This window comes from Helianthus annuus, chromosome 6 (assembly GCF_002127325.2).
Source record: "Helianthus annuus cultivar XRQ/B chromosome 6, HanXRQr2.0-SUNRISE, whole genome shotgun sequence".
Taxonomy (NCBI): Eukaryota; Viridiplantae; Streptophyta; class Magnoliopsida; order Asterales; family Asteraceae; genus Helianthus; species Helianthus annuus.
Window position 1 is genome coordinate 50,315,827 of NC_035438.2, and position 65,883 is coordinate 50,381,709.

Sequence of the window (65,883 nt, forward strand, 5' to 3'; positions counted from 1 at the left end):
CAACCTAACAAACTCTATCTACTGTTCTATAACAACTGATCATACAGACACTGATTACATTCTAAACACCGATGTATAAATACTGATTCTTCATTCCACTATTATAGTCAACCACTGATGTTGAGCATCAGTGCTTTCTTCAAAGGGTGATCAGACCTTGAATGAGCAGTACTTCAGTTCTTCAACAGTGCTTGGATTCCATCAGTAGATTGAGCTTCAGTCTTTAATCTTCATCAGTACTTTAGTAACAGTTGTCTTATTGAGTAGTGTTTTGAAGTCTGTCAGTTGCCAGATAACCACTGTCAAGGGGAGAGTCTAATGCGAACAACTGATTATGAAGAATCCACTGTTGTGAACCAGTTTTGGCTTTCATTATATGTTCCTCTGGTAGGGTTCAATCCCAACAATCTCCCCCTGGAACAGATAATGCCAAAACCCTTCATTATTCTAGATTTTTATAGCTCATCAGAAGTTCCCAACTTGTTCTTTAAATTGAAGCTCAAAATCTTGAGAACTTGTATCACCCTCATCCCTACACAGTGTAAGCTCAAGGAGATCTTGTAGATCTTCAACACCCAGGCCTAGTGTTTGATCCCTTGATATGTGCTTCACTTATCCATTGGATCTGATCAGGGTCAATACATGGGTTTTTTGATCAGACATCCATTTTATTACTTTTGAACCTAATGGGTTTCTTGGGAGAGGTTTATTCACAGATGAGTTAGGAGATTTTGGCCTTGTGAGAATTTGTTGATTAATACTCTAAGCTTTTTCTGGTTCAGAGTTTTCAGTCTGATCAGTACCCTGTGCTTTTGATAGTTCAGAGCTTTCAGCATGATCAGTACTCTGACCTTTTTCTTCTACAGATTTTTCAGCTAACATATGTTTGAAGGCCCTTTTTATGATTTCATTTGCTGCAGCTATGTCTTCTGCAGCTTCTTGTTCAATCAGCTCTTGCCTTTTTCTTTGTTCAAGCTCAATGGCTGTCACATCTGTTGAAGTGTTTGGTGATGCAAGTTCGGTTAATACCTTTTTGACAAGGTTTTGAAGTTTCACTGAGCTATCTTCATTTAGATCCATTTTCTTGATGGCTTCTGTAAAGTACTCAGCTTCCTTTTCTTTTTCTTCTTCATTGGTCAACAGGTTCCCTTTTTCTTGGTTTATCATAATGATAGGGGTATCTGCTGATGTGAACAGTGGTTTAGGGTCAATGACCTGTTTCTTCTTTTCAGTCTTTCATAAGCTCATCTGTATACTGCTTAGTCCATTTTGCTATGGCTTCAGTAGTTCCCATATTTGCATCCACTAACTCCTGTTTCTTTCTCTTGTATTCTGAAGTGAGTTTATCAATGGCCTGTTTGTATTTACTCCAATTTGGAGTTGTCTTTATCTTACTTAGATCATTTTGAATTCTCTTGATTCTATTCACCTCACGCTTTAGTGCAATGAGTGGCCATTCACTGAATTGTTCTTTCTTTGGCTGGATAAAACTTTTCTTTCATGATGAATTCAAGAAAGTCCTTTCTCATTACCTTTTGTAGGGCAGCATCAGGTGGCATATTTGAGATGTCTTTGCTCAGGTCTTTTGCATAATCTTCCATTTGTTTGACATTTGTGAGTAAAAACTCCATTCTTTCAAAAATGGCTCTATCACCTTGATCTTTGCATTCAATTCTAGCTCTTATATCTGCTTGCCTGGCTTTGAGTTTTAGATACTCACTCATGTTTAATGGATTCCTGAAGCCAATAAGAGAAGGAAATAATCTTTCCCAAGGATCATTTATCGTATAGAATTGTTTAATTTCATCCTTTACAGCCTCCAATTCCAGTGGATATTTTTCTGCAACAGATTCAATTCTAGTGGATGATATTTGAGTGGGTGCTGGTATATCATCATTATTCTTTTGAAATTTCCTTTTTCTTGTATAAAGCTTTTTGGGTGAAGGGGGTTTTGTTTGTGATGTGAGAATGGGTTGTATGGAGAGAGCAGTGGTGGATGTTTGGCAAACAGTTATTGAAACAACTGGTGTTTCAACCACTGTTATCATTAAAACTACTGATGTGTCAGTAGATGTCATCTGCTTTTGAGCAGGTGGTGGTTTGATGGGTGGTGATGTAGTTGAGGTGATGGCTTTTGATGGAGAGGTGATTGTAGGTGGAGGTAAGGCAGTGGTTGTTATAACAGCTGCTGAAACTACTGTTGTACTAACAGTTGTTGAAACCACTGAAGTATCAGCAACTGTTGACACAGCAGGTGTTCCACCAGCTGTTTGGGTAGATGGTTTAGAAACTTGTTTTTCTTTTGCTGATTCAACGTAAAGGCCATCTTCTATACCCTTTTTCTTCAATTCCTTAATTTTCTCCCCCTTTTTGGCATTATCTGGGGGAAATTGATCAATGAAAAGAACATTTGAAGGAGCAGAGCCAGTGGTATTCATCATTTGGGCTTTTATAGCCTTGATGTCTGCTAGTGTGTTTCTGAACCTTGACTCAATCATATTTCTCATATCTTGAAAATATATTGCGTGTTGCTGATCTGCCATTTGTCTTTGTTTTTCAAGTAGGGGTTGAAACAGATTCCATAGCTCATTTGCAGCAGGTGCAGGTTATGTAGGTGCTTGAGTTTGGACAGCAGTGGATTGTGCATTTTGAGCTTTTAACAGCTGTTTCACCATATCCTTTATTTCAGCAACTGATGTTTCAAAGTTATCAATCCTCCCCGTCAATTCCTAATATTGTGAATCATCTCCCAAATTAATGGGATCATCTGATTCCCCACCAGCAGTGGTTGTATCAATGTGTCTTAGGAACTGAGTCCCAAAAATCATTCATTGATGCCCCTTGTTCTCGGTACTGGGGTCTTCTTCCTTCAACACTTGATAACCTTTTGAGGATACCAGAGGGTAATACATACTCACTGGTGGTTATTATAGGTGCTATTGTAGGAATTGCCTTCAAGGGAGTCTTATTGATCAAACAACTGGCCAAATGTAGATCTGTTGATCCAACATTTGTAGTTGCTGCTCCACTTGAATTACTGACAGGAGTTACTTGTAACTCCTGCAGTGTAACCTCCTCAGTTGTTGCTAGGATAGCAGAGGTATAAACATCAGACCCAGTCACTTGTGGGAGTATACTCTCAGTGATAGGTGATTGAGAGGAACCGGTTTGTGTCTGAGCTATATCAACTGCATGCAACAAAGGTATTATGGATTGTGGTAATGTGAGGGGTGAAGATAAGGGTGTTGAAAGGGACATGTCCTTGGGATTAGGACTGTGGAAGATGGATTCGAGTGGGTCCAGAGCTTCATATTGTGGGGTCCCTGTGTTAACAACCTGATCCTTTTGTGAGGATGCAGGAGGAGTTTGAGGCAATGGTGGAGATCTTTCTTCCATCTGCTGTGAGGAAGTAGCAGCAGTGGTTATTGGTGACATTTGTGTTGTCACTAGCAGTGGCTCTGGGATCTCATCTTCCAGAGTTGCCTTTGATTTGGGTTTGGAGGGCTTTTTGTAAGATTTCTTTTTGGTCTTTTTGGTAATGGCAGGTGTGGGTTTCAAAGCAGTGATTGTGCTGCTATGATCACCTGGAGCAGTGGGCTCAACAGCAGATGCCTGAGGAGCAGTGGTAGCTGCTAAATTCTGCTCAGGCACCTCTGCTTTTATTTTTGTAGGTGCTAACATTCTAGAGAATGTTTCTGGTGTTAAACCATTTATTTGAAAATAAACACCTTGTTTGAGCAAATTTTCATTTTCTTTTCCAAATTTTTGTTCAAAATAGTATCTTAGAAACCTTGGAAAAAGCAAAAATGCTTTGCTATCAACATTTTTTACCAAATCATCACAAATCTCCTGGGAATAGTTATAATTTTCATTATGTAAATGGCATAACCCAGACATTGGATTTTTAATGGTATTTCATTAAAAGCAATTGTTTTATTTGAAACACACATCAAAAAAGTGTGAAATAAAAACCTAGGTGCAGAAGGGAAGAAACCTTTTTGTAAAGTATCTCTTTTTGGGTGTTCTGCATACCCCTTCCCAGAAAATCATTTTTCAGCCCGCTTTTAGAAAAGGAAGTTTTACCTTGCTGATCTTCGAGTTTAAAGACTTCTGAGATGGATTGTGGAGTGATTTGAATCGTTTTGCCCTGTATGGAGGAGTTGATGGCTATGATTTTCTCGTCTTGTTTGACAAGGTTAGCATTTTTCCAGAACTCTCTCAGGGTTTGCTGATAAATTGGGGCCTCTGCTCTAAGCAAAGTTTTATACTTTGACGCAGACATAGTATCAATGATGGAGTCGAAGATGTTCGTGGTAGTGGGTTTTGTGAGAAGACCCAAGTAATTGTGAGGGGATTTATATGGGATTTCAATGGGTTCATCGGCCATTTGAGTGGCCATCCTAGAAGATGAGGATGATTTTGATTTTGATTTTGACTTTGATTTCGTCATTTTGATGAAGAAGAATCGAAGAGTGATTTGAGAAGAAAAGTTGAAAGCTGCTTTGAGAAGAGAATTTTGGAATTCAATTCGACAGTGTGTGACCCTGTTTGGGGTTTTGATCAGGGTTTTATTCAAAGGAAAAGTGAATGCTGATGTGGCAGCAGTTACAAAGATCTGATGGCTAAAAACTGACCACGTGCCAATCCCTGATAAAGGGATTAATAATGGAAAACAGTTGTTTTGAGAGCCACTGATGAAGCAAACATCAGTGGTTACAACGGTAACAAATGAAACAGTGGTTGATTTTTACTATCAGAAGATAGCACATCAGTGGATACAACACTGATTTTGAACAACAATGCTTATCAAGAGAATGAGAGAGCAGGGGTTGACTTTCAGCAGTGGACAGTATTTAGAAAACAGATGTTTGAGCACAACAGTGGTAGGGAAATGGTGAGGTTTTGAAAGACTATTACATCAGCAACTATTAGTGCAACATTGATTGAACTTTTGACAAAAGTTTTGAGCATCTGCTTGTTCAGATGAGGGGATTGATTTTGTCTTGTGTAAACACAATATCATGTCCAACATCTGTTGATGGTGATTTATGAAACATCTGCAGGAATGCTATACTTAACAAAATACATTTTAGATGCAAATTATCAAGTTTAATTTGTCAGCAGTTTTTCCAGGAATTTATGTTCGAGGTTTTGCCACATGTTTATCAAAAGTTTTGAAGCTTTTTTAAATTCCTGACAGTGGTTTAGTATCCTAGATGATGAAAACCTTTTTACTAAGGCTACACATTTTGTGTCTAATTATTTAAATTAGAACATGAGTATCTCAGTAGTTTAAAATCTGTTAGCAATCAATTTTTGATCTGTGATAAAACAAACTTGAGGTTGATATGACCTTGGCACTAGCACCTTTTCTTTTTTATCTGATTTTAAGGATAATATCACCAACAAAAATAGAGGTTCTGTATCCTGACAGGAGATTGAAACTTTTACTATCAAAAACAAGTAAAAGCACAAAATATATTATTCTAAAGAAAAAATAAAGAATAATATATCATGTTTTATTGAGAAAAACCTTTTCAAGAAAAATAATTAAAGGTTATTCTAAAAACAACATCAAAAAGGGTTCTGGTATATTTTCCAATTAAAACTCATAGTCACATCATTCTCAAGTTTTAGGAAAATGGTCAATGATTTGAAATGACTATTTTGTGTGACCATTTCCTTGTTAATTGATTGCCAAAAGAGGAAACATGTGAGGATTCTGAAATATTTGTCTCGTCCTCTTATTAGTTTCATCATTGGTGATACTATTGTTACCTGAACTTCCCTGAATCTATGAATGCACATAATTGCTTGATGACCATTGTTTACCCAACTTTGGACTCTTAAGTGTTTTATATTTATACTCCTTTCTTTTGACTTCAAAAGTTTTGAGATAAACACACTTTTGAGTTTTGTTATTTTTCTTCTTCCCTTTTTACCCTTCCCATTCATAAGTACTAAAATACTTACTGGGAGGTTTTAATTGAAGAGGTGCTCAGACCAGAATCATTTTACAGCAATGTTTGGAGAGACTTGGACATTTTTGCATATGCTTATGTCAAATCCCACATTACATATGATTTTGTCTGTTTTACATCTGATTTTCTCGATGTGTTCTTAACATAGTTGATTTGATCCCTTTTTAACAGGATTTTCAACCTGTTTTTCAACACATAAGATTTAATAACTAGAGTTTTACTTTCCCTCTTTTTATGTTTAACAAAAACACTAATGTTTTGTGAAACTTAGATTTTTGTTGACAAGAGGTTCCCACCTTGGTATCAAACATGATTGAAACAACACAAACTTCATATCAACACTTGAAATCAATTTTGTAAGTGATTATACCATAGTTATCAGTCATATTTTCAGATCTGAACACTATAGGTGTTTTTTGTATGATATCACTTGTTATGTGAAGTTTGTGTGTCTTATGACATCTTGGTTGTTTTACAGAGTTTTTGAATAATCACTTTGAGTATGATTTCTCGTTACTCTGTTTTTCAACAAAATACAATCAACCTTAGTATCAATGAATTTTGAGCTGAACTGTTATGTCAAATTGACTGTTAGATCGAATTTGACTGTCCAAGCTCTGATACCAATTGTTAGGATCTGAGGCTCTCGGAATTGTGTTTGTTTGCATAAATTGAACATTAAGTGCAACGGAAATGAACACAAACTTTGTAAACACAACTCAGGAAGAAAATAGTTTAGATAAACACATGCTTTTCATAGAATCGAATGATTATAATACAAACCAAAAGATTGTACAGCAAGCTTACAAACTAAACTCCCCCTCAGCTTGATGCTGCAAGGATGATTGAACAAGATTAAAGGATTTAATCAGAGGAGAAGGACTCACTCTGTCAATCAAATGTAACAGTACAGGGTACTGTTATATTTATAGGCAAACCAAACCACTGAAGCATCTCAACTGACGTCACCATGAAAGTAAGACATCTAACAACCTAACAAACTCTATCTACTGTTCTATAACAACTGATCATACAGACACTGATTACATTCTAAACACTGATGTATAAATACTGATTCTTCATTCCACTGTTGTAGTCAACCACTGATGTTGAGCATCAGTGCTTTCTTCAAAGGGTGATCAGACCTTGAATGAGCAGTACTTCAGTTCTTCAACAGTGCTTGGATTCCATCAGTAGATTGAGCTTCAGTCTTTAATCTTCATCAGTACTTTAGTAACAGTTGTCGTATTGAGCAGTGTTTTGAAGTCTGTCAGTTTCCAGATAACCACTGTCAAGGGGAGAGTCTAATGCGAACAGCTTAGAAAAAGATGAAGAAATCAGTCAAGGTCGAAGAAAAGCCCAAAGAACAGAAGGTAAAAGAACAGAAAGTGAAGCTTTCACAAGGGCAGAAAGACCGACTGAGAAAGAAAAGAAAGAAAGCTCGAGATTATCTTGAAAGGATTTTGTCTTCGGATACAACCGGAAAATCAGATAAAAGTTCTGGTGAATCGTCTTGCTCTCCAAAGAATGATAAGTCAAGCAACACGAATTCATCAGATACAAATATGAGGACAAAAGGGAGTGTAAAGAAATCAGATGTTAAGTATGGCGATGAATTTGTTTCTTCAGAAACAAAGGAGCCTCGTTCTGGCGATGATTCTGATTCGTCAAAATCAGAGGAGCCACAAGTTGAGCTCAAAAGTGAAAATTCAGTTCCGCCAATGGATGACATAAAATTTCCACCATTGCGAGCTGAAAATTATAAACAAAAAGTTGACGAAGTTGAAATTTCAAATCAGTCTTTTTCTGAAAAGAAAGATTTTGATGTTAAAAAAGCCTTTAACCCCAGTTCTAAACATTTTTAGAAAAATGGTTGACGGAACAGTCAAAGGGGTAAAGGAATTTTATGAATCAAAAAAAGAGAACTGACACACCGAGTGAAAGTAACCCGGATGCACCCAAGACTAGTCAGGCTTGGGTGTCACCTTTATTTACTTGAAAATCCTGACTTGCCGGAACTCCCAGGTTGGTAAGTGTGGAGTATGAATCGGCATCTTTTTTGAGAAATGTTTTATCAGGGACATTAAGTTGTACTTGATTTAACTTTCGAACGAAGTGATTGAGATAACAAAGTGATGAAGTAATCCCCTAAGAAAATCAACAAAACTAATTTTCCAGAAAAACCATTTTGATTAAAATAAACTTAAGTGTTTTGAAATCATAATGGGAAAATAGTTTGTTGTCAGGGGGAGTTCTGATTGTTTAAGCCAAGTGGATGGTGATTTGAGGCAATTTCTCATCAGTTTGTCACTTTGTTTGTGTAGTTTACTGCTTTATTTTTCAAATTTTCCCAGAAAATCAAAATTTGAAATATAATTTTGATTTTACGGGGAGAAAATTTTAAAAAAAAATAGAAAATTTGAAAAATTCATAAACATTGGAAAATTCAAAACGAGTTTTGTTGAGAAAAAGAAGAAATGATAGTACATCAGTGGACTATCACAACACGCTAAAGATTTGGAAAGTCAAAAAGTGATAAATGATTTCACTAAAGATATGTCAGTAGGTTTTTACTCATTTAGTAGATTGTTTTCGAGATATAAATATAAATTCAAATGCTTACTTATCTCGTGGGGAACATCTCTCGGATATATGGGTAACCCCCGAAATCTTGTTTGAAAGATTTTCTGTATCTGACATACTAGGTCTTTGTGCGTGGTGATATCTGGGGTATTATACCAGGACTTCTGATTTTGCGGGAGCAATAGCCTAGTCCTCGTATAATACTTTGCATAAGCTTTAATCATAAAGCCAGCCAACCCTCTGCTAAAAAATTGAGAAATATCGAAAGATATATATCAATGGCAGTTGAAGAAAAGATCCCCAAACTGGACACACCGAAAGTCGAACCGTCATCTCTTTGCTGAATGGAAGTTGTCACACCCCGATTTCCACGTGTCTCACCGGTGGGCCCGGTGGGGGATTACCGTGACGTAGTTGGCAACAATATAGTTAAACCACACAATTATATGAATGCACAGCGGAAGCATAAAGATAAATATAATTTCAACCTTTTGAATGTAATATCAAGTGTATTACAGAAGTCGAATTGTATCCACAGGGGATCATATATAAAATAAAGTATTGTTCAGTCAGATACAGCATCAAGTTTGCGAGACTATTCGTGATGCTAGGAAGCTATTCCCAGCCAATTTCGTGTAGTACCTGCACTTAATCTTTTGGGGAAAATACGTCAGTTTACACTGGTAAATACGTTCAACTGACACATTTAAAAATGTTTATTAAAATTGATTTGAATGCACGAGGCACAAACTCTTTTATAACTTGGGAAAATTATTTAAATCTTGTGAACGAATTACATGTCCTTTTATGCGTTCAGTAGCCCGGATCCTGTCCGGGTTAAAGATTAATAGACACACCACATTGCGTAAAACCGTAGTGTAAAAACCAACGGCTACGTCTTTTAATAATAATAATGTCGACATAATATACCAGGTGTACGCCTACACCGGGATGTCGAGGTCGTGGCCATTTCGTAAAATGATGCCAAGGATATCCGGGACAACGGTCATTAACCCCCCAAAGGCTTTTAAGTAACAAGACTGTTTAAATGAGCCGATCACATTATTCAATTAACCACCTAAGCGATGGAAGATGTGATGCTCAATCAAGCGGTATTAATATACCGTATCCCAAGCCTGTATAAGGGAAAATAAGTTAAAGTATTTACCTTTGCAAGTATATTCCTTAATGGATTACGTCACAGATAGCTTTTACTGGGGCTCCTATTCTGGAACGAAGGTTTTAATTAACCTATTAGAATCCTAACGGGTCTTTATATTGGCCGTAGCCTAGACCGGTTGGTTCCGAAATATAAATACGGTTTAATCGCGCGAAAAGGCAAAAACCGAGAATGGAGTGTGATTCTGACCCAACAAGTTCAGAGACTTGTTTTATATGGGTTTAAGGTTCACACTCTGGATTTCGGGGTCAAAATAATATGGTTTGACCCATATCGGCTAATTTATGAAAACTAGTCTCATAAGCCGAATCGTGCGCGCAATAGGCGCAACGGGTAACCGTAGGAGTCCTACGCTTGTTTCCTAAGTTAATATGCCTTAAAGAGGTTGTGGCATCAGTAGGATACCTTCCGTGATGCCCATAACGAGTTTTAGTTAATATATCGCCCCGTAGGGGTTTTTCGGTCACTTTAAAGACTTTTAAAGAGCTTTTCGAGTTCTACAGGAAATCTGAGTTTCCCGAACAGTTTATAAAGTCGAAAATACTTTATTTATTATTTAAAATCAGTATCAACTGGAATCGGGTCAAAAGACCTTGTAGAACTCAAGTTTTGGCCGAAAAGGGCATATTCGGTATTTACCGAACCGTAGCCATAACCGCAGGTTATGAGCAAGGTAAAAATTATTAAAAATCTTTAAAATTCCAAAAATATTATTTTACAACAGTGGGTAAAAGTTTTGGTGACGAAATCTTGGTTTAGATAGGCGTTATGCTAATTGCGCTGTTTATTACTAAAGTTTACTTTAATTGCGCTTTTTAGCATAACTCTCATTCTAAACCTCGGATTGACGTGAAACTTTAAGGACATGCTTATAATTTAGTAAGCAAGGTTATGGTCCGTTCACGCGTCCGAAATACTCGTTTTATTTTAAAAAGGCCGTTACGGTCAACTTTTAGGCGATTAACGGAAATGCGTAAAAGACTCGGACAAACAATGAACCGGTCACAGAGGGTTATACCATCATGTAACCTGGTCCTAAGAGAGTCCTAAGGCATATCTATACCTCACTAAAACGGGTCAGAACTGAAGTCAAAGCAAAGGTCAAACTTTTGCGACATTCGGCTCCGAACCGGGTCAATATAGCAAATGGCTGATTCAAACGAGCTTAGACAAGTTTAGATGCTTAATATCATGTTTTATAAGTGTCGAAACAGGTTTCATATCATCTGCATTACAATTTATACAAGAATCGTTAAAATAGCTTTCTGTTGACTTTTTAAGCATTCGTTTGACTCGACATTTGAGCTAGTAAGATTGGTGATCAGAGGGAACCCTTTTAGAGGTTTAATACCCACATGAATACCATCTCATAACTACCTTTGATCCGTCATAAGACTGAGCCATTACGGATTTATTTAGAAGTCAAACCGTAGTTACGACGGTTTGATTTTTAGCTATATTACTAAGTAAAATTGAACCACAAAGGATCTAAACGACTTACAGAAGCTTAGGCTTGCTTAGAGAACAAAGAAGAAGCTTGAGAGCTCATAGAATGATCAGTAGTTGAGTGTTTGAGGTGTGTGTTGGTTATGAACCAAACATGCCTATTTATAGTGTTCAAAATGCCTTAAGATCATTACACATTGGTCTACAGCTGGTCATGGATGATGGGCAGGTGGCCTAGAGTGTTATGGGTCGTGTAGGGGGCGCCCATGCCTCATTTATTGATGGTTTGATCGTTCACTAGCTCAAAAGGCATAAAAATCCAAGGTTTCTGCATCTGGGCGTCCCACGCGGCCCGCATGGAGGATCCATGCATTTTGTACGCGGGCCGCCTGATGTTTAAAAAATCAGGCGCGTATCTTAGGGGGCTCGCGGCCCGCCTTCACTTAACCCAGAACATAACGCGGGTCGCGAGAGGTTAGATTTTCAGGTTTTTTAAATCTTTTGTAATTATGACAAAATCCTGGTAATTAATAACGAAATCTTTTGTAATTATTAACCTGACTTTTTGGGTTTGAAGGGGTAACTTTGCGGTTTGGCCCTAGGTTAATTACAACTAGGGACCTCGTGTTATTTACCCGCATTGTTAAGTCCCCGGTTAGTTTATTAATTATTCTGAAAGCCTTAACTTTCATTGTTGACGCTTTTAACCCTTCTCATACGAATTCGATCATAACTTTCTCGTTTTAAAACGGAACTTCGCGGAATTTATACAGTATATTCTAGTGAGCGTATAATACTGTTACAAAGCCTCGGGAGCGTTAAAGGGTCACTCAGAGGTATAATTAAACATGTTGACACGGTTAACCCCTGTAGCTTGTAATCTCTCACTTTCTTCCGCGTTTCGCTTCCGTACGATCCATGATTTATTCGTTTGAAGGTACAAGCACCACTTAGGGTTACTATACAGTATATTTACCCTCGTTTGACATTTATAACCCTCGAATTTATATACTTTCAAGGTTTGTCAATATTAGTCCTTTATTTAATATCAGTGCCACGTGTAAACAAATGACACATGTTAACACATCATTGGACACAAAAATTCGAGGTGTTACATCCTCACCCCCTTAAAATAAATCTCGACCCGAGATTTACTCAAATAAATAAGGGTATTTTTCTTTCATTGTGGCTTCGACTTCCCACGTATATTCGGGACCTCTACGAGCATCCCATTTGACCTTTACAATCGGTACGTGCTTTCGTCGAAGCTTTTTCACCTGTCGATCTTCAATCGACAATGGCTTCTCTACGAATTTCAAGCTCTCATCTATATGCACATCTGTGTGTGGGATCACCAATGATTCATCGGCGAAGCACTTCTTGAGATTGCAGATGTGGAACACGTTGTGAATTCCATTGAGCTCTTCAGGCAAGTTCAATTTATAGGAGACTGATCCGACACGTTCAATGACCTCAAAAGGTCCTATGTACCTCGGACTCAGCTTACCCTTCTTGCCGAAACGCATCACCCCCTTCCAGGGTGACACTTTAAGCAACACCTTTTCACCTACCTAGAAGTGAAAATCCTTACGCTTCGGATCAGCGTAGCTCTTCTGCCTATCGCGGGCAGCCTTGAGACGTTCCCGAATCTGGACAATCTTGTCCGTTGTCTGGAAAACTATCTCCGGTCCTGATAATTGGACCTCTCCCACTTCCGCCCAACAAACAGGCGATCTACATTTCCTACCGTATAATGCCTCCAAAGGCGCAGCCTTTATGCTGGTATGGTAGCTGTTATTGTTGGAGAATTCGATTAGGGGTAGGTTCTTATCCCAGTTACCACCTAAATCGATAGCACACGCGCGTAGCATGTCCTCTAACGTTTGAATGGTACGCTCACTCTGACCGTCCGTCTGTGGATGGTAAGCCGTACTGAAGTTCAAACGCGTGCCCAAAGATTGCTCGAAACTCTTCCAGAAATGAGACGTGTATCTGGTATCCCTGTCGGAGATAATAGACACAGGTATGCCGTGTAAGGCTACAATCTTATCAACATAAAGTTGGGCTAGCATATCGGAGCTATACGTCTCCTTGATGGGTAGAAAATGAGCTGATTTAGTCAGCCTATCGACTATGACCCATATTGTGTCGTTTCCTTTCCTTGTTTTGGGTAACTTGGTTATGAAGTCCATAGTTACGCATTCCCACTTCCACTCGGGAAGTTCAGGCTGTTGTAGAAAGCCAGACGGCTTTTGGTGCTCGGCTTTGACTTGAGCACAAGTCAAGCACTTTGCTACGTGGGCGGCTACAGACTTTTTCAAGCCTATCCACCAATAGTTTGCCTTTAAGTCATGGTACATTTTGTCCGCTCCAGGATGGACAGAATATTTGGAACTATGGGCTTCCTGGAGGATAACATCCCGTAGTCCTCCATAAATCGGAACCCATATTCGTCCGTTCAATCTAAGGATTCCATCCTTGCTAAGAGTTAACTGCTCTTCAGTTACTCCTAACTTTTCCTTAGGATAATTAGCTTCCAACACAGCCTCTCTCTGTGCAGCTAAGATCCTTTCAATCAAGTTATTCTTGACTTCAATGCTCTTGGCATTGATTCGAATAGGTTTTACCCTTTCTTTCCTGCTCAAGGCATCAGCGACTACATTCGCTTTGCCGGGATGGTACCTGATCTCACAATCATAATCATTCAATGTTTCCATCCAACGGCGTTGCCTCATGTTCAACTCTTTCTGGTTGAACAGATGTTGAAGGCTTTTGTGATCAGAATAAATCACAAATTTAATACCATAGAGGTAATGCCTCCACAATTTCAATGCAAATACAACGGCACCCAATTCCAAATCGTGGGTGGTGTAATTCTTTTCGTGCACCTTTAATTGTCTTGAAGCATAGGCAATAACTTTGCCTTTCTGCATAAGTACACACCCCATGCCCGTGTGTGATGCATCGCAGTAAACTACGAATTCATCTGGTAGTGTCAACACAGGTGCGTTGCTTAGTTTCTGCTTCAGGATTTCGAAGGACTCTTGCTGCTTTGGGCCCCAATTGAACTTTTCTTTCTTCTTGGTTAGGGAAGTCAAGGGCGCAGCAATCCTCGAAAAATTCTCAATAAATCTCCTGTAGTATCCTGCTAACCCCAGGAAACTACAAATTTCGGTAGGCGTCTTTGGCTCTTGCCAGTTCATGACTGCCTCCACCTTAGCGGGATCCACCTGGATACCACGCTCACTTACAACGTGACCCAAAAATTGAACCTCTCGTAGCCAGAATTCGCATTTAGAGAATTTGGCGTAGAGTTTCTCACGTTGTAGCAATTCGAGAATACAACGGAGGTGTTTCTCGTGGTCAGCTTGGTTCTTTGAATATATGAGGATATCGTCGATGAAGACTATGACAAATTTGTCCAAGTACGGCTTGCAGACGCGATTCATGAGATCCATGAACGCAGCCGGTGCATTTGTGAGCCCAAAAGGCATCACTAGGAACTCGTAATGACCGTAGCGAGTCCTAAATGTTGTCTTATGCACATCTTCATCTCTGACCTTTAGCTGATGATAGCCCGACCTTAAGTCGATCTTCGAGAAGTAGCTCGCTCCTTGCAGTTGATCGAACAGATCGTCGATCCTTGGCAAAGGATACCTATTCTTTATGGTAACTTTGTTTAGCTCACGGTAATCGATGCACAAGTGCATCGATCCGTCATTCTTCTTTACAAATAGGACAGGTGCTCCCCAGGGAGACGAACTAGGTCTGATAAAACCTTTTGCCAACAGTTCGTCCAACTGGGTCCTTAATTCCTTCATTTCAGTCAGAGCAAGCCTGTAAGGCGCTCTAGCTATAGGAGCTGCTCCGGGTATGATATCTATTTTGAATTCCACTTGTCTATCTGGTGGTAAACCAGGTAGTTCTTCGGGGAAAACCTCGGAATATTCAGAAATAACAGGAAGATCCTCCATCTTCGGCTTGGGCTCTTCAATTATCACCTGAGCCATGTAAATGACACAGCCTCTGTTCAAACATCTAGAAGCCTTGAGCATAGATACGTCCTCGGGTAATCCATACTGCGTGTCACCTCGAATGGTAAGCGATTCATCACTCGGAGTCTTTAGCACAATATGCCTTCTGTTGCAAATGATTTGGGCCTGATTGCGGGATAACCAGTCCATGCCTAGAACAATGTCGAAACCCGCTAGTTTGAAAGGAAGTAGAGATAGAGGAAAAGAATGGTTCTTAATGGATATTTCACATCCCTCTAGAACAGTGGAGACGGTTTCTATCGTGCCGTCTGCTAACTCTACCTCGTATTTTACGTCTAGGGTTCTGATAGGCATATTCAATAGTTCGCAAAATTTTTGGTCTACAAAGGATTTATCAGCGCCTGAATCGAAAAGTACTCTTGCAAATATATTATTTACGAGAAAAGTACCTGTAAGTACATTGTCGTTCAGCACAGCCTCCTTTGCATCCATACGGAAGACCCTCGCATTTGTCTTCTTGTTCTTTTCTGGTTTCCTGGCATTCTTGGGACAGTTACTCTTGATATGCCCCTTTTCGTTGCAACCATAGCATGTTGCATCCTTGATTTTCTTGCAGTCCACCGTCTTATGGTCCTTGGACTTGCATAGTCCACAGGCAAAAGACTTTGGCTGGGACTGTGAATTCGACCCAAACCTACATTTTCCAGAATGGGGTTTCTGGCAGATTTTGCATTTGGGCCTTTCTCCAGCTTGCCCATCTTTCTTTGCTTCAGTCCCTCTCTTGCCTTCACCGTTTCCACGGTGTTTCTTTCCTGACCTACGTGAGGTGTCGTCCTCACGTTTCCTCTTTTCCGCCTCCTTGCTCCTTAGCGTCCTTAGACGGACAGCATCTAAAGTGAGAGACAAGGAGAGGTTAGTTACTGACCTGAAGGTCGTCGGCCGAGAGGCCTTCACACTAGCCTTTATCGCAGGCTCTAAGCCCCCAACGAAACGGGCGATTCTCCTGGACTCTGGTGTCACAAGGTACGGGACCAGGCGAGACATCGTATTGAAGCTCGTTAAATAGGCCTGGCAGTCCAGGTTTGTCATCACCAGTGACACAAAATCAGACTCGATCTTCTCTACCTCATGCTGAGGACAGTAGTTTTCCTTAATGAGAGCAATAAATTCCTCCCATGTCATTTTGTATAGAGCAGACTTACCGGATGCCTGTACCAACGCTCTCCACCACGCTAGGGCCTCGCCCTTAAATGATTGTGACACAAACTTCACCACATCCTTCTCCGCACACCCACTGATGTCCACAATAGTGTCCATCTCATCCAGCCAGGTGATATAATCCACAACACCCTTCTCCCCTGTGAATTCCCGGGGCTTACAAGACACGAAGTACTTGTAGGTGCAACCCTTGGCACCGGACGCATCCGTATATTCTCGTTCATGACGAATACTATTTTCAGCGGACGAGTGATTATCGTCATCTTTCTTGGGTTTGGAGAGTGGTTTGGATTGTGAATTTGGTTTGGAGGGTGGTTTTGATACGGTTCTGCTATGAGACTCAGTGTATTGACGATCCAGAGCTGCCTGAACAGCGTTGTCAATCAGAGCCTTTAGCTGTGCGCCTGTCAGATGCACTTGCGCATTATCGTAGTCATCTTCGTTTGTATGGCTGTTTTCTCCGTTGGGGTCCGCCATTGTAACTTGTATCTGTTACAGAAGATAACAAAATTTTATTTAGGAGTTTATTATAGGATTGTCTTTTATGACAATTTGTTAATCATGGTAACAGAGACCATATCTGATTAACTTATTACTCACTTAGTTTTAGGATCTGAATATATCCTATTTTAGCTATAACACTAATATCGGCGGTATAAAGCCTAATCACGAGGATGTTTTATAATATTAGCCGAGATTTCAGAGAATCAAAGGCATAGAGGTTTGAACCGTAGTTATTTTACCCCTTTCTGACAGGGAGTCATAAACTACCACTGTCTTTTGTCCTTTATAAGACAATTATTACGGCCCATAGGCACTACACCACTAATGGATGTTTTAATAAGGTTGGCCCGTAGGCACTATATCACTAATGGATGTTTTAATACGGTCGGCTCGTAGGCACTACATCACTAATGGATGTTTTAATACGGTCGGCCCGTAGGCACTACATCACTAATGGATGTTTTAATAATGATCATCTCTATTGATGATTTAACCCATGATCCATAAATCATTTAGTTGGGTTTTTGAAATCCCTTAAAGGATTATTGTATAAGAATGACGTGCGTGATTTTAACTAATCACATCTGCCATGATCGTCAACATGCTTGCAGAGGTTAACAGGGAATCTGAATCTTTTAATTAGGTCATACCATCTTGGCCGGATCTTAAAAGACACCAGGCTAGGTTTCACTCTTAAGATTCTTTATTTAGGCAGATCAATTTAAAAGGAATGGTTTTGATTTATTTCATATATAGTGATAACAAAATGAAATTCATAATATAACATTCCAAAATATTAATACGATTACACACCGCCCTAAACGGGACTTTTAAATAGTACATACCTACATAGAGGTTTTAAAACAAGAGACAAGTCCACGCAGGGACTAGTGCAAGATAAGTGTCCATGCAAGGACTAAAAGATAAGTCCACGTAGAGACTGAAATACGATAAGTGTCCACGCAGGGACTTATTTCAAAGTAGAAGTTACATTAGTACAACTATTAAGGGCTAGTGGTCACGTTTCTTCTTTTTGCCCTTTAGTAGGTTCGCCAAGCCTTTGAGAAATCCTCGGTGGCTCTTTTTCTCTTCCTCGAACTCTCTCTCCACATGATCTAGTCGTTGGAGTATCTCTTCCTGTTCAGGAGGAGAGAAACGTGGTTGTGGCGCTTGTTGCGGAACTGGAGGTCTGGGAGGTATTGGATACCCATGAGCTGAGTAGTCCGGTGCTCCCATGTTCCCATGAGCTCCGTCAGGATAGCGTGCATTATATCTAGCCGACACCACATATGGGTCGTGCTCGTAATTATAGTTGTAATGTGCTTGTGACGGTTCGAACGGGTTGTAAGCCGTTGGACCCGTGTAAGCAGGTATGGGTTGGTCATACCCAAATGGTGGCGAATTTGGTGCAGCTGGTGCGGAGTTCGCCTCCTGAATAGGACTTGAAGGTCCTTCTTCTTGTAGTGGCGGATAGTGGCTACTACTAGAGTGTCGAGGGGTGCTGAAGCGGAAATCCCCTCCTCCTCGTGTGGACATACGAGCATTTGTCCTCCTATGCCTAGGCGGATCAGGCACTACTGGCTGTACCGGTGGCGGAGGTGGTGGCGTAACTGCCATGAAGCGTGAATCCTCGGAGGGATCCTGCGGATGTCGCGGTTGTTGTGACGTCTGCTGAGGTGGTGTGTAGTACCACTCATGTCGGTCAAACAACGCTTGAAAGCTATCTGGTCCCTGATAGGGTGTGCCATGGAAGGATGACCCATCAGAGACTTTTATTGGATGCGTGGGCGTACCACGAGCAGGTTCTGTCGGATCAGTATCTTCGTCCATATGATCTTCAGAGAAGTGATCTTGTGGCCCTAGTGGAACAAAACCTGAAGGTTCCTGGATGTAGTCAGCTGGATTAAACTGACCTCTGAAGTATGGAGTAGGGTCGTCAAAATTTCAGTGCGACACCGAACGCTATAGAGGGATGAAGGAGGGTTGCGGGTTGTTGGGATCATTCTCTGAATTTGGCCCGAATGAGTGCCGGTATGATGGCGTCGAGCTGTGCGAGGTGGAATGCTTCGCGGGTTCGTAAAGGTCTCTTCGCCTCTGCGGTTCTTCACTCCTTGTAGTCAAAGGAGCTCGCGTACCTGAAGGCCCGGCTTCGTGATCGTGATGAGTAACGATCTCTCCTCTGCCTCTTCTTCCCCTTCCTCTTCCTCGGAATATCACTGGCGGCATATTTCCTGCTTTATAAAACTTTAAATACCAATAATAAAGAAAAGACAAAATTGGAATAACAATTCGAATTTGTCCTAAGTTCTTGTCTAGACTCAAGTATGTGCAATTGTGTCACTGAGATTAAACACATTAGGATAGTGTTTAATTCACTCAATGTTGGCTCTGATACCAACCTGTCACACCCCGATTTCCATGTGTCTCACCGGTGGGCCCGGTGGGGGATTACCGTGACGTAGTTGGCAACAATATAGTCAAACCACACAATTATATGAATGCACAGCGGAAGCATAAAGATAAATATAATTTCAACCTTTTGAATGTAATATCAAGTGTATTACAGAAGTCGAATTGTATCCACAGGGGATCATAAATAAAATAAAGTATTGTTCAGTCAAATACAGCATCAAGTTTGCGAGACTATTCGTGATGCTAGGAAGCTATTACCAGCCAATTTCGTGTAGTACCTGCACTTAATCTTTTGGGGAAAATACGTCAGTTTACACTGGTAAATACGTTCAACTGACACATTTAAAAATGTTTATTAAAATTGATTTGAATGCACGAGGCACAAACTCTTTTATAACTTGGGAAAATTATTAAAATCTTGTGAACGAATTACATGTCCTTTTATGCATTCAGTAGCCCGGATCCTGTCCGGGTTAAAGATTAATAGACACACCACATTGCGTAAAACCGTAGTGTAAAAACCAACGGCTACGTCTTTTAATAATAATAATGTCGACATAATATACCGGGTGTACGCCTACACCGGGATGTCGAGGTCGTGGCCATTTCGTAAAATGATGCCAAGGATATCCGGGACAACGGTCATTAACCCCCCCCCCCAAAGGCTTTTAAGTAACAAGACTGTTTAAATGAGCCGATCACATTATTCAATTAACCACCTAAGCGATGGAAGATGTGATGCTCAATCAACCGGTATTAATATACCGTATCCCAAGCCCGTATAAGGGAAAATAAGTTAAAGTATTTACCTTTGCAAGTATATTCCTTAATGGATTACGTCACAGATAGCTTTTACTGGGGCTCCTATTCTGGAACGAAGGTTTTAATTAACCTATTAGAATCCTAACGGGTCTTTATATTGGTCGTAGCCTAGACCGGTTGGTTCCGAAATATAAATACGGTTTAATCGCGCGAAAAGGCGAAAACCGAAAATGGAGTGTGATTCTGACCCAACAAGTTCAGAGACTTGTTTTATATGGGTTTAAGGTTCACACTCTGGATTTCGGGGTCAAAATAATATGGTTTGACCCATATCGGCTAATTTATGAAAACTAGTCTCATAAGCCGAATCGTGCGCGCAATAGGCGCAACGGGTAACCGTAGGAGTCCTACGCTTGTTTCCTAAGTTAATATGCCTTAAAGAGGTTGTGGCATCAGTAGGATACCTTCCGTGATGCCCATAACGAGTTTTAGTTAATATATCGCCCCGTAGGGGTTTTTCGGTCATTTAAAGACTTTTAAAGAGCTTTTCGAGTTCTACAGGAAATCTGAGTTTCCCGAACAGTTTATAAAGTCTAAAATATTTTATTTATTATTTAAAATCAGTATCAACTGGAATCGGGTCAAAAGACCTTGTAGAACTCAAGTTTTGGCCGAAAAGGGCATATTCGGTATTTACCGAACCGTAGCCATAACCGCAGGTTATGAGCAAGGTAAAAACTATTAAAAATCTTTAAAATTCCAAAAATATTATTTTACAACAGTGGGTAAAAGTTTTGGTGACGAAGTCTTGGTTTAGATAGGCATTATGCTAATTGCGCCGTTTATTACTAAAGTTTACTTTAATTGCGCTTTTTAGCATAACTCTCATTCTAAACCTCGGATTGACGTGACACTTTAAGGACATGCTTATAATTTAGTAAGCAAGGTTATGGTCCGTTCACGCGTCCGAAATACTCGTTTTATTTTAAAAAGGCCGTTACGGTCAACTTTTAGGCGATTAACGGAAATGCGTAAAAGACTCGGACAAACAATGAACCGGTCACAGAGGGTTATACCATCATGTAACCTGGTCTTAAGAGAGTCCTAAGGCATATCTATACCTCACTAAAACGGGTCAGAACTGAAGTCAAAGCAAAAGTCAAACTTTTGCGACATTCGGCTCCGAACCGGGTCAATATAGCAAATGGCTGATTCAAACGAGCTTAGACAAGTTTATATGCTTAATATCATGTTTTATAAGTGTCAAAACAGGTTTCATATCATCTGCATTACAATTTATACAAGAATCGTTAAAATAGCTTTCTGTTGACTTTTTAAGCATTCGTTTGACTCGACATTTGAACTAGTTAGAGTGGTGATCAGAGGGAACCCTTTTAGAGGTTTAATACCCACATGAATACCAACTCATAACTACCTTTGATCCGTCATAAGACTGAGCCATTACGGATTTATTTAGAAGTCAAACCGTAGTTACGACGGTTTGATTTTTAGCTATATTACTAAGTAAAATTGAACCACAAAGGATCTAAACGACTTACAGAAGCTTAGGCTTGCTTAGAGAACAAAGAAAAAGCTTGAAAGCTCATAGAATGATCAGTAGTTGAGTGTTTGAGGTGTGTGTTGGTTATGAACCAAACATGCCTATTTATAGTGTTCAAAATGCCTTAAGATCATTACACATTGGTCTACAGCTGGTCATGGATGATGGGCAGGTGGCCTAGAGTGTTATGGGTCGTGTAGGGGGCGCCCATGCCTCATTTATTGATGGTTTGATCGTTCACTAGCTCAAAAGGCATAAAAATCCAAGGTTTCTGCATCTGGGCGTCCCACGCGGCCCGCATGGAGGATCCATGCATTTTGTACGCGGGCCGCCTGATGTTTAAAAAATCAGGCGCGTATCTTAGGGGGCTCGTGGCCCGCCTTCACTTAACCCAGAACATAACGCGGGTCGCGAGAGGTTAGATTTTCAGGTTTTTTAAATCTTTTGTAATTATGACAAAATCCTGGTAATTAATAACGAAATCTTTTGTAATTATTAACCTGTCCTTTCGGGTTTGAAGGGGTAACTTTGCGGTTTGGCCCTTGGTTAATTACAACTAGGGACCTCGTGTTATTTACCCGCATTGTTAAGTCCCCGGTTAGTTTATTAATTATTCTGAAAGCCTTAACTTTCATTGTTGACGCTTTTAACCCTTCTCATACGAATTCGATCATAACTTTCTCGTTTTAAAACGAAACTTCGCGGAATTTATACAGTATATTCTAGTGAGCGTATAATACTGTTACAAAGCCTTGGGAGCGTTAAAGGGTCACTCAGAGGTATAATTAAACATGTTGACATGGTTAACCCCTGTAGCTTGTAATCTCTCACTTTCTTCCGCGTTTCGCTTCCGTACGATCCATGATTTATTCGTTTGAAGGTACAATCACCACTTAGGGTTACTATACAGTATATTTACCCTCGTTTGACATTTATAACCCTCGAATTTATATACTTTCAAGGTTTGTCAATATTAGTCCTTTATTTAATATCAATGCCACGTGTAAACAAATGACACGTGTTAACACATCATTGGACACAAAAATTCGAGGTGTTACAGAAGTTCTGACCTGAGCTCTCATGGTTTCGCATTTACCCGTTTACATATATCACTAGTGTACACTCACCTGTAAGACTGAATATAGAAATCTGGATACGGGAGTATATTCTGAGGTGGGACACCCGAATAAGTCAAGTAATTAAAACACCTAACTCATATCTCGTAACAGTTGAACTTTGTGTGAAAGTTTAAGTGGATCGGTATACAGACAATCTAAGTGAATCATTTAGAACTTAAAATGTCTAAAGCTTAATGGTGTTGGTGTTTTGTCTCAAAAACTGATATGATCCTCTTACACAAACTCACAAAAATATTGTCTTTAAATATTTCTTTCCTGTATTTCATTAAACACAAAAAAATCCAAAAAGAATGTGTTTTAGCATAAAATTTTGAAAAATTCAAAAAGATTTTACTTCATCTTATTTTCGACAACTGATGTTGAAAAGCTGATTTTCAAAATTCTAAATGCTAAACAGGATGAATGACAGTGGGTTGGGAGAGTTTATTTGAGATGAGAAATGATTTTGAAATGTTTAAATGGTTCATTAATTTGAATCAAAATTTTGTGAGTGTTACGAATTCAAGAGGTTAAGTAGAGTTTATTAACATCAAAATTGTTTATCTTACAATTGGTAGAGATGTGTACACGTTTGAGTCAGGATTCGTTCTCAAGGCAATAGCAAATTTCAGACTGCAATCCCGGAACAACTTAAGGGGGAGTCTGTTAGCAAAGGGAAGTTTGAAGAGTGAAAGAGCTAGATTCAGATTCTGGAGAATTGTGACACCTGTGTCACCGCGACCATCAAATGAATACCAAGCCAATGAAATATCGTATTTCATACTTGGGATCTTGTATAAACATGTGTATCTATTGCACATATCAATTCTTGTTCAATTTCAAACTCTACAACGCTTTCTGGAGAACTATACGCAAACTAGTGCGCAAACGTACTCAGTTTAATGCGACAAATACTCCGGGACATCAACATATACTTAACATACCTTAAATAACCTTTACATAACTTAGAAATAAGTTTTGAAGGCTTTGGTATAGCAAAAACAAGTTAATTCGCTTACAGGGACTAAACTTGACAAACTGCGAAAGTATGTCAATTTGAACTGTAACGAACATTCCGGAACATGTCCATAAGTTAAACATACCATAAATATCGTTTACATAGCTTAGAAATAGGCTTTGAAGGGTTTGGTATGCTAAAACAAACTTTTGGATCATTCAGGGGCTAAAAGTGTCAAAAAGTGCACAAGTTTGCACTTTCGCGCATAACTTACGTTCTGAATACATCCGGACATCCAAAAATTTATGTAAGCATTATAATATTATGCCTTAGTGTTTGGCATGACAAAAATCTATTCGTCGCGTCATTTGGATCGTCTTTCACGCTTATGCGCATTCCGTCGTAATTAAGCGAACATCGCGATCGTACGGCCAAACGAACCGACATCCGGAATATTTTTGAGCATATTTCAAGTCCCCTACACTTTAACTTCATCTTAGAGCCTTGAAATGAGGTTAACTGGGCTTAAACGTGCCAAAAATGTACGTGTTTCTGAAGTGCAGGGACCAAAATTGAAAATTCTGATCTGTGACCCTCAGGCGGGGCGCGTAAAGGTAAGGCCAACCTTTACGCGGGGCGCGTGGGACTGTCAGACCAGATTCAATGTTTGCATTCAATGCAGTTGGCCTTTCGTGTTGGACTCTATATGCCCAAGACACATATTAAATTGATGTGGCTAGTACGTTATGATCCAAGTCGGGTCATACCCAATAACAAGCTAGACAAACACCTATAATATTTGTTTATGATATGATCAAACAAATGAATATTAACACTTACAATATTTAGAAATCGGTTTTCTAAATAAATTGCACTTGACAAGCTAGTAAATTATATGGATAATTTATTTTGAGAGAATATTTTGTTTTGTTATTTAATGGGTTAAATGACTTAATAAAAGTTGTATAAGTCTTAAAACATGTGATGTTATAATTTTATAAAAGTTATAAAATTATATAAGACTTAAAATGCTATTATAAGAAAATTATTGATTTTTTTATAAAAATAAAAGCTAGGCCGTTTTCCCCATGGGAACTCACAAAAGTTTTTTGGTCCAATCATAATACATGCATTTTGCATGTCTAGATGATGCTTGATTGGCCAATTTGGGTGGCAACTCTCTCTCTCTCTCATCCTTTTAAGTAAAGGGTGTTGCAAGACTTGTTACTAGAATTTTTTTTACAAGTTTTTTCAAGTTGCAAGAACTCTCAAAACTCCTCAAAATTTTCGGCCAAGAGTGTCAAGAGGGATTTTCAAGTGAGTTTTCAAGTGTAGAAATCCTAGCAATCTTAAGGTGTTTGTTGGAAGCTTGGGGGTATACTAGCTTGAGGCTTTCTCGTTTGGAAGCTACCATTCAAGAATCATCATCATCTTCCATCTCCTTGCTCTAAGAAAGGTTGATTTCTCAAACACCCTATGGTTGTATTTTGATAGCATGCATGTCATATATGGATCCGATTTTGGGTTTTTGCAATTAAAATGGTTTTAAATCTCGCGAAGTAACATGTTTTAAATCCTTATTCCGCTGCGTTTTAATTTTATTCGGATAAAATTACTTTGATAAACATGTGAAAACCCCAACAATGGCATCTAGAGCCGCTTATATGAGTGCTTGCTTCATCGGATTTAAAGATTTTCGGGTTTTCGGGTTTGGAGAAACCCAATAGCCAAAATTTTATCCATGGTTTTCCTTTGTTTTTTCAAGATTTATTTCCTACATGCATAAAGGAATCTTGAAAAAATTATGTCATATGGATGATTTGTTTTGTTTGGACAAAAACCCACATTTTTCGGTTTTTCATTCTTGGCCGAAAAAAATATAGGTTGTAAAAGGAAACCATTTTGCTCTTGAAATTTATATATATTCGGATATATATTTTGGTGTTCATAACCTAGCCATGACCTTGTATGAGTATGTTTGTGTTTGTGATTTTAGTTAATTATTCAATGGGTTGTAATAATTATTATTTTGTCTTCCATTTGTAAAAATATGTAATTTATTTATTTTCATTTGATATGTAAGTAAATAGATTAGATGCATTTTATTTTACTAGGAAAATGTATTAGGATACTTTTATGTAAAAGAAGATGCACACAAAAATGCGGGTTTGGTTTTTGCCAATTTCAGGCATAAAGGACTTCATAGTTCTTAACGGGATTTTAGCCCGATAACCAAAACACATTTTTGAGTCCAAAGGAGTTTGGAGCTGAATTTAAAAGACATTTGGAAGCCCAAGAAAGTGAAGAAATCACAACACAAGATGAAGACTTGAAGCATTTGGATGCGGGATCAAGTGGGAGTTCACCGACACCTATTGTGTCCATATTCACCCTTTAGGAAGGACCTTTTGACACACTTGTTTCGGCTAACAAGTGTGGTCAAAATAGTTGGCTATGGTTATACACCTTTTAACAATAAGTGTTGTGTGCTTGTATGGTTACTTATTTTTATGGTTGTTTGGATGATACTTGGATATGCATGCTTAACAACTAATAACCCGTAACAAGCTTAAAATTGGTTCTTACAAAATCATTAAAACGATTAATAAAAGGTTTTATTAAAAATTAATGATTTTATAATAAAATGGGTTTTATTAAAAGAACCTTGAAAATTGGTTTTCATTAAAGTACCATTGATTTGAATGCATGCAAATATATGGTACATAAAATTTTTCTAAACTAGAATTTTGAAAAAATAAAAATCCCTTTTATAAAACAAGTCAAACACCATCCTTTTATACAACACTCGAATTACTTGGGAACTCTTTGTGGGATAAAGGTCACCTAACCACATTTGAGGAAACTTGTATATTTGAGGTGGGTTCACCATGTTTGTGGGATAAAGGTCACCTAACCACTTATGTGTGTAAACTCACATGTGTGTGTAAGTTGGACGACTTGATTTGGAAACCATGAACTTAGGGTCACCGAAGCATGGGGAACAAAGGTGTTGATGGGATTAAACATGCCAACTAAACATAAAGATGTTTAACCGATCCCATATAGCTAGAAGTTGCAAAGAGTTGCAATCGTCAAACGTTGACTACCTTGTTAATTTAAATAATGGGATAAAGGTCACCTAACCAATATTTAAATGTAACGTTGGATTCTAGATTTTAATTATTAATTGTCTATGAGACATTAAAAGGGTATTAATGATTAAAATTTTAATAATATCGAAAATACTAAAATTGAACTTTGTTAAAATTTTGTAGATGGCCGCTAACAATGCAAACCCGATTACCCAAACCGTCCGTAACCTATCACTAAGAACCATCCTTGAAAAGGATCGTCTCAACCATAACAACTTCATGGATTGGTTTCGAAACTTGAGAATTGTTCTCAAGCAAGAGAAGATATCCTATGTGTTGGACGATCCCATTCCCGATCAACCTGACGAGGAAGATGTAGAAGCCTACAATGATTGGGTTAAGTATACCGAGGACTCCATGCAAGCCTCTTGCCTCATGTTGGGAACAATGATTCCCGAGATTCAAAAGGACTTTGAACATCATGGAGCATACGACATGATTACCCAATTGAAGGAAATGTTCCTACAACAAGCAAGGGTAGAACGCTTCGAAACGGTTCGAGCGCTTCATGCATGTCGAATGGAGGAAACCCAATCAGTCTCATCTTACGTCCTTAAGATGAAAAGCCACATTGATCGCCTCGAGAGGCTCAATTGTCCTGTCTCTAAAGAGTTGGCTACGGATTTGATCCTCAACTCTTTAACAAAGAAATTTGAGAGCTTTGTTATGAACTATAACATGAACGGATGGGACAAGAGTATTGGTGAGCTTCATGCAATGCTCAAATCGGCCGAAGCAGGAATGGGTAAAAAGGCTTTACACGTTCTAACGATCAATGAGGTAGGCAAGAAAGGGCATCACCCCGACACCAAAGCAAATGTTGCCAAGGGAAAGGGACACGTCAAAGGGAAGGGAAAAAGAAAGGCAAAAGCAGAACCACCAAAACCAAAAGAGAAGAAGGCAAAAGTTGCCACAACCGATCCATGCTTTGAGTGTGGAGAGATAGGACATTGGAAAAGGAATTGTCCAACCTATCTCAAAGAGTTGAAAAACAAGAGGGATGCAGGGCAAACCTCAGGTACAATCTTTATGATACATATTGATCTAAATGTTATTGTTGGTCCCTGGTTGATCGGGATCTTCCTGTTAATGAATGTCACACTATGATTGTTGTGCGGAATTCAACAAATCATATACAGATACAGAGAGACATATGATTTCCATGTTCAACAGTCTGCAATTCAATAGAAATATATGACAAGATACAAGTTCCAGTTGATCACAGACTTCAGCTCTCTAGATTACAGACCGATTCAAAAGTCCTAAATGAGCTGACAGAACTTCTATTTATAGGCCAGTCAGAATAAGCTAAGTGCTGTTCGATCGGTTAGGCTAACCGATCGGTTGGGCCACCCGATCGAACAGCTGTTCGATCGGTTAGGCTGTTCGATCGGCTAGGCCAGCCGATCGGCTTACAAAGCAGCACTTTTACAATACAAACCCTGTATTCTGACGCCTTATACATTAAACTATACATCTTTAACAAAACAAAGACTTTAAGCTGACGGAAGCTACAGACGTTTATGTACTAACAGACTCCCCCTCGGATGTAGCTGTAGTCCCTTCCAGCAAAGTCTTGATTACCTCCTGTTGCGTCTTCTATCTCGTGCCTTTTGTTTTCTCTTTTCTTCTCGTTCAGCTAACATTTGTCTTCTTTTATGTCTTCCCTCCGTTATCCACCAATTTCTGTACACTGGATCTCCATCTCTTTTTCTGTCCCACTTAGGGATCTTGTTCTCTTCAGACTCTATGGGTGTCTGATCAGTAGGAGGTACAAATCCGAAATTTCGTCTTCCTCTTTCAGCAGCTTTTCTCTGAATTTCCTTGGATCTTAAACTTCTCTTGTACACCTTCAGAAACTCATCAACCTCTAGATCTCTCCATGAAGTTTTCCAGTTCTTACCAGAGTTGATTTCTTTAGCAAAACAGACATCAACTACACTCTGGTATTGTTGAGCAATGACTTTGTCTTTCTTGTCATAGATTATCTTGTTGACAAACAAGCAATCTATGTCTTTCTTTGAGCAATTTACCAGCCACATCGGGTCTAGAATACAAATCTTCCTAGCTTCACCAGTGTCTTTATCGTACAAAGAGATCACAGCTTCAGCAGTAGAAGGATTATAGAGCCATGCTTGAAATAAATCATAGAAATCCTGCTCAATAGCCCTTAAAGGCATGCTCTTCAAACACTTTGGCGGTTTGACATCAAGAGTAACGTCCTTCTCACCTTTAGCTGTATACTTCACAATTCTTTTAGGAAACTGTGGTTTCCAATCTGGATAATTGATCGTTGCTTGATACTTGATGTAATTCCACAGCTTCTGATCTCTCTGTTTTACTTCAGGACCGTAGTAGTGTTGTTTAATATTCTTTGTAACCACCAATTCATCTACGTCCCACCAAGGTAAGGTAGCAAGATCAGAAATGCACCTGAAGTATTGAACACCTTGCTCTCTTCGAATTGCATAAACATTCAAGTCTTCCAGATACCCCCAAGAAAGAATATCACCCCAAGATAAGTCTTTATCATGAGTAAAATACTGTAGGGCTCTAAGAGGCTTTCTTTCCTTTGGCATTGATCTGAACCATTTCTTTCTCTCTTCAGCAGAAATCTCTCTTGGAACTGGTTCAGGCATATCAGCAGATGCAACTCTTTCTTCAATTTTTCTTTTCAATAATTCTGCATTCATGTCTTCAAATAATTCTGTGAATGTAGGGAATGCCATGTCTTCACCTTCATAGTGAAAATCTATTCTTTCTTCTTCCGAATCTGAATCAGTCTCTATGGTCACATTATCATAAAATTCTGCTTCAAGTGGAAATTGTGGTTCAAAGTTTTTGATCGGAGACTCTGGGATTTCATCTTCGATATCAAATTTAAACTTCCCATCTTCTAACCCCAACTCCTCAAGCATTTCAGCTCTTGTTCTGATAATATCTACTTCTCCTTGATGATGTTCAGAAAGAGAAATAAAAGTAGATGTGAGTTGATGTACCTGATTACCAGATTGGTTTCCAGAAGATGACCCTTCACACTCTGCATCATCATTCTGTTCATTCACTTCATCATTCATGAGGTCATTTACTTTATCTTGAACAGATGGATCATTGATTAGCAAACCCGATGTGCCTTGATCATCATCATCATCATCAGGCTTATCATCATCATCGGATTTATCGTCTGCTTTATCATCTTTATCATCATCTTCATCTTCTTCTTCCCAAAAATCACTATCAGATTCTTCTTCCACTTCTCCTCTGGCTATCTTCCCTTGATACTTTAATTCATGAAATCTTAACAGCTTGGCAGATTCTTCTTCACTATAGGGCACTCTATAGGCATTTCCGACTAACACAAACTTGTCGGTAGAGTACTCCAGTAGTAATACTTCTTTAGCCTTTTTCTTTCTTTGTATGATTTGAACGTCTCTCAAAACATTCTCCGGAATAATAGGCTCTACAGACTCACCAACCATAATAAACTCTGGTTCATGAACTGCTACATTTTCTGCTTCCACCATTTCTTCATCATTTGCTGTAACATCTTGAGCATCCACCATTTCAATTTCTGGTTGAGAAGATGATCCACCTACAACTTCAACTTCTTCTGCTATGCCTTTCTTTTTCAGGTTAGCTTCTTCAGCAAGCTGTCTTTCTCTTTCTTTCCTTCTTTCATTTGCCTTGATAATGTCAACTTGATCAAAAGCTTCGTGGATGTTCACCTTCAGATGTGCTTCAATCACAGCCGTAAGCATTTCCAGTTGCTTATCTTTCATCACCTTATCTGCTCTCATAGCTTCCATCTCTAGCTTCATTGCATTCATTTCATTTGACGAAGCTTCATTCATCTCATTTAAGAGTTGATTCAAAGTCTGATTGGTATTCTGCAAGTCTTTGACTTTGGCGTTCAATGCAGCAATTTCATCAGTAAGTACGCTAATAAGTTCTGCATGATCTTTTATATCTTCTTTCATTTCATTCAATTTCTCATCTTTTGTAAGCACTGCATCCATTACATCTTCATGCCGTTTCTCCAACTCATCAATCATTTCTTTCAACTTTACTTGCACAGCTTCGTTTTCTTCCTTTTCCTTTTCCAAGGCTTTAACCTTTTCTTCCAATTCTTTCATCTTTTTATCATGAAATAGATCTGCTTCACTCTCTGGCATATCTTGAAAGAAATCTCCAGTAGCACCACCCAAGCTATCAAAATCTAAGTTGAAATAATCTGTCTTTCTTTGTGATGATTCTGGAATATCATGATGATCAGATGTTTGTTTAGCAGATTTGACTCCGGTGACCTCCACATAATCATCATAAGAAGTTTGTGTTTCTATTGGAATTTCTGTTAAAGAAACTTCTTTTGGTATTTCAACCACAGGACTAGTTTCTGCAGTGTCCTGTTTCTTCTTTCCTTCCTTCTCTATTTGTGAGGTAGCATTCTGTTTCTTTGCTCTAACTACTCTTGGAATATCACCGCTGCGAGTAGCTTTTCTTTTCTTTCTGTTTTTCTGGGAATCCTCAGGATTGTACGGTGAATCTTCATCTTCAGAATTCTTTCTTTTCTTTAACAGTCTTTTCTTCAGTTGTACCTTTCCTTTTCCCACTGTCTCTTTGACCAGTTCAGATTCAGATAAAGTCTCTTCAGAATCTTCATTACTGGAGTTCTTTTGATCTTGTGCTTGTTCAGCTTCTTCATGCTTTTTAAAATAGCTTTCCAAAGTCTCTTTTAAACCAACACCTTTATCAACCACCTCCCTCGGTTCTATGACAGGTTCATCAATTAGCTTTCTTTGAGGTTCTTCAGAAGACCCTGCAAAACAATCATTTAAAGCAAAATTAGTAACAATTTTCATAACATAATCTAAGAATCATATAGCTCCCCCTATCACTGTACCCTTTGCTGTTTCTTTAATTACAACCACAGGGGTCGACTTTGGTGTTCTCTTTCTCTTTCCATCTCTGATACACCACCATCTGGTTTTCTTTTCAATCATTTCACTCATCTTATTGTCTTCATTGTCTGAATCACTATTATCATGTCTCCATCTATCATTTTCAGGAGCTACGTATGCTTTATCCTTTAATGCACAGATCAACCTTTTTGTTTTAGCATTCTTCTCCTTTGTGATTCTCAGAATAGTAGTCTTATTCACTTCACCCATTGCCATAATATCATCATTATCCTTTGGCAAATCCTTAACTTTGTCATCCAAGATCATCATAATGAATCTTGGGTACATAATGTATTTGTCTTTCCCAGCTAAGCAATTTTCTTTTAAAAATTCAAAAATCACTTGTGAAATATTGTATTTCCTGTTCAGCACAATACTTACAACAATGTTCATTATGTAGTCAGACACCTCATCATAGGCTCCCTTTCTGTGAGATAGGGAATGCACCAAGCAATGCATTAAGTATCTGTATTGACTCGAGAAACTCCTTTTGAACATTTTTCCGTTGATGTGTGAAGAAAATCCCAATCTACACCATAGCCCTTTAGCAAGACGTTCTGACATGATCGTTGGATCATTGTCAGAATCTTGTAAATCAAGAACCCTTCTAATATCCTCTACTCCAATCACTACTTCCACATCAATATCCTTGTTGTTTTTATCTTTCTTCTTGACTACTGCATGAATTTTATTATCCTTTTCTTCAAACCTTGCAGTGTCCCAAAATCTTCTAACATGAGATTCATAAACTATTGTTGTATCAGACAATGCCTTAGCAATTCTGCTTTTTCTTAAACATTCAGCCATTTTTTCTGCTTCTGTTCCTTTTGTAGAGACCTCATCAATTGCAGATGGAACATTGTGTCCTTTGTGAGTGTCACTTCCTCGTCTCTGTGAAAATTTAAACATTAGATATAGAGACTTGAAACACTTGAAACATTTCGAGTGATAGAACAGTGAATCGAATGGCTTGTTCAATCGGTTAGGATTTGCTGTTCGATCGAATAGGAATGATGTGTTGAAAGAACCTTTGCTGTTCGATCGGCTGGTCTGATCGATCGAGTGGTCTACTCGATTGGCTAGCAAAATACTGTTCGATCGATTAGCAAAAGACTATGCAAGATATCTAAGGTCATCAAACAATGCTACTTGAACGGCCAGAACAATGCTATTCGATTGATCAGCAAGTTGCTATTCGATCGACTAACAAATCTCTGTTCGATCGGTTAGCAATGGGATATGCAAACGGTTAGCAAAATGCTGTTCGATCGACTAGCATAAAGCTGTTCGATCGGCTAGCAAAATGCTGTTCGATCGGCTAGCAAAATGCTGTTCGATCGGCTAGCAAAATGCTGTTCGATCGGCTAGCAAAAAGCTGTTCGATCGGCTAGCAAAATGCTGTTCGAACGACTAGCATTTTACTACTCGAAAGATTAACCAAGATAGTCATGCATATATGAGATAATGCAATGCTGTTCGATCGGCTAGACTAACCGATCGGCTAGCATTTGCTGTTCGATCGGCTAGACTAACCGATCGGCTAGCAAATGACTAAGCACAAACAACATACAACAGATTCACTCTAACACTTTAAACAATGGCAAAATATATCATGGCACACATTTCAAAGCAGAAAAACAAAAATTTAAACATTATTCATAAATGAAATCATGATGCTATTCGATCGGCTGGTCTAGCCGATCGGCTAGCACCATCTTCATCATGAAGAACATTCAAATAATCATGAAGAACAAACTAACAGATATCTCAAAATTGAACACAGATTATCATTCTTCCTGATATCGACATCAAAACCCTGTTTTCATTTTCTCTAAAAACAACCTAAAACCTGTTCAAATCTTCATCTAAAGTTCCGACTGACGTCACTTTCAATCTTAGATCTATCAAGATTAATTAAGATTTTGCAAAAATTAAACCGGTAATATTGTAGATCAGGCAATTCCGATCAAAACCCTATTCTTAGAATCATCTATCTCTATCTTAATCTATCCTAATCTTGATTTTTCTAACCGACTCAATGAAGAACATCAACAGTTAAGAACATGAGTGAAATCACTGATTCAAAGATTGAATGTCATACCTTTGCCATTTGTGATGATGAGTGAGCCAACAACACAAATTTGAAATGAAAAAGAGATCAAGAATCTTTAAGAACAATGAATCGAGTAGCAGTCTGTTCGAACGGAAATGGAAAGGTTTTCTAGAAGCCTTGACTGCCTATTTATAGGTATGACCTGATCGGTTGGCCTAACCGATCGGCTAGCCTAGCCGATCGGCTAGTCTGTTCGAACCAAAGAACATGACCTCTTTACTCGAATACCTTTTGACCCTTTTTCTGATTTTGAACCTTTTCAACATTTTGAACCTTTTCATATTTTATTAGTGAATGAGAAATCCATTTAAGTATCTAGGTCCAAGTTAATGACCCTAGAAACTTAATTCGTCTACCAAGTTCAACTTAATGAACTTGGTTGACCTGAAGCAAAACACACTGATTGTTTTTCAAAGATTTTTCTTGAAAAATTTACAAGTAACAAATTAATGAACTTGTATTTCAAAATTCTCTGTTTTTGATTAGCTCCCAACTCTCCTTTTCAGAACAAGATCAACTTTCTGCATTTGTATCAGACTGTGAATCTGATGATACGCTTTCTACCTTGGTTTGTCAAAAATAAAGTAGAAATGTAAAATATATTTTTGTATTTTCAATGCATGAAGTAGATCAAAATAAGACTGAAAAATTAACAGAAATGAAAATAAATCTTATTTACAAACCTCTTTGTGAGTTTGTGTAAGAGGATCATATCAGTTCATGAGACAAATCACTAGCACCGTTAAGCTTTTAATCGTTTTAAGTTCTAAACGATTCACCTCGATTGACGATATAGTTGTCCTCTTAAATTTTCACACAATTTTCAATTTATTCAGGATACGATTTAGATGTTTTTAGGAACTTAACTCAATTCATGTGTCCCACCTCTTGAATATACTCCCGTATCCAGAATCTCAATATTCAGTCTTACAGGCAAGAATTACTACAATGATGTCTGTACATAAGTTAGGGGTAAAATGCGAGAACTGAGGGATCTCAGGTCAGAACTTCCGTTCAGCAGAGAGATATCAGCTTCGACTTAGCAGTGTGTCCCCTTTAGAGGATCTTTTTAGCTACAACAGATGATTATCAATTTTATTGTCTAATCACTGAGGGCTAGAATGCTATGTTTCAAGCATTTACTGCAAAGCATTATCCAGGGACTAGGTCAGAACTACCGTTCAGCAGAAGTCCCGGAATAATACCCCAGACATCATAGAGTATTAACACCTAGTATATCAGAATACGAGACCTTTCAAACGAGATTTCAGGGGTTACCTATATATCCAAGTAGTGTTCCCCACAAATTTTGCAAGTTTGAAATTTTATGTTTATATCCCGAATAAATCTACTAAATGTACGAAAACCTATCGTCACATCATTAGTGAGACCGTTTATCACATTTGACATTACATTTCTTTAGCATGCTGTGATAGTCCACTGATGTACTATCATTTCCTCTTTTATCAACAAAACTCATTTTTGCTTTTTCAATGTTTTTGGTATTTTGAAAATTTTATCATGTTTTTGGCTTTTTGAATTTTTACTGTTTTTGTCTTTTCTAAAAAGATATATTTACAATATTTACAAATATTTCTATCTCCCCCTAAAGACCAAAACATGTAAAAAGACGACAAACCATTGCAGATAGTTTATCATCATCATCCACAGTGGTTTCTGCATCAACGCTAACAATTCCATCAACCACTGAAAAGAGCATCATACCATTTAATTTTAAAAGATATTTAAAACGATTTCTGTCAAAAGCTTTGGTATGCAGATCAGCTTTTTGCTCATCAGTGTGGATTTTCTCAATTCTAATCAACTTTTTCTCGAAGCAGTCGCGAATAAAGTGATGTCGAATTTCTATATGTTTTGTTTTAGCGTGATGTACCGGATTTTTTGTTATGTTAATTGCAGCCTCGTTATCAACAAAAATAGGAGTGTTAAGAAACTGCAAACCGTAATCGCGCATTTGTTGCTGTATCCACAGGATTTGAGAACAGCAGCTGCTTGCAGATACGTATTCTGCTTCACATGTTGATAGCGCAACAGATGTTTGTTTCTTGCACTGCCAGGTGACCAAGCGAGGTCCAAAGAACTGGCATCCTGCAGTTGTTGATTTCGCATTTTGTTTGCAGCATCCGAAATCCGAGTCGGAATACCCCTCGAGTGTGAAATCGCCTTTTCTAGGATACCATAACCCCAATGATGGAGTTCCTTTCAGGTAGCGTAGTATCCTTTTCACAATGATCAAGTGCGATGCTCTAGGGTTAGATTGAAATCTTGCTGCGAGGCATGTTGGGTACATAATGTCGGGCCGAGAAGCAGTTAGATACATCAAGGAACCAATCATGGATCGATATAGTCGTTCGTCTGCCTTGTCTCCGGTGAGATCTGGGTGAATCCCATGATTTGTTGCTAGTGGGGTTGCAGCAGATGAAGAGTCTAACATTCCGAATTTCTCTAGAATATCATGGACGTACTTCGTCTGGTGTATGAAAATTCCTTCAGGAAGTTGATCAACTTGTAATCCTAAAAAGAATTTCATTTCCCCCATTGACGACATTTCGAATTTCTGCTTCATCACTTGCTCAAAATCTTTGCACAAGTTTTCGTTGGTTGACCCGAAAATTATGTCATCCACATAAATCTGAACTATCAGCAAGTGACCATCAACAATCTTTGTGAAAAGAGTAGCATCAATTGTTCCCCGGATGAAGTTATTGGCTAGCAAGTGCTGAGACAAAGTCTCATACCAGGCTCTCGGGGCCTGGTGTAAGCCATATAAAGCTTTATCCAAAAGATACACTTTGTTTGGGTGATGTGGATCGACAAACCCCGGCGGCTGTCCCACATATACTTCCTCTTTCACTTTGCCATATAGAAAGGCCGACTTTACATCAAGCTGATACACTTTGAAATTTTTCCATGATGCAAATGCTAGAAAGATCCTGATGGCTTCAAGTCTTGCTACAGGAGCGTATACTTCTGTAAAATCAATTCCCTCCTGTTGACTGAAACCTTGAACGACGAGTCGAGCTTTGTTTCTGACTACTACTCCTCTGTCGTCCCTCTTACACTTAAACACCCATTTGGTATTTATTTTCCGATGACCCTCAGGTAGATCCACCAGCTTCCAAACTTTCAATTTTTCAAATTGATTCAATTCTTCCTGCATTGCGTTGACCCAGGAATCCTCAGTAAGTGCCTCTTTGTATGTGCGAGGTTCTATCTGCGAAATAAAACAACACAGTGAGAATTCATCTTGTAAAGACTTTACTGAAGAATAAAAACTTGAAAGGCCCTGATCAAGTTGACGTCTGGTGCGAACTCCTGATTGCAAATCTCCTATAATCTGTTCCTCTGGATGATATGAAAGAGTTCGAGGCATCACTTCATCTGGAACATCTACATTTCCTTCTAGATTTGTAACATTCTGTTCAGCATCCTGCTCACTAACTTGGTTTGTTTGTCTTAAAACCTGGATTTGCTCCCCCTCAAAGTCTGAATCACTATCATCAAACACTGGCATATTTTCAGCTTCTTGATTATCATTTACCACTGACTGATTACCAGGAGCAACTTCATCCTCATGATCACCAGTATTGCTAGGACCTGCTTCATTGTCATTTGATGTTTCACTAGATCTTCTCGTATATTCTGCTGGAAATTTGAGCGATGATTCATATTCTCGAAAAACATCCAGCTCATCAAAGAAATCTTCTTCCTCGTCAGATTCTTTTCTCATGTCAAACGATCCCCAAAGTCTATCATAGTTATAACGCCATGAATCACCAGGATTTTGAGGTGGCATAGTATAACCCTGACATTCAACATTTGCTGCTTCAATAATACGCTTTTCACTTGGAACAAAGACACGCCGTGTAGGACCTGAGTAACCAACAAAGATTCCTTCAAAGCTCTTTGTACCAAACTTCCCATTAGGCTCTATAACCGTACATGGTGACCCAAACGGCTCTAGATACTTTAGATTTGGTTTGCGTTTATTAATCAGCTCAAAACACGTCTTGTTGAATCTTTTCACAGTAAGAACTCTGTTGAGAGTATAGCATGCAGCAGAAACAGCTTCAGCCCAGAAATTGATTGGTAACTTGGAATCTGCAAGCATTGTTCTGGCTGTCTCGATTAGCGTCCGGTTCTTGCGTTCTGCAACTCCATTTTGCTGAGGAGTGTACGGAGCACTAAACTCATGCAGTATACCTCTTTCATCACAGTATTCCTCCATCTTACTGTTTTTGAACTCAGTACCATTGTCACTTCGAATTCTGCAAATCGGTCTCTGGTACAGATTCTCAATTTTCTTAAACAAAACCACCAAACTATCAAAGGTTTCGTCTTTCGTTTTCAAGAACATGACCCACGAAAATCTGGAGTAGTCATCAGTCACGACCAAACAGTAAGAATCTCCTGTCATACTTTTAACATTCACTGGACCGAACAAATCCATGTGAAGTCTTTCCAAAGGTCTCGAAACTGAATTGACTTGTTTTGTAGGGTGTGACTTTTTCTTCTGTTTACCTCTGACACAGCTTATGCACTCCCCTTCCAGATGAAAACCTTTAATATTCACTCCGGTGACCAAATCGTTATGCACTAAGTGATTCATTTTCCTTAGGTGAATATGCCCCATCTTTCTGTGCCATAACCTTGACTCCTTTTCCGTTGCTTTGGACACAAAACAATGAGCCTGACCCGTGGTTGTAGTAGCAATGCTCATGTCCAACACGTACAGATCGTTGACTCTTGGTGCCCTCATGATGATCCACTCTTCAGGTATCACAAATCCCGGTTTCAAGATTAAACATTCTTTGTTGGTGAAATAAGTAGTGTACATCCTGTCACAGATCTGGGAGATACTCAGCAGGTTGTTCTCCAGCTCAGCGATGTAGTTAACTCTCTCAAACGTGATAATACCATTTGATAATGTTCCTTCACCTATGATTCTGCCTCCTTGATTACCCGCAAAACCCACATAACCACCATTAATGTCATTCACATCATACAGCAATGCGGTCTTCCCTGTCATATGCCTTGAAGCTCCACTATCCATTATCCACCTGGATACAAGTTTTGGAAGATCCTGCACATAATCAAATCATCATTTAAACAACTTTCAAGAAAGATGCCGATTCATGCTTCGCAATCCAGGAAGCTCCGGCTATTCAAATTGTTTAGTCAAACATGGAGTCCACCCAGGCCTTATCAGCCTTAGGGACAACCGTGACCTTTGCAACTTGAATTTTGAAATTCTTTGAATCAAGAGGTGGAAAATTTGCATCATAATCAATTGTCATTGATTCTTCAGCATTTTTCACCTCAGGAATTGAGACCTTCTTCTCAATTTTTGTTACAACCTTTGGTTTCCACACTTGTTGAGTTTCAGCACCCCGCTTATAAAATTTATCTTGTTTAGGTACCAATTTCTTCACGGATTTAGATTTTTCTTTCAAATTGTTAGATTGAACAACTTTCTTCTCAACATACATCGGTGCTTTTCCCTTTTTGTCATCTTTTCTTTGTTGAACCTTCACAATTTCAGTCTTAGGTTTTACAACAGTACACTTTCGTGCAATATGACCCATTTGATTACATTTGAAACAAGTACGAGTATCAACTACTTGACTTGTGCCTTCAGACTGAATTTGTGAAGCTTTCTTCTCAAAAAATTCTTTGTTAGATTTTGAAAAAATTTTCTGTTCTTCCTCAGCAAGTGAACTTGAGCTGTTCACAAATGTTTTCTTTTTGACATACCTTCTATTTTGATCAAATCTTTTCTGATATGATTTACCCCCCTGATAACCACCTGACCAATTTCTGTTGTTATTGTTATAACCACGTGATGGATAGGCAGTTTTCCTGTTATGAACCTTTTCGACCTTTCGCGTGTTTACTGTTGACAACTCGACTTCAACCAATTTAAAAACTTTGGCCAATTTGTTCAGATTCACATTCTCTAATGGAAACTCGGAATCCGAAAACAACTTATCCGATCCTGACATCTTGTACATGACAAGATCAGATTCATCATGTAAGTTGCTTTTGGATTTCTGTTTCGGAATGTATTTGTCTAGAAAACAACCATCCTCCTCAGAAGTGTCACAATCTGGTTTGAGCACATTATCCACCACACTTTTCACCACATCATTTTCTTCTTCAATTTCCACCAAACTAGACTGCTTTTTCGTGTAGTTGTCTAAGATTGGTGGTGGAACTCTGTGAAACCCTACACCTTTTCCATCAGAAAACACATCCTTACCAGCTTTGTTTTTCCCTATGGGTTTAGGAACTATGTGCTGCAAAACAAAGCTAGCTGAGCTATAGCTGTTTAATTTTAACTGGATTCTTTCATTTTCGATTTCACTTTCTTGAACCTTCAGTTTTAATTTTGCTATCTCATCCAGTTGTTTGTTGATTGTTTCCTCTTTTATTATCAAAACAGCTCTTAAATGCTCGTTTTCCTTACTTGTTTTTCCATTTCTATCATCACTCTCTTTAACGACATTTTTCAATTTTTCAAATTTTTCAACAACATTTCTGCTTTCAAGAAGAATTTTGTCATGATCAGCTTTAATTTTCAGGTTTTCAGTTTTCAATTCTTTTATTTGATCAGCTGATTCTTTTGACTCTTTGTCACAATCAAGAATTTGACTTTCAAGTTTTCTAACATTATTGGTCAGTTTCTTGATTTTCTCCCCATTGAGGTATGTGACAGTTGTACAAAAGTTGCATTGTTTGTTACAACTTTTGCAATCAGCATTGCAATTGTTTTTGTTACCTGACACAGTTGATGACTTAGTTTGACTGACCTGTTTCTTTGACTCAGAATTAGGAGTAGAGTCTACCTCAAGTGCTTTGACAGCAAGCACTTTATCAGCCATTTCTCTCAAGTTTTCAGCTGTCATCTCCTGTGCAGTGTTGATCATCCCGGTGTCAATTTTCACAGGTTCTTCTATCTTCTCCTTTTCTCTTCTTTCTTTCTCTCTTTCTTCCTCGATCATTTTCGATGTTGGTGTACCCCACCATTTGTGTTGCCAGTACTCATCCTCTTCTTTATATTCTTGGATAATGGCTTCAATGTCTATCTTCTTGTAGTCGACAGCAATGTTACCATATTCATCCAAATAACACTCTCTATCTGGATCCCATCGGTTTGCACGTGTTGCTTCCTCATAAACACCTGAGAGTCGGATGATCTTTGCTTCAGCAACCATTTTTCGATATTCGTACTTTTGTTGTTCTGTACGATTATCCTTCCACTGAATTGGTTCATTATGACTCGCCATAAAAGCATAACCAATAGCATCATCTTCAGGTAACATTTCCTTACTCCAATCATATCCTTCATCATCGTAAATCACTGCCAAAGCTCTAGATTTTCCTTTGTTGTCTTCAGATTGCTTTATTCTTGGCGGTTCGGACTTATTCTGATGATAGATAGCTTTCTTGTAGTAGTCATCCTTGAATGGATTCTCAGATTCTTCAACATATGCATTTCTGCATTCTCGTTTGAAGTGGCCTTTCTGTTTGCACTTGAAACACTTCACCTTTGATTTATCAAATCCCAGCTTTGTTGAAGGACCACCGATTGTTTTTCTTCCCGTTATCTCCATAAAGCGTTGTGCACGTCGCACTGCACTCGCCATTGCCCATTGGATATCAATTAACTCCATCTCCTCGGGATCTATCTGATCATAGTCTTCTTTGGTCAGATTAGTATTCCCAATCTTTCCAGCAATCAGCCCCTCATATGATTCTAGCACAGATGCTAGAAACACCATCTGTTGCTTCACAGATTCTTCATCAAAGTTTTGTGCATTCTTCAGATCAACAGCAATATTACATGAGAACTTTGAATCTGAACGATTTGTCGAGGCAGTAGGAATAGAAGTAGACCCACTATGATATCCACTGTGACTTTCTTTGTTTGAGTTGCTTTGATTTTCTTTTGGAGCTGGAGATATGTTTTCGGCAGAAAATGCGGTTTTCGGTGATGAGGCTTTGGGCATCAAACTTTTGGGATAGTATAGTTCTGGATTTTGTTGATATGAATGATTGACTTTGTACGTTTTCTTCAATTCTAGCTCATGGCTTTCCAGTCGTTCAATCACTACATCTGGTTTTAGTTCTTCTGGCGGAATGGTGTTTTTCAACATCAAAGCATAGTACCTCCAGTCCATTTCATCTGGTAAAGAATCGAACAGTTTATCAACTATCTCCTCATCAGGATATTTAATATCATGACGTGCAAGTTCCAATTTAAGATGACCAAAACGTTCGATCATCTTGCAGACTGACTCATTTTTGAAACAACTGAACATATCAAATTCCTTTTTTAGTAGTTTAGTTTTGTTCTTTAAGATTTCTTTACTTCCCAGACATTTCTTTCCCAGTTTATCCCACAAATCTTTGGCGTTGGTGTAGCTGATTAGTGAAATAATATCTTCCCTGACAGATTGAAATAGTAGTGCTACACATTTCTGTTCAGCAACGAATAGATCAATTTCTTCATTGCTTCTCAATACTTCACCATTGTTTTTACCCGCAGCATACCCACTTTTCATGCTTTTCCAGCTGGGGAAAGCAAACGCCATCAGCCATTCTTCAAATTTTATTGCCCATCTTGTATAATCTTCAATAGCCATTAACTTTGGAGGACGATTAAAGGTTCCAAACGCGCTTTCTGATTCCCATGCTTCCTTCCTTTTCTCTTTGATTTGATTTGTGTTGGTATTGTTTGATGTAGAATCATCATTTTCTGGATTTCCTGATCCTCCTGAGCTTACAGTGAAACCATACATATCACTAAAAGGGTTTGTGAATATGTCATCCATTTTGAACGTTCCTGTAAAATCAGACAAACACTTAGAAAAATTTTGACTTCTTAAAAACACTTAACACTAACACTTGGATCGAACAGGGTATTCGATCGAGTAGTGTGTTCGATCGAGTAGCTTAGTCTATCGGTTAGACAAATGCTGTTCGATCGATCAGCTGTTCGATCGAACAGGAATCGAGTAAACTTCAAACTTCCTTTTAACAACAATGCAGTCCGATCGATCAGCTGTTCGATCAGATTACCAAGATGATGTCAGCAATAACTTCCAAAATATCTTTGAACGGTTATCTCTTTCAAATCGATGACATCAGCAAACGAATGAATATGCTAATCGATTCGACCAGCTGACATCAGCAAGTTCATGCAGTTTTTCATTGAAATTGTTCAATTTTAACACGAATTTGTTTGAATCTGATTATGAAACTTAGTAGGATTGTAAAATTTGAGATTCCGAACCGATTGATAGTAATTTTATCAAGTTTTATCCATTGAATCTGTTTTAATTTTGAGTTTTTCAAGTTTTATGATGAAAAAGATGAAGAACGGAGAGAAATATGAGAAAGATAAAGTAGATCTGCAAGTTTTCCGGTGAAAACTATATCAGAAACAAATTTCCGATGAAATTTGTTCTTCACAATGCAATCTTCGCTTGAATTCAGTTGAATTTCTCTTCAAATCTACAAGAATTTGACTGAAATCGATGAATTATGTCTTCTGGTATCTTCAATCAACATCCATAGCTCTGATACCACTTGTTGGTCCCTGGTTGATCGGGATCTTCCTGTTAATGAATGTCACACTATGATTGTTGTGCGGAATTCAACAAATCATATACAGATACAGAGAGACATATGATTTCCATGTTCAACAGTCTGCAATTCAATAGAAATATATGACAAGATACAAGTTCCAGTTGATCACAGACTTCAGCTCTCTAGATTACAGACCGATTCAAAAGTCCTAAATGAGCTGACAGAACTTCTATTTATAGGCCAGTCAGAATAAGCTAAGTGCTGTTCGATCGGTTAGGCTAACCGATCGGTTGGGCCACCCGATCGAACAGCTGTTCGATCGGTTAGGCTGTTCGATCGGCTAGGCCAGCCGATCGGCTTACAAAGCAGCACTTTTACAATACAAACCCTGTATTCTGACGCCTTATACATTAAACTATACATCTTTAACAAAACAAAGACTTTAAGCTGACGGAAGCTACAGACGTTTATGTACTAACAGTTATTTCTTCTAACACATGGGTATTAGATACCGGATGTGGAACTCATATTTGCAATTCGTTGCAGGGGTTCAAAAGAAATAAGCATTACAAGAAGGGAGATACTAGTCTCTTCATGGGCAATGGAGCGAAAGTTCAAGTTGAAGCCCAAGGAGACTATATTTTAAAACTTCCAAGTGGTTTGGAAATATGTTTAAAAAACGTTTTGTATGCTCCTAGTTTGACTAGGAACATTATTTCTGTTTCCTTTTTAAGACAATATGGATTTGATTTGAAGTTTGTGAACAATGAAATTTATGCTTTGATGAATGACATGTTCTACTTTAAAGCTACGCCTTCAAATGGTATTTATGAATTGGTTCATGATAATACATCATTTGATAATTCGATGTACCAAGCAAACACCAAGAAACTCAAAATGGATTTGAGTGAGACCTATCTTTGGCATTGTCGTCTTGGTCATATAAACAGAAATCGCATGCAAACACTTCAAAAGAATGGTCTTTTGGAAACAAATGAAATTAGTTCATTTGATATATGCGAATCTTGTTTACAAGGTAAAATGACCAAGAAACCTTTTAGTGGCACAAACCAAAGGGCAAAAGATTTATTAGGCATCATACATTCAGATGTATGTGGTCCTTTTAAGCCAATGACTAGGAATGGTGAAAGATACTTCGTAACTTTTACCGACGACTTTAGTCGTTATGGTTATGGTTATGTGTACTTGCTAAGACACAAAGATGAAGTTTTCGAAATGTTCAAAGTCTTCCAAAACGAAGTAGAGAATCAACTCACCAAGACAATCAAAGTTCTTCGTTCCGATAGAAGAGGTGAATACCTTAGTGATGCTTTTCAAGATCATCTTAGGAGTTGTGGGATTATCTCACAACTTACTCCACCAGGAACACCACAACATAATGGTGTGTCTGAAAGGAGGAATCGAACTTTATTGGATATGATTCGATCTATGATGGCTAGAAGCACATTGCCTCTATCATTTTGGGGTTACGCTTTGCTCTCCGCGGCTCGTATATTAAATATGGCCCCAACCAAGAAAGTGGATAAGACACCTTTTGAAATATGGCATGGAACAGTTCCATCATTATCATATTTGAAGGTATGGGGTTGTGATGCTTATGTGAAGCAATACACCCCAAATAAGTTAGAAGTACGATCCATTAAGTGAATCTTCGTAGGATATCCTAAAGATGATATAGGATATTATTTCTACAATCCAACAGAGCAAAAGGTATTTGTTGCTCGAAAGGGTAAGTTCTTGGAGGATAAGTTCCTTATGGAAGGAACTAATAGAACAGTGGAACTTGATGAGGATCAAGAACCACAACCCGATACACGTTTGGTTGATACTAGCACTCAACAAGAGGTTGTTGAAAATGATCAAATGGTTAATCAACATACACAAAACGTTCACAGATCTGGTAGAATTAGTAATCCACCTGAAAGATATGGATTTTTCATGGATGGATGCTATGTGGTAGATTCAGATGAACCAACCACATACCATGATGCAATGTCAAAATCTGATTGCGACAAATGGCTTGAAGCCATGAACGTAGAGATGCAATCCATGTATGACAACCAAGTTTGGGAATTGGTTGTGCCACCTCTTAACTCCAAAGTAGTTGGAAGTAAGTGGGTTTTCAAGAAGAAAACAGATATGCATGGTAACTTGGATACTTATAAAGCGAGACTTGTAGCAAAAGGCTTCACTCAAACTCAAGGGGTTGATTATGATGAGACCTTCTCGCCAGTGGTGATGCTAAAGTCGATTAGGATATTATTTGCCATAGCTGCATATTATGACTATGAGATTTGGCAAATGGATGTCAAAACGGCTTTCCTCAATGGATATCTTGATGAAGATGTCTATATGGTTCAGCCTGAAGGTTTTGTCGATCCAAAACATCCTAACAAAGTGTGCAAGTTAAAGAAATCAATCTATGGATTGAAACAAGCATCGAGAAGTTGGAATCACCGTTTTGATGAAGAGATTAGGAATTTTGGGTTCATCAAGAACGGCGATGAAGCTTGTGTGTATAAGAAAGCTAGTGGGAGCACCGTCACTTTCTTAGTATTGTATGTCGATGACATTCTACTATTTGGAAATGACATTCCAACCATGGAAGGTGTAAAAGCCTGGGTTGGAAGATGTTTTTCCATTAAAGATCTTGGAGAAGCTGCCTATATTTTGGGAATAAAAATCTATAGGGATAGATCAAGGCGCTTGATAGGTTTAAACCAAAGTGCATGTCACACCCCCAAAATCCACACGCGGAGTATCACCGCTTGGGAGCGTGACATGACCAGGATCAAGCCATCAATCATATTGAACATAGCATAATATAAATTAAGATAGTTCGTAAAACTCAATTCAATACAATTGATGTTCTAAACCAAACATAGTATCAATAGCGGAAGCATAATTATGAAAACCCAAAGTAAAGTTATAAGTTCAATTATCGTTTACGATCCGTATCCCACAACGACCTGCTCCCCCCTGTGCAAGCTCCATAATGTACCTAAGGTCCTGCAAGGCATGCAGCAGATAATCAACAACTAGTTGAGCGAGTTCACAGAAAATAAGTTCGTAATAGTAATGAGTATGTTCATCTAGTTGGGGGCTTCCCATGTATGTATGTACTAATGGTGGGGGGTTTCCCATGCTTATATATGTTACTAGTGGGGGATTCCCACGTTTATCTTTACTAATGGGGGCTTCCCAATATGGTACTTACTAGACTATTTGCAACCATGTGTTCTTCTTAAACCGAGAACAGGAATACGTACTAGGTCATGTAGGATTTACGTGAGTGCCCTTCCCTGAGGACAGTGGTACGTGTGGGGTTTACGTAGGATTTACGTAAGTGTCCTTCCGACCTGGAAGACAGTAGTGGGTATTAGGTTACGTAGGATTTACGTAAGTGTCCTCCCGACCCGGGAGACAATGGTAGATACTAGTTTACGTAGGTTTTACGTAAGTGTCCTGACTATCCTGAGGACGATGGTCTATAGTCTAGTGATTGCGTAAGTACGAGTAATCATTCCATATCAAACATTCCAACCCAATTCCCAACCCGAGAATCCCATGCCTTGGCTGTGTGAACTCACCTTGGTTTGCTCGGCAGATACACAAAAAGGGTTTCTTGAACTATGAGTGGTCAACCACGTCCTAACAGGGTTACCACACAAGTCAGGGTTTGACTTCAAGTAATGCACGTATTAAATCATAGCAAACACGTATTGCACGTTAACAGTCAAGAGCACAACATAGTCATACTTGTGCGTTCTAAAATATAAGCCCAATTGTACTCGGCCCAAAACAATCCAATATTCTTCTCGGCCCAAAAAGATTAAACAGTCCAATAAAGATCAGATAACAATTTCCAAGTATTCGGCCCAAACAGTTGGGCTTGTAACAGTAAAGGTCCAATAGCAACATAGTCAGTCTCGAGTCGAGACTATCGGTCTCGAGTTATGCTGGTGTCGAGATCTCGAGTCGCAACGAATGAGATCTCGAGTCGCAACAGGGGTGTTCTCGAGTCGCAACAGAGCGGGTCTCGGTTTGTCATGGTCCAGTCGAGACTGTTCGGTCTCAAGTCGCAACTGGACTCGCAATGCCGGTCTCGGGTTATCATGCTTAGGTCAAGATCACACGGTCTCGACTCGCAACCGTGCCGAGACTATCAAATTGTAACAGATTTCCTGATTTCATGCAGATCGGTTACACTCAATTAATCAGTTTCCTTTTTACACTTATCAATTAACAAGTTTCCAACTAATCAGTTTGCATAATATCGATCAAACAGTGAAATCAAACATCTAATCCATATGAATCCTTATGAACATATTTATCAATTCTTATGAACATGTAGCCGAGACTATCAACATACCTCGATTCACTTAGCACATAAACAAGTTACAATCCGAATCTTATAACATAACAACTGATTACATCTAGCTTCAACCGATTCATATGAACACGTATGGCCGATTCAAATCATACAGATTACATATATCAAGAACAATCCGATTAGCATGAACATGAGTAATAATACATGTGAAACATAACATTAATCAAGCATGAACACAACCATAAACACATTAACCGATCATATCATCATGTATAAACAACCAACCATAAACACTAACCGGATTAGAGAGTGATCCGATACAAGGTATGATCTTCGAGAGGGAGAAATTCTTGGCTGCCTTCGGTTCCGAGCCGAGAGAGAGAGAGGTGTTTTGTGTGTGTGTGTTCTTGATTGCAAAGTTGTGAAACTAAAACCCTAAAGGTGTGGGTGAACATGTATACGTATGGAAAAGGATGTGGGCCGAAACCCCACATGGGCCACCTAGTGGTCTCGAGTCGGACATGTGTGTGTGTGGGCCGAAGAATGTTTTATGAAAACAACTAAGTGTTCGGTCCAAGCAACTTATACACGTTCACATGAAATCACATAACACGTAACACGTATCATTTATTCACTCAATATAATTCACGTAATCACAAATAGTTCAACAGTTACACGTAATGTAAGAGACGGTAAAGTACAAGTTGTCGCAGTGCATACATTGACAAGGTCTTGAAAAGGTTCAAGATGGAGAACTCTAAGAAAGGTTTGGTACCTATTCAAAAGGGGACAATATTGAATGTAACTCAATGTCCAAGCTCAAAGGATGAGCAAGAAAGAATGAAAGGAATCCCATATGCGTCTGCTATAGGATCCATAATGTATGCAATGATATGTACTAGACCGGACGTGTCATGCGCTTTAACATTACAAGTAGATACCAGCAAAATCCAGGTAACAGTCATTGGATGGCTGTTAAGAGCATATTGAAATACCTTAGAAGGACTAAGGATATGTTTCTAATTTATGGATCTGGTGAAGAGGAACTCGTTGTAAAAGGTTACACGGATGCGAGTTTCCAAACTGATCGAGATGGTTCACGATCTCAATCTGGGTACGTCTTCATTTTGAATGGAGCTGCAGTCTCTTGGAAGAGCTCGAAGCAGGATGTTGTAGCATTGTCCACTACAGAATCAGAATACATCGTCGCCTCATTGGCAGCACAAGAAGCTGTGTGGTTAAAGAAGTTCATTGCCGACCTAGGGGTAGTCCCTACCATTCAAGACCCCCTAGAGATCTTTTGTGATAACGAGGGTGCGATTGCTCAAATCAAGGAACCTCGTCCACATCAAAAGACAAGGCACATTGAGCGGAGATTCAACTACATAAGGGATGAAGTTGAAAAGGGAAAGATATGCATTCGCAAAGTTCACACCGATCAAAACATTGCGGATCCACTCACGAAGCTCCTTGAACGGCCAAAACATGAGGGTCATACTTGTGCCTTAGGACTTCGATATTCTAGTGATTGGATTTGATCTATTTTGTATTTGGATATTGGAACAATTGTCATTTTAACTCTTTTATGGTATTTTGAGTTATGTTCCATTTTAGCATGTTTAAATCCATGAATAAATTAATTATTCTAAATGTCCGTAGTCGATCATACTTGTGGGAACAAATATGAATGTAAGACTATTATGAACTTGGATTGGTGGATATTCATTAGGTATGAATATAGAGCAAAGTGTTGCTGCCAAAGTTCATAGATATTTGTGGGATACAAATATTGGACTGACCCGCTCTCAAATGTTACTGCATGGAATCATTTATGATTGATCATAAGTAAATTTGAGCAAAGGAGAATATCATAGTATCCTCTGACCTGAGATACATATTGCGTCTTGATATTCACCAAATATTATGCCTTGACTTAGTTCTTCGCTGTCTGTAATAAGATAGTACATAAGACTAAGCTCAGGTATGGTACGAGGTGATTGTGAGAGACGTATGTAGTCAAGAAGGGATTTGTTCCTCTTATTCGTTGAGAGTAAGATGTCTAAGGCCTGCTTAAGTTAAATCAACAGAGAATGATCACACTGTGTCTCTGGATTTGACATGACATCTGTAACGAAAGGATAAATGATAGATTCACCTAAATCATGTTCAAGTAAGGGACTTGAAGGAGATGATGTTATTGAATGGCACTTCGTCATACGTATTAGGGGTAGTAAACCGTTGTTAGGCGTCATTTACTGCTTGCATCAATCTTTTATGTATCTTGTGCAAGTGGGAGATTGTTGGACTCTATATGCCCAAGACACATATTAAATTGATGTGGCTAGTACGTTATGATCCAACTCGGGTCATACCCAATAACAAGCTAGACAAACACCTATAATATTTGTTTATGATATGATCAAACAAATGAATATTAACACTTACAATATTTAGAAATCGGTTTTCTAAATAAATTGCACTTGACAAGCTAGTAAATTATATGGATAATTTATTTTGAGAGAGTATTTTGTTTTGTTATTTAATGGGTTAAATGACTTAATAAAAGTTGTATAAGTCTTAAAACATGTGATGTTATAATTCTATAAAAGTTATAAAATTATATAAGACTTAAAATGCTATTATAAGAAAATTATTGAGTTTTTTTATAAAAATAAAAGCTAGGCCGTTTTCCCCATGGGAACTCACAAAAGTTTTTTGGTCCAATCATAATACATGCATTTTGCATGTCTAGATGATGCTTGATTGGCCAATTTGGGTGGCAACTCTCTCTCTCTCATCCTTTTAAGTAAAGGGTGTTGCAAGACTTGTTACTAGAAATTTTTTTTACAAGTTTTTTCAAGTTGCAAGAACTCTCAAAACTCCTCAAAATTTTCGCCCAAGAGTGTCAAGAGGGATTTTCAAGTGAGTTTTCAAGTGTAGAAATCCTAGCAATCTTAAGGTGTTTGTTGGAAGCTTGGGGGTATACTAGCTTGAGGCTTTCTCGTTTGGAAGCTACCATTCAAGAATCATCATCATCTTCCATCTCCTTGCTCTAAGAAAGGTTGATTTCTCAAACACCCTATGGTTGCATTTTGATAGCATGCATGTCATATATGGATCCGATTTTGGGTTTTTGCAATTAAAATGGTTTTAAATCTTGCGAAGTAACATGTTTTAAATCCTTATTTCCGCTGCGTTTTCATTTTATTCGGATAAAATTACTTTGATAAACATGTGAAAAACCCAACATTTCGTTCGATCAAGGGGCAATGCCCTTTCACCCAATCAAAGGCCAAAGGCCATTTTCAGTAACCACCACATTTTTGACAAGTGTACGGGCGAGATCGTGGCACGATATTCGATAAACGATCCTAACGGTTATGCTTTTCCTATAAATACCCCCCCCCCCCTGTTGCCAAAAACCCACACAATCTGATCAAGAGCTCTAAGTTGGAACCTTTGTTTCATACCTGAGCCATTTTGATCTAGATTAGCATTCGGGGACCCTCCGTAAGTATTCTTTCGCTCTTTTATTCGCTTTTCGAGTCCGAAAGTCAACGTTTTGTTGACTTTCTGCATTGACCAGCCTATGGTCAACACGAAGTTCATGGAACTTCATAACGTGAGCGTGATCACGATGGTTATAGTCCGTAGTGACTATACCTACTGATTACCACGTTATCTAGGCTCAGTGACGAGTCGTAGTTTCGGCCAAAATGTGCATTCTTGCATATTTTGTAACCAAACTACTCGTGAGTATCAAAACCATTTGTTTTGATACCAAACCTGTTTTCTAAACTTAGTTAAGCATGTTTTAACATGCTTAGCTCGTCACTTTTAGTTTAGTGCTTATATAGGGTCGTAAGGTAAGCGATCTAAACCATCGCTTATACTTTCGAACTCGACCCATTTGGTCGATCATTAGGATCCGACCAAACACATTAGGTGACCATAGCTATAACCTTCCGAGGTTATACCTTGTGGTCGCGATGTTAGGCGTTCCGAACGCGTTCTACGCGAACGACGCGTTAGGGTAGCATAAGCTACCTAAACGGGTCGTGATGCACCGTAAGCACTTAGGTTAAGTTTCATTTTAGTATGTAGGCTTTGTTAAACCATATTACACGAGTCTCCATACTCGTTTGGTTTACGAACCCGCATACTATCCGATCCTTCCGATTTGGTCCGGTATATTAACATAGCTACCTATTAGGTGCCGTTTGATATCCCGTGATCTTTAGCATTATCTGGTTATTATACAAGAACTCCAAAGCAATCTTAGGTGAGTACATTGAACCCCTCTTTTACTGTTTTCCAAACTGTTTTGGGGTGAAACACATGTGCCTATCTGTTACTTTCATGCTTTCCTGTTTTCACATCACATACTTGCTATGTTCGATAGTACATATATAGTACATGATTTCATTGTGTTTATGCTATGTATGCCCATTGTGTGCGTACTTAGTACATCGCTTTACATTTTATGCTATGTATGCCCATTGTGTGCGTACTTAGTACATCGCTTTACATTTCATGCTATGTATGCCCATTGTGTGCGTACTTAGTACATCGCTTTACATTACATGCTATGTATGCCCATTGTGTGCGTACTTAGTACATCGTTTTACATTACATGCTATGTATGCCCATTGTGTGCGTACTTAGTACATTGCTTTACATTACATGCTATGTATGCCCATTGTGTGCGTACTTAGTACATTGTTTTACATTGCATTTCTGTTGCATATGCTCATCCAGCATATGAACACATTATGCTACATTTTGAACCGTTGTGACCATTTGACTATGTGAACCGTCTAAACCCGTTTGATTATATGAACCGTTTGTAACCATTGAACCGTGTGAACCAGTTGTATCCGTTGACATGATTTACATTTGACAATAGATATTTGACTATACATAAACATTTCTACCGTTGTTAAACATTTCATCTTAATGGTTTGGTTTGAGTAAGTGATTAAGTAACGAGGCGTTTGTAATATGATACAAGCATGGTGGATACGCCGCTGGTACTTCCTATATATGAGTGTTTGTATGGTATTACATATCGTAGCGTTATTTGAATCATTTCAATTTGAGACATATGACATTTTATACAAATAACACACTTTTCATGAGACATTGTTTTACAAACTCATTTTACATGGTTATCCATTTAACCATACAGTGTTCTCTTATTTATACATATCATCTGATCTTATTGTTTTTCAAATGATTTACAAGACAAAGCAAATTACAAGGTTCATGACTAAACATTTTCTCAAACATAAGTCATGAATCCCGTTTTCACAAAACCAATGTATCTCACAGGCATTTTTATGCTGACGTACCTACTTTCACATGTGTTTTCAGGAGATGATGCATAGGACTTATCAAGACATACTTAGGCGGACCTGTGCCTTAGTGACTTAAAACGAGACAAGAACTAGTTAATTCATGTTATGTACTCTTTGGTTCTTGTTTAAACAATGTATACTTTCATATTTGATCAATAAAACGAAACTTCAATTGCCATGTATTTGAAACAATTGATTCTGTTACAACACTCCCCGACGTTTCCGCCACGTTCTTTATGTTCTACGTGGTCGGGGTGTGACAGAAAAGTTGGTATCAGAGCCAATGGTTATAGGGAATTAGGTTATTAGTAATGCTTGACCTAGTGTATAACCTTCCTAGGACCCTAACGCGAGTTCACTTGCGTTTAGTCATAAAACAATACCGTCACCTATCCTTAGGCGACGACCACAACAAGAACATAAATTTCAAAACCGCTTTGAAAACCAATCATCTGTTCTAGGATGATTGATTACTAGGTTTTGAACCCTCTGTTATAAGGTTTTGAACCCCTTTGAATTTTTTAAAACTCCCGTCAAAGTTTTGGGTCCTAAATAGTGTGAACACGTGCGAACTGGAAGAGTGAATGCCTGTACCCTGGGTTTTCTGTCTAAGGTTAGAGTGTTCGTACAAATCCACATAATCGGACCAGTCACTCTTACCTGGGAACTCTTGGGGTGAGTGTCCACTTATAGGCGAGCATGTCTTCGCGATACACTATGAGGATCTATTTGCTTTGATTCAGCCTTGGTGTTGTTTGTTTGCTTCATGATTCAAACAAGTGACCATCAACCGTGATTATGGTCAGTGATTGTGACATCCTATTCTTACCCAATACCATTTTATTTGTTTCCTTTCATGTTTTCCCCTTTTAGAATGCCTCATCGACGCGAACACCAGATAGCAATTGCCGAGCTGGCAGAAATTATTGCGCAGCAGATGGCTGCTCAATTCCCAAATCTCTTTGCTCAATGGAACCAAGCCAACAACAACAATGGTACATGCAATTTCAAGAACTTTAACTCGGCTAAACCACTCAAGTTTAGTGGTTCTGAGGGAGCAACTGGGCTTCTCCAATGGTTCTAGAGCATCGAGAATACCTTTCACCACGTGCAGTGTCCGGAAAATCGCAAGGTCGAGTTTTCTTCGAGTGTGTTTCAGAAGAGGGCTCTTACATGGTGGAACGGGGTAATGAGAGACCGTGGTACAGATGTTGCTCTAGCACAAACATGGGCTAAACTGAGAGCTCTTATGATGAGAGAGTTTTGTCCTCGTCATGAACAACGAGCGTTGGAGAAGGAGTTTGATGATTTGAAATAAGATAGTGGCGAACACAGGGCATATACTGATAGGTTTGAGGAGTTGAGTCTACTTTGCCAGACTATGGTCGCCCCACTCGACAAGGCTATCGAAAGGTACATCGACGGCCTGCCTGACTCGGTACAAGACATTGTCACTGGTAGCAACCCTACCACACTCCGTCAGGCCATTGAGCTATCTGCAACCTTGACTGAATCGCAGATCAGAAAGCATAAACTTTTTCGAAAGGGTGACAAGAAGCCAATCGAGGAATCAAAGACCATGGATGAACAGACTGAATCTCCTAAGAAGTCAAAGAAGCGAAAGGCTTCTCAGAACTTCGCCGTGGTCGCTCACAATGGTCAAGCCGTCCCCAACCAACCAGCTCAACCCCCTGCTAGAAAACCATACAATGGAACTGCACCTTTGTGCAACCAATGTGGTCTCCATCATCACGCCAATGTACAGTGCCGCAAATGCCAAACTTGTGGGCTTATAGGCCACACAGCAAGAGTCTGCCCAACTGCAGCTACGCCAAACCAAGTTGGCAACAATCCTGCTCAAGGCCGTTTTCTACCAGGCTCTTGTTTCAACTGTGGCGAGATGGGTCATTTCCGAAGAAATTGCCCAAAGCTTGCTAATGCAAATCCAGCACAGGGATTAGCATCCGACTGACTAGAAGACAACATCGTTTAGAAATAATCACGTCTTATGTATTATTTTCTTTTGTTGTCAAGATCCAAGAAACAGTTGTTATCATTGTTTATAAATAAATCTTTTATTTGCATTGCAATATATTTCTGTGGTTGCATGTATAAACGACATATCCCTTACAATACCGACAATCAAGGAACCGTATTCCTTGAAGAACAAACTACCCCCAAAATTCTCCCATTCTATAATCGCTTGCGTCTTCCACGAAATTCCTAAGTACCCGTTTATTCTAAGGAAACGAAGTACAAGGCGCAGGTTACAACACATGACGAATACCCAAAGTACCACTATAAATCCTTAATAGGGTACCAAAGGATTTCCTGTAAGTCCTTAATTGTGTATACCTTAATTCGAATGTGGTGATTCCTTGAAATCAAAAATCGAATTTTGGGAGATCTTCCTATTTTCTCAGATAGATTCCAGTGAACATTGAGACCCGTCGATTTGTTTCCATATCCGTATTCAATCAATAACAAGTTAATAACAAATTATAATCAAGTTAAACAATTATGTGCTTATGTGTTTCCTTATGTGTTGTTGTGTGATCCAAATTATGTTATCCAAATCTTCGTAGAATGTTACATATCCGCGTACAAGAGATTCATAGTAGGATACCCAAAGGTATTACTTAAAATCCTCAATGGACTTCTATGTTATAGTTAAGTCCCTCGGATTATATAGTACTACTTCATAATTAGACCCCTTGAGTGGTCTAGCTAAACAGATTCATCCAAAAATCTGGTTAAGGATATCATGTGATGATATAGCTGAAAGGACTCCTTGGTGGCCTAACCAAGAGGATCCCCTGTCGATCTAATTAAAAGGAACCAATGGAAGTCTAGTCACCCTCGTCACAAGTTTGATATCCTTCCCCAAAACATTACAAAACAAACTGTGCGGACTGTGCAAGGGATTACGTAATTATGGATGCATACATAATTATGGAATTTAGTGCACAGAAACCACAGCAAGTTCTGTCATGTGTCTAGAGTTAACTCTATTCATTTCCAACTCTGATGAAGCAACCGTTGAAAATGACTCCGTTAGTTCATTTTCGTTTCTGAAGATTTGCCCGTTGAGGAAATGAATATCTGTTGTGTAATCCTTCATTTCCAACTCTGATGAAGCAACCGTTGAAAATGACTCCGTTAGTTCATTTTCGTTTCTGAAGATTTATCCGTTGGGGAAATGAATATCCGTTGCGTAATCCTTCATTTCCAACTCTGAGGAAGCAACCGTTGAAAATGACTCCGTCAGTTCATTTTCGTTTCTGAAGATTTACCCGTTGAGGAAATGAATATCCGTTGTGTAATCCTTCATTTCCAACTCTGAGGAAGCAACCGTTGAAAATGACTCCGTTAGTTCATTTTCGTTTCTGAAGAATGACCGTTAAGGAAATGACAGGACATTACTTTGCATATCGCTGATGGTTATTTGGCAAAGTTGTAGGATCGGACTTCGACCTAAATGAGTCGTTCGGAAGAGCTCAAATCCGTTTCAGCGGCGGAAACAAAGAAACGAATATATACACAGCTTGTTTCACACTTTAATCCTCTCATATATTGATATTACAAACGATTACAGTAAGAGGAAATACCGGCAGCACCTCGGTATCAATTCTGAACAACGTTACAAATGAAATAATAACAAACCTATTTATAGTTGATGTGAACCGCTCCAAAGGACTGCCATAAAAGCGGTTCAGGCTAAGACGTAAAGGCGGTTCAGCCAAGTTCATTAAAGCGGTTCCCACATGACGTTAAAGCGGTCCAGGATATTCCACAAAATTTGTTCTACAACGTTGACTTTTGACCAAACATAAACCTCCTTTCATTGGCCCTCATGATGGCATCTCCTCATTGGACCATATGTTGGTCCAATCAACATAACGATGGCCACATGCTTTGCCATTTTGTCTTTTGAGAACATATCTTGACATGAACATTAAACGGCCAATATTTTCATATTTGAATGATGACATCACTTGTGATGTCACCTAGGTGATGTCACTCGTGATGTCATCCCCAATCAGATCCGCACCGTGACTGAGACTTGACACTAAGACGAAGACGACAGATGACTGCACCAACAGACTCCCCCTCAGATGTTGACGAGTCTAAAGTGTCGAGTCTTCAACGACTTCAGTCTTTAACAGTCTTTGGACTTCTCTATCTCTGTCTTCAGACTCCCCCTCTCGATTTGCTGGCATTTCTTTGATCTTCAGCAACATCTTCAGGATCGACGTCTGGCTTTCCTGCAAACACTCTACCTCAGAGTAAATTTCTTTCACAGATATTTATCAAGCATATGAACTAGCACCAATTCAGATTCTCATTCAAAACAGACACAGATTGTGATGAACCACTTGAAAAGGTTAGATTATGAAAACAATTAATTTCATACAAACACTCCCTCTCAAGCAATGATCATCATGTTTAGCACTCGGAATTTTGAAAATCAGCTATTCAACATCAGTTGTCGAAAATCTTTTTGAATTTTTCAAAATGTATGCTAAAACACACTGAAAATCTTTTTGGTTTTTTTTTTGGAATGAAAGTAAATGCATAAAATGAAATATCTACAGACAATATTTTTGTGAGCTCGTGCAAGAGGATCATATCAGTTTTGAGACAAATCACCAACACCATTAAGCTTTAAACATACTAAGTTCTAAACAATTTACCTAGATTGTCAGTATATTTGTCCACTTAAATTTTCAACACAAATTTCAATCGATTCGAGATACGATATTAATGTTTTAGAGACTTAAACTTAATTGTGTATCACTCCACTTGAATATACTCCCGTATCCAGATCCCAAATATTCAGTCTTACAGGTGAGTATACCACAGATGATATCTGTAAAGGGGTTAAATGCGAAACCGTGAGAGCTCAGGTCAGAACTTCCGTTCAGCAGAGAGATGACGGCTCGACTTTTGGTAGGTCCCCTTTAGAGGATCTTTTTGCATTTCAACAGCAGCGACTATCAATTTTATTGTTTCATCAGCATGCTGAGGGCGAAGCTTATGTTTCAAAGCTTTAGCAGAAAGTATTATCCGGGGACTAGGTCAGTACTTCCATACAGCAGAAGTCCCGGGATAATACCCCAGATATCACTGAGCATAAAGACCTAGTATCTCAGAATACGGGACCTTTCAAACAAGATTTCGGGGGTTACCCATATATTCAAGAATAGTTACCCACGAATTAAGCAAGTTTGATTTAGGTTTATATCTCGTTTCAATTTACTAAATGTGCGAAAATCTACTGACACATCCGCAGTAAGATTGTTTATCACATTATGACTTTCCAATTCTTTAGCGTGCTGTGATAGTTCACTGATGTACTATCATTTCCTCTTATTTGCAACAAAAACTCATTTTTGAATTTTATCATGTTTTTGGCTTTTTCAAATTTTCTGATGTTTTTGGATTTTCTAAAAATTCTTACTCCCCCTAAAATGCAAATACATCTAAAGAAAATTGAAAACAAGCTGTACAGAACATGACAACTGATATCAAAACACTTCAATTCTCCATCCGTTTGGCTTAAACAATCAGAACTCCCCCTCACAACAAACTATTTTCCCATAATGATTTCAAAACACTTAAGTTCGTTTTAATCAGAATGGTTTTTCCGGAAAATAAGTTTAGTTGTTTTTATCTTTTGTAAAATGGGGTTCAAATCATCACTTTGTTTACCAAATTCTTGAATGATAATTAAATCAAGTCCAATTCAATGACCCTGATTTAACCACTTGTAAGATCTACACCAATTACTACCATACAACCACTTGTAAGTTTAGCAATTCAAGCTCTTCAAACCTGTTTTTCAACCAATTACCATCTTTAGGTTGAATTCTCAAGATGCCGATTCCTACTCCTCGCTTACAAACCTGGGAGTTCCGGCAAGTCCTGCAACTTCACAAACAGATTTAGAAAGATGCCGATTCATGATCCGCAATACTATCTTGGGATCTCCGGCAAGTCAGGATTTTATTCTTGGAAAAATATATCCACCCAAGCCTGACCATCCTTGGGTGTAACCTCATCATTTTCATCCCTCTTTTCAACCGACTTGTAAACCCATCCTTTGGAAGCATAAAACTCCTGAATGCTTTGGGCCTTACCACTGGCCATTCTTCCAAAGATGCGTTTCACATTGCCGTTGAAAGTTTTTTCAACATCAATTTTCTTTTTGTCTGAATAAAATTGATTTGGAACATCAACTTTTCCGATTTTAGATTTGTAATTTTTAGCATGTAGTGGCGGAAAATTCACATCGTCCACTTTCGGAGTTCTCTTTACAACCTTTCCTTCAACACATGGCTCCTCTGATTTTATGGAATCAGATTCATCACCAGAACTGTTACCTAAACCTTTCACAACCCATTTCTGATTTGATTCTTTGGCTATGCGTTTGGAAGCACTCTTTGAAGATTCTCCTTTTTCATAAGTTGAATTCTCAAATCCTGTAAACTTCCGGGTTGATAGTTCAGTCGTTTCAACAACTTTGTCTTTCATTTTTCTTGAGATTTCCTGTTTTGGTCTGAATGTCATCGGACAATCTTTCGCAAGATGACCAACAGCTTTACACTGAAAACAGGATCTCTTTTCAACCTTCTTCAGAACTTCGGTCTTCTTTAGTTCTTCTTGCTTCTTGGCAAGGAATTCCTGATTTGTCTGACTTCTGAATAATTTTTCTTTTTCAGCTTCCGAAGTTTTCCCTGAAACAAACACATTTTTTTGTTTATAAAATTTTTCATTTTTATATTTTTTCGGTGGAATAAAACCGAGACCTTTCTTTTTGAAATTACGATTATGGTTTGATTTCTGTTGAAAACTATAACCATAATTGTAACCCATTTTCTTGTTAATTCTTTGTTGATCTCTTGAAATGTACTGTTTAGGTTTTCCGTTAAGATTAAAATCTTTTATTTCAGAAATATTAATTTCTGTGATTTTGAAAACCTTTTGAATCATTTCAATTCTGACACTTCTTATTGGAAAACTTTCATCTGAATATAATTTGTCAGAACCCTTCAAAGTATATGCTACTTTGACTGATTCATCATTCAAATTAGATTTTGAAAGTAAAAACTCTTTGTCATAAACCCGTTTGTCCTTTTTGACTGTTTGCTTTGACGCACTGGACCCAGACTTTGACTCGGATTTTGACTCCTCATTGTCATCTTTGTCTAACACCTGATCGACCACACTTTTTATCAACTTTGACTCATGATCAGTGTCTGATGACGTGTACGTGACATCGATACTTTCTGGCAAGTTATCCGACAGCCCAGACTCCCATTTCAGATTGATTGCTTTATTGACTCTTTCTGAATTAGGATTTCGGGGTGAATATCCATTTCCGACCGGGGGCGGACATCTATTGTAGGATACACTCGGTTTCTTACCAGAAGCTTTCACTTTTTCTTCATCTTTTGTCACGGATTGTTCTTCTTCACCAATCTTCACTTCTTCAAAGGTCTTCAAATCTTTCACCACCGGATAAATCCTGTCAACAACAAAAGTAGAACATGAGTAACTGTCTAGTAATTTCTTAACTTTTTCAGTTTCTATCTTTTGTGTTGCCAACTCAAGCTCGAGATCTGCACATTTCTTTATGTTATAGTTCGCTGTATCAAGCTGTCTCAGATATGCTATCTTCAAAGTATTCATAGCTTCAGCTTGTTCACCACCAGAATCTGTGTATTTGTTGATCTCTCTGTTCATAGTATCATATGATTCTTTCAGCTTGTGAATATTGTGCAACAACTCATTGTTCTGTTTAATCAGCGAATCACAGTTCATGCACTTTTCTTGGACCATGACCGGTTCAGCATCCACTTTAATTTCAAATTCAGGAACTTCTTTCACTGTCCTGCCTGAATTTAAAAAATGAGCTCTTCTCAATTTTTCAGCTTTTGCTTCTTCCTTCAATCTCTCTTCCTCTTCAGCCTCCTCTTGAATCTTTCTTCGTCTCTCTTCAGCAGCTTCCATGACTTTTCTGCATCTTTCTGCACATTTTAAATCATAAGCATTAGCAAAGAAAGCATGAGAAGTATTTTTGGCCATAAAGTCTTGATCTGTACAGAAATCATTCCAAGTAAATCCTTCAGCCAACTTCTCATCATTTTGTTCAGCTACACATACTTTGCTTTCTTTTGGAAGATATTTTTCCCAGGTAAAATTATCATACTTTCCCTGACTAACAACACAAGCCTTTTTATCAATCACATCTCTTCCATGAGCTGTTTGTGCCTGATGCTGTGATGCTGGTTGAGTGATTTGATGATAGATGGCCTTCTTGTGATAATCATTGTTTCCGAAAGGATTCTGGGCACCGGTAGCTTCACGGTTTTTGCATTCCCTCTTGAAATGCCCCTTCTCCCTGCAACGAAAACATGTAACTTTAGATTTATCAAAACCTAAAGCTGAAACATTTGCATCACGAAAATCATCACGGCCAGTAATTTGTTTGAACTTTTCAGCACGTCTCATCACACTCGCCATACACCATTTTATATCCATTAATTCCATTTCTTCAGCATCAATTTGATCGTAATCCTCTTTCGTAAGCATTGGATTTCCGATGTTTCCTGCAACAAAACAACTATAAGATTCTAAAATCATCCCTAACAAAGACATTTGATTCTTAGCAATATCTTCAGTGTAGTCTTGATCATTTTCAAGGCTCAACACTATATTACACTGAAGTTTTCTACCACTCTTTGTTACAGAGATGTTAGGATCAAAAGTTGAAAATCTTGTGCTGCTGCTTGATCCCTGGGGTGTCGTCTTCTCAGCAGAATCTTTAACGCTGTAAGCAGTTTCGATCTTAGGAGAGAACTTTGTTGAATCAGTAGCACCATGCTTGTAGTACAGACTGATATCCTGCTCTCCATCGTAGTTCTTCATCCTAGCGATCTTTCTCTGCTCCATCTCTTGGGCTTCTAAATGCTTTATGAAGTCTCCGAGTTTCATCTTTTTGTATTCCACTTTGTTAGACTTCAGCATCATCAAGAATGTTCCCCAGATTTCATATGGAAGTGCATCTGCAAGTTTTTCAATTAATTCATCAGTATCTTTCTTAACCCCCAATTTTGTCATATTTCTCACCAAATTACAGTATCGATCAATAATTTGTTTGGTGGTTTCATTTTTCAATCCCCGAAACAAATCAAATTCTTTCTTCATGAGAGACATTTTGTTCTTTAACATATCGTCACTTCCTGTAAACTTAGTTTCCAATTCTGTCCATATCGAATATGCAGTTCCGTCATGTTGAAGCAAGATCAGAATATCTTCTTTTATCGCTTGCTGAAGTAGACTCACCATAAGCTTCTCATCCCGATATTTCTTTTTCTCATCTGTACTCATCTCTCGAAGTGTTAGTTGCACACCATTTTTAACTGGTTTAACATATGGTTCCTCGGTGTGTTCCCATGCATCAAGATGATAAGCTTCAACCCAATTTCCGAATCGTTCTGACCACACGTTGTAATCATCAATATCCATGAGTTTCGGTGGCTTCTGAGACGTTCCGGTTTCATTTTCAATCAAGGCACTTTGGGTAATCGAGGTCGGAGTAGCAAAAGCGTTGTAAAAATCAGAATCCATTCTTCAAGAATCAGATAATACTTCGAGCAATACAGTAATGCGGCAGGAAAATACCTGAAAGACAAACAAACAACACAATCAGTTTACAGTATTATCAATTAATAGAAACGAACTGGTACTCGAACTGATAATCAATTCTGTGCGGATTTGAATGAAACACTGAGCAGACTACTTTGACTCGGATCAATTTTCAACAAACAAACTCGGTATGAGCGAACTGATGAACTTTCGGACAACGTGAACAATTTTTGAACTCCAAATCGTACGGACTAGAATCGACAAGCGAATGTGACCTTCCACACGATTTCACGCGACCAAAACACAACTTGGATTTCCAAACACCGTATGCGAACAAGTAACACCTGACGAACTGGAACAAACTTTAAGCAGACATAACTAAGATCAACTGACCCGTATTCACCAAACACAATTTGAACCGCCAAACAACCTGAACACTTTTAACCAATCACATAAAATCACATAAACTGTTGAAAAAATGGGCGGTGGGTTAAGATTCTTTTTATGAAATGTGTGGGGCGGTGGCTTATAAGGTAGTGGGGCGGCAAGTGGGCTAAGATTAGGCCATTTTGTGAGCCAATGATTTTCAAGTGGGCGGCAAAATATGAATATCTTGGGCAGTACAATTTGTTTTCAATGAACTGTCAACAACACATAATCTGAAACAATTTCAACATAATCTGTTTGGTCGGTGGTTTAATGATCTTTAAAAAGTGATTAGATCTTTTGGACGGTCAACAATTTTATGTCAAATTATCTGTCAGTAACGCGATCCAGCTAAAGTCAAAAGAGCGAGCCACACATGATGTAATCCTATGAGCGGTTCAGACTAGTTTTGAGCAATCCAGATATGTTCACATGAGCGGGTCACAACCTATAAGCGATCCAGGGAGTATAATGATGACTGATAAGCGGTTCAGAATGTACTATGAGCGAACCAGACGATGTTTGAGCGAACCAGACTTATATTTTGAGCGAACCAGACTACATTTTGAGCGAACCAGACGATGACATCAGCAAATACGAACCATTTTCGAACAAAATCTCAATTTTAATCAATTTTAAGCCGATTTTAGATCTGAAAATTTCAAAGTTTTGTTAAAACATGATTACTCACATAATATGTAAATTTGAAGCGATTTCGACCGAAAAAATTTGCGTTTTTCGAAAAAGAAAGATGTAGAAGCAGAAAATTGATGAGAAACGAGCTGTATATGCGAGATCTCCTCCTCCTTGGCTCTGATACCAATTGTAGGATCGGACTTCGACCTAAATGAGTCGTTCGGAAGAGCTCAAATCCGTTTCAGCGGCGGAAACAAAGAAACGAATATATACACAGCTTGTTTCACACTTTAATCCTCTCATATATTGATATTACAAACGATTACAGTAAGAGGAAATACCGGCAGCACCTCGGTATCAATTCTGAACAACGTTACAAATGAATAATAACAAACCTATTTATAGTTGATGTGAACCGCTCCAAAGGACTGCCATAAAAGCGGTTCAGGCTAAGACGTAAAGGCGGTTCAGCCAAGTTCATTAAAGCGGTTCCCACATGACGTTAAAGCGGTCCAGGATATTCCACAAAATTTGTTCTACAACGTTGACTTTTGACCAAACATAAACCTCCTTTCATTGGCCCTCATGATGGCATCTCCTCATTGGACCATATGTTGGTCCAATCAACATAACGATGGCCACATGCTTTGCCATTTTGTCTTTTGAGAACATATCTTGACATGAACATTAAACGGCCAATATTTTCATATTTGAATGATGACATCACTTGTGATGTCACCTAGGTGATGTCACTCGTGATGTCATCCCCGATCAGATCCGCACCGTGACTGAGACTTGACACTAAGACGAAGACGACAGATGACTGCACCAACAAAAGTCACTAATGGACTCCTACGAATAAATTTCGGGACGAAATTTCCTAAAGTAGGGGAGACTGTGACACCTGTGTCACCGCGACCATCAAACGAATACCAAGCCGATGAAATATCGTATTTCATACTTGGGATCTTGTATAAATATGTGTATCTATTGCACATATCAATTCTTGTTCAATTTCAAACTCTACAACGCCTTCTGGAGAACTATACGCAAACTGGTGCGTAAACGTACTCAGTTTAATGCGACAAATACTCCGGGACATCAACATATACTTAACATACCTTAAATAACCTTTACATAACTTAGAAATAAGTTTTGAAGGCTTTGGTATAGCAAAAACAAGTTAATTCGCTTACAGGGACTAAACTTGACAAACTGTGAAAGTATGCCAATTTGAACTGTAACGAACATTCCGGAACATGTCCATAAGTTAAACATACCATAAATATCCTTTACATATCTTAGAAATAGGCTTTGAAGGGTTTGGTATGCTAAAACAAACTTTTGGATCATTCAGGGGCTAAAAGTGTCAAAAAGTGCACAAGTTTGCACTTTCGCGCATAACTTACGTTCTGAATACATCCGGACATCCAAAAATTTATGTAAGCATTATAATATTATGCCTTAGTATTTGGCATGAGAAAAATCCATTCGTCGCGTCATTTGGATCGTCTTTCGCGCTTATGCGCATTCCGTCGTAATTAAGCGAACATCGCGATCGTACGGCCAAACGAACCGACATCTGGAATATTTTTGACATATTTCAAGTCCCCTACACTTTAACTTCATCTTAGAGCCTTGAAATGAGGTTAGCGGGGCTTAAACGTGCCAAAAATGGGCCAAATTACGTGTTTCTGAAGTGCAGGGACCAAAATTGAAAATTCTGATATGTGACCCGCAGGCGGGGCACGTAAAGGTAAGGCCAACCTTTACGCGGGGCGCGTGGGACTGTCAGACCAGATTCAATGTTTGCATTCAATGCAATTGGCCTTTCGTTCGATCAAGGGGCAATGCCCTTTCACCCAATCAAAGGCCAAAGGCCATTTTCAGTAACCACCACATTTTT

At 38.6% G+C, this 65,883-nt stretch overlaps 1 protein-coding gene across 1 annotated transcript; it reads right to left on the reverse strand.

Moving 5' to 3' along the window:
• Positions 1-27,971: 27,971 nt before the first annotated feature.
• On the reverse strand, positions 27,972-42,796 carry LOC118479558. The gene is made up of 7 exons (XM_035974136.1): positions 41,597-42,796; positions 40,327-41,485; positions 35,581-35,648; positions 32,206-32,719; positions 31,771-32,148; positions 28,455-31,686; positions 27,972-28,044 (listed from the first exon to the last, which is right to left on the reverse strand). The coding sequence occupies exons 1-7, from the start codon at positions 42,794-42,796 to the stop codon at positions 27,972-27,974; spliced, it is 6,624 nt and encodes a 2,207-aa protein (XP_035830029.1).
• Positions 42,797-65,883: the final 23,087 nt, after the last annotated feature.

What these genes read in the sequence shown, in the direction of transcription:
- LOC118479558 (XM_035974136.1), bottom strand. Translation starts at nt 42,796, where the DNA reads ATGGATGACATATTCACAAACCCTTTTAGTGATATGTATGGTTTCACT. An exon ending in AATGGGCAATGGCGAGTGCA is followed by an intron (nt 41,486 to 41,596) that starts GTGCGACGTGCA and finishes AAGTGCAAACAG; the next exon opens with AAAGGCCACTTCAAACGAGA. An exon ending in CATAATGAACATTGTTGTAA is followed by an intron (nt 32,149 to 32,205) that starts GTATTGTGCTGA and finishes AATTTTTAAAAG; the next exon opens with AAAATTGCTTAGCTGGGAAA.